We start from the raw sequence: 60,747 nt of genomic DNA on the forward strand, positions 1-60,747 counted from the left end.
GGGGGTGTGCAGGAGGCAGCCGATTGATCTCTCTCTCTCTCTCTCTCTCTCTCTCTCTCTCTCTCTCTCTCACTTTTGTCTCTGTCTCTCAAATTAATAAAAAAATATATATTTAAAAAGTTACTCACTTTATAAAAAATATTAAATATAAGTACTCGTATACATAGATATAGCAAATATGGTAGAGACAGTAACAGTGAAATATGGGAAACATTGCTAAGCCCACATCAGTTACTTAAAATATAACATTCTGTGCATTTTACTGTATATAAATTGTACCTAAAAAGGACTGTGCAACCTGACCAGTGAGCCTCAGTAGTTGAGCATCGACCTATGAACCAGGAGGTTATGGTTCAATTCCTGGTCAGGGCACATGCTTGGGCTGCAGGCTTGATCCCTGGTGGGGAGTGTGCAGGAGGCAGCCGATCAATTATTTTCTCTCATCATTGATGTTTCTCTCTCCCTCCCCTTTCATCTCTGAAATAAATAAAAACATATTTTTAAGAAAGGACTGTACAAAAATATTGGATTCTACTTAATAATCTGCACACCGAAGCATGCAGAGGGAAGTGTATTCAAGTCGGCCTCCTATTTTTTTTCAAGTTAAACACGTTTATTGCACATTCACTGTAGGCAACTGCCAAGTCCTCAAAATACAAAGCTTATGTTTCCTTTGAGGATTACCTTTGAGGTCATGTACCCTTTGAGGACTGCAGAGATATACCAACTGTATAAAAACGACTTGGTGGAAACATGTAGGAGAGGATAATTTGAGCGAGAAAAAGATGACACTGGAGGTTTGGGAATGGATGTTTCAGTATAAACAGGGTTCAGAGGTGTGAAAATGTGGTCTACCTAAAGATTTCTTCTCATCTGTCCCTTAGTTTCCATGCCTTCAGCCATTTTCTACCTCTGCCTTCTCTGTATTTATTTTTGCCACTTTATACTTGCAGCTCTTTCAACGCCCTTGCCTCTAGTTCATCCATCTTTCTACTCACTACCACTTAACTCTTGTGGGGAGCACTTTAGCAAAGCTACTTCAAAAGCATGAAAAGTCCAATGGAAAGATCCAATAGTTTCACACACAGCAATTCATACTAAGGAAACAGAGATGCTTTCAAAACCTAAATTGCTTAAGTGTTATTTATATTAGCATAAATAAACTTAAATGCTTAATAGGGAACTATTGGATAAATTAAAATACATCTTTAGGAGACATTAAACCATTAAACTTTTTTTTCAAGGAATATTTAATAAGGCAGACAACATGCTTCTCTAACATGTATTTTTATATCACAGAAGCTGATATAAAGCAAAACATCCTGTTTTGGGTGAAAATGGTCTGCTTTATGTGTATACACTGAAAGCAATTTAAAATGTACTGTAATTATAATTTCAGACTTTGGAATTTGAATAGATGCCAGTGTCTTCTCTTTCTTCATATGGGAAAAGGAAATTGCTTTGAAAATCATTAGAAGCGTGGGCAAAAACTCCAGAGCTCTATTTTAGGCTCACTCTGTCGCCTTCACCATTCAGATGATGCAAGGAAAGCTTCAATTCAACCTTTTAGAGAAGATGCTCCGGCTCGCACGACCTCATCGACGGGGAGAATGGTGGTGGCAATCACAGGGCAGGCGTGGCGAAGCTGTGTCCTTTGCACAGTCGTTATCCCAGGGCCGACTCTGCTGCTGCCACTGGCTCACCTGTGTTCAAGTCCACACCCACAAGTGGACCTGATTCCGGACGTTCTGAGTGTTTCCTGAAGATCAAAACCAGAATTCTGAGCAAGAACCTTGGGAACAATGAGCACATGACCAGCAGCAAATGCTTGAACTCCAAGCTGGGCCCTGCCCTTTACCCCGGGCTCATGTTCGATCAGGGCTTCTGCCATTGCCACTTCCACTGCATCAGCGCCTGGAGCGACACAGCCATCAATAGCATTTCAACGGCCCTCAAGACATCTGTTTTTTGCGTGTTTGATTTGAGTGACTGTGCTTACTTGGTCACATTTCTCAGTAAAGGTGAACGTCTCTTCTCCCAAGGGATACTCATAGACAGGTCCTGCATGTCCCCATCGAGTTAGGCCACCAAAAGAATTTAGAGCTGCCCCACCACAAGCAAGAATCAGCCGTTCCATATTTCTCCTCTTAGCTCTGTGCAGCCGCTATGCCCTCTTTTACAAGAGCATCTAAAGAAAATAGGTCAATTCCCATTTGATTAATAACAACAAATCCTTTATCTGAGTTACTACAGGGCTTCCTTTTCAGTTCTACTATTTTTTCTTATATATATATTTTATTGAGTTTTTACAGAGAGGAAGGGAGAGAGATAGAGAGTTAGAAACATCGATGAGAGAAACATCGATCAGCTGCCTCCTGCACATCTCCCACTGGGGATGTGCCCGCAACCCAGGTACATGCCCTTGACCGGAATCGAACCTGGGACCCTTCAGTCCGCAGGTCGACGCTCTATCCACTGAGCCAAACCGGTTTCGGCTCAGTTCTACTATTTTTTAACTCTATCTTCAATGAATCTTCCTTCAGTTTTTACTGTTTCTCTCTTCTGCATTCTTGTAAAAAAAAAAAAAGCCAGAATTCACTCCCCCCCCCGCCCCCCCATATTCTAATGACACATTGCATTTGAGGATGTATGCATCTTCCACTCTCTTTTTCATGTCAGGATGTCATGCCCCACTATCCAAAACAAGACCTGTTCTGAAGCTTGTATCAGTTTCAAATTTATGTTTCTGCTCCATGATCTCAATCATTAAGAGGTCAATAGGTTCCTCTTGTTTTTTAATGGTCAAAATGGAGTCAACTACAGCCCCTGCTAAGACATCAGCACGTTCAGCATGAACTTTAGTACAGAGAGATGCCTGGCCACATCCTGAGTGTTTCTCTGTCCATCTCTTTGCTTACTTACTTTTTTTTTGGTCACAGAGGTAGACAAAATGAGCTGTGAAAGAAGTGAGCCAGCTGCGTGGTTGCAGGAACCAAGTTACAGAGGCAAAAGGGCCCTTGGAGCTTAGGAGAAAGAAAGCAAAGGTCCGTGCCTTGAGCGAAGGGGGAAGGAAAGGGGTGTGTGTGTGTGTGTGTGTGTGTGTGTGTGTGTGTGTGTGTGTGAGAGAGAGAGAGAGAGAGAGAATGAGAACGAGAATCTCTTTGCTTACTTTTGACTTGTTCTAAAAACGGAAGTGCCTCTTCCTTTGCAGCTTCAAATCCTTGTTATGATTCTGGGATGAGACCTTCAGACACGTAGAGACCCATCTGTTAGCAGTTCTCCAGCGATTAGGACACTGGAAGTGGTACCATCATCTGGGCTCTCTCCACTTTGGCTACCAAGGAGGCTGTTGGGTACTGAATTTGCATTTCAGGAAGCAGCACTTGCCATCTTTAATAAGTTTGATGTCCCCAGCACCAGAAACAAGCATCTTCATGGTGCCTTTAGGCCCCAACTTGGTCCTCAGAATGTTCTACAACCCCCAGGCTGTGTTGATGTCAACCGCCAACACTATCTGGGATGGGGCCACCTCAGTCTTGGGGTGTAAGGTCTTCACAGCTAACCAAGCAGAAGAGTAAGAGACCCGGCGTGAAGAATGCCCAAAGCCAGCTCCCAGCCTCCTACTTTGAAGTGCATTACAAGAATAAGACGGACTGATGGAGAGCTGATGCAGCTACAGCAAAGTGGTCATAGTAGAAGCCAGGCAGTACCTATGCGAGTACTCACTGCACAAATTCTTTCAGCTTCCCTGCGTGTTTGAAACTTACATGCTGGAGAAAAATGTGCATAGACTGCCTCATAGTGAGCGAGCGAATTAATAAGCCCGAAAGACTAGGCAGAAATCTGCTGAAATGTTGTCTTTACACTCTCCTGTAGATCCTCCAAAGTGGGCTGGCATTACTTTTATAATACACTTTTTTTCAAGAAGGAAAATGGCACCAGAATCAATCGATAAATATAGGCATTTATTCCAAGGGCATAATGCCAAGAAGAAAGTCCCAGAGATCAGTGTGGAGTGGAGAAAGCTGCTGCCCCCTGACCAAGGGCGGACGGAACCTGGTGCTTCTCTACAGCCCAGCTGTGCCGGGAAGTCCAGGGGCAGAGCTCATGGCGGGGCCCTGGGCTGTGGGCCCGGGGTCTGGCCTGCCCATCTGCCAGTGCGTCCTGTGTCCCAAGAAGCCCAGTGTCAGGAGAGGCGGCAGAGGAAGTCGTGCAGGGGCAGGGCCAGGAGCCCTGACAGGGAGATCCCCAAGGTGTCGGACACACAGGCGGTTGCCATGGCAAATTCTCGGTGCTCATCACTGGTCTGGGGGATGGGGGACAGGGAGCAGGGGTGAGGCTTCCGTTCTCCACACCCCTGCCCTGGCTTTCCCCAGAAAGGCCACCCACAGCCCTCGCCAGACTGGTGCTGACCTCCAGGGCGATGTTGTGGAAGGTGTTCACGTAGGCAGCACCCCCCAGGAGCCCCTCATACAGAACGATCAGGAAGACGATGTAGATGCTCGGCAGGAAGCTCAGCCATACGTCCACCAGAAGGAAGACCAGGTTGAAGCACTGTGGGTGCAGGTGGAGGGCAGGGCTGAGCCTGGACTTGTGGCAGGAGAAAGGGCCAGTGGCCCCAGTCCTTGGAGACACTGATGAGGGAGAGGGCTGGCAGGCTGGGATTGAATCCCAACATCCAGCTGGCCTACCAGACCCTGGGACCTGGGTCACGCCTTCTCTCTACCCTATCCCACATCCCAGACCTCATGGGTCCCCTCTCTGGCCCCTTTGCTCGCGTCACTCCTACTCCCTGGAATGCCATTCCACCTCCCCTCACGTGGGATCCCTTTGCCACTGTCCAGAGCTCAGCGTGGACCAGGGTCTCTTACTCCTGAGACCTCATTCCTCCTTCCAAGGGCTCCCTGAGTAGTTTCCCCCATTGAGGCTACGGTTAGGCCAGTGGTTCTCAATGGGGCTTGATTTGCTGCCCACAGGACGTTTGGCCATGTCTGGAGATCTTGGTTGTCACAACTGGGAATGGAGGCTGCTATTGGCATCTAACGGGTGGAGGCCAGAGGGGCCGGACAGCCCACCACAAAGAATGATGTGGCCCAGCGCTGAGGTGGACACACACCAGCTTAGCCGTTCCCACCTCATTTAGGAAGCTTCTCTGACCCCACCCAAGTGTGTAGGTCCCTCCTCAGTGTCCCGGCCCCTCAGGGGATCCCAGTGTATAAGGGTCACCCACAGGCCTCACCCTTAGAGGTCCTAATTCATTCCGTCTGAGCGAGGCTCAGGAATCTGCATTTAAAAAAACACTCTGGTAATACTAACATGACCTGTGAAACACTGCAAACACTTTCATCTGCGGCGTTAGGCTATACGCTTTCTGTAATGGAATTAAATGATTATATGCCCCTATTTCTACAAAGCAGCCTTGGTTGAAATTATATATAACTAAAGTCATAAACTACACATCAGCAGCATCTAATGAAGAACCCTGAGTTAAGATGTATTAACACAACAATTTGGGCCTTTGGTTCTACAGAGCCCTGGGCTGGCGGTACTGCTTCAATAAATGAAGGAGAAAGTTAGAGGATATTGGCATGCTGTTGCCATAAGGTTAAAGTGTAATCTATACTTATTCTACATCTTGTTATGGATTTAAGTACATTAAAAAGGGCAAAGGACATTCCTATAGTAATTGAAAGTTTATTTTAATAGTTACCTACGGGGCTATAGAAACAATACATGCTGATTATGTAAAAGCACTTTTCTTAGCCCAGCTGGAGCGGCTCAGTTGGTTGGAGTGATGTTCTGTACACCAAAAGGTTTCAGGGGCAGGTTCGACCCCAGTCAGAGCACATACAGAAAACAACCAATTAGTGTTTCTCTCTCACACTGATGTTTGTTTCTCTCTCCCTTCCTCTCTCTAAGCATGTCATTGGGTGAGGATTTTAAAAAAAGTGCTTTTGTTAGACTATTGTAGGGAAAGGTGTTTGTTTTCTTAAAGCTGTAGATTACTTTTGTCATGGGTAGCTGAATTTGCTCACCAGCCTTGAGACATACAATCTGTTGAGTACAATGTCACTGATCTTATATAATAAAAAGCTAATATGCAAATTGACCGAATGGCAGAATGACCGGTCGCTATGATGCGCACTGACCACCAGGGGGCAGGCACTCAATGCAGAAGCTGCCCCTGGTGGTCAGTGAGCTCCCACAGGGGGAGCACTCCTCAGCCAGAAGCCAGGTTCATGCTGGCCAGCGCAGAGATGGTGGCGGGAGCCTCTCCTGCCTCCATGGAAGCTCTAAGGATGTCTAACTGCCGGCTTAGGCCTGCTCCCTGCCTAAGCCATCAGTGGACGTCCCCCAAGGGCTCCTGGACTGCGAGAGGGCGCAGGCTGGGCTGAGGGACCCCCTGAGTGCATGAATTTTGTGCACCAGGCTTCTAGTTCTATTATAATTAACCATGCAGAGTAAAAGAACTGTGCATTTTCTTATTGTTAGAAATGTTAAATGTTATTTGAAGGCCTGTGTCTCTGCATGAGGCTTGTGCAAATAATCATGATGTAAGTGATTCTAACGGATTGAGACACAGTATAAAGTCCTGTTCTTTCATTCCTCTTCTCATCTCTATTTCTTACAACTACCCTGAGAAGTAGATGGTGGCCATGCCTGATTTCTAGATCAGGAAAACAGAAATTGGTTTGGAGACCTGCCCTATGTCACACAGCTACTGAGTACAGGAGCTGGAATTTACATCAGCTTTGCTTGGCTCCGAGGACACACTGGACACGCAGCTCTGATGGCCTTCTGTTCCTGTGCTTGGGGAAGTTGGGAGTGAAGGTGGGAATGGAGTGGGGGCCAGGGGCCTCATACCTGCAGCAGGGCCAGGGCCCATGTGAACTGGATGCGAAAGCAGCGAAGAGAGGAGCGCGAGGCAAAGACGCCGGCCTGGTACAGCATCTGGTACCTGAGATAGGGGCAGGGAGGAGGAGGAAGCCCTCCGGTGCCTACTCACATGGCAGCCCCTCCTACCCCAGGCCCACCCGGCAGACTGCCCATCCTGCCACCCTCCTCACTGCTCTCACCAGCGGTACTGCTGAGCGTGACTCAGGGACGTGTTCCGGAAGAAGAGGAGCTCAAACTGCAGCAAAGACCACACAGGGAGATGAATGGGGACACGTGGGCCCCCACCTCAATCTCTATTCCCACACCCCTCCTGGTGCCCTCACTCACAAGCCCCTGATTGATGAAGTACTCAGCAAAGTAGACCAGGACCAACGGGAGGATGTAACACTGCAGGCCCTGGAAGAGCCAGAAGACATAACGTACGTGGTTGGCTGGGAGACGGGCACTGGCCACGGAAGGGGACGGGCCCCAGCCATCGTCCATACCTTGAACACAGTCCACTTCTCCTGAAGGGAGAGGCCTGGGCTGGAGTCTGCAGAGGAGCAGGGAGAGAAGGGCAGGTGAGGTTGGCATACGGGCTCTGCCAAGGGGTGCTGCTGGGAAAGAATCAACCCGCCAACGTGGACTTGTACACTTAAAATGGTCAAACAGGTCAACTTCATGTTATGTGCATTTCACCATGGTTTAAAAAAAAGACAAGACCTCTTCCTGGCTCTCGTACAGTTTGATGGCTGTCCGCCTCCACCCCAGCCACACTGGCCCTTCTTTCTGTTTCTTGAACATCCCGGCTCGTTCCCACAGCACTTACTGCTCCCTCTGCCTGGAACCTGCTCTCCCGATGTCCACGGGGCTGAGGACTTGTCTATCAAACTTTAGCCCAATGACACCCCCTCAAAGAGTCCTTCACTGACCACCTCCTCTAAGCAGAACTCTCCACTTCCCCCAGTCGTCATTTTCTAGCACATCACTGCCTTATGTCCTTCCAGCACTTACCAATATGTTTCTGATTCCGTTGTTTACGAGTCGGCCTCATTTCCTCATCTTACTCACCACGCACCCCCGTGACGGGAGGGTCTGGCACACAGTAAGTCCCCAATGAGTATTTCCTGACTAGCTGACTGTGGTCGGCTCTCACGCATCCCCTTCCCCTTCCCACGGTGCACTGTGGGGAGGAAGGCTACATGAGGACCCCCTGTGTCTCCGACCTGGCTTCCACTCGGGGGCCTCGGGGGTCTCGCTGCTCATCAGGGGTTGCCGAGCTGCCCTCTCTGCCTCTTCTTCCCCTCCAGGCTCCTGGGGCCCGGGCGACGTGAGCAAAAAGAAATAGCTAGGAGTAGGTGGAAGGAGAGAAGGGCCAAGAGCCTCTGTCAGCGGGGAGAGGCACCCCACCCCCATCCTGTGCCAGAGCCCCAACTGTAGAAAAACGCTTTCTTCCCTGGAGCTGGAACTTGTCTCCTTGTTGCTTTGACCGGGGCCTTCGCCTGACTCCTGGCTCACACTACGCCAGCCAGCTGTTTGCTTGGCATACTCCTCTAACGGCTGCTCTAGCTACCGCTCATTGTGTGTTCATTCTGTGCTAGGCCAGAACCTCCCAAACTTCACTTATGTTTTGTCCTCATGCTGTTTGCCACATCCACGTTCCTCCTGTGCATAATATGTTTTACTTAATGCGTTCCTTCAGTTGAGTCCCTTTTTCTACATGGCCTTGTCCTAAGCAATAATCTGTGAAATCACAGGTTTGATTGACTGGTTAAAATTTTTTCCAAATACACATCAAATTAATCAAGTCCACCCTCAAGTCACCTTGGGAACCACACTGTACTGGATGCTTCACACACATCGCCTTGCAGGGAAGCAAGGAGAATGGCCACCGTTTGAGATATGGAAACACGGAGGGCCAGAGAGGTAAAGCAGCTTGTCCCATCCCACATGGCTAACATGTGACGGCTCCAGGCTCAAATCCAGGCCTGTCAGCGTCTAGAACCTGCATCCCTCATAACAAGGCTGAAGGGATCTGAGGATTCGGATCCTGATCTAGTTTTGTCTCCTCAAACCCCTCTTCCTCCCAGCCCCGCACAGCTTACCTGGCCAGCAGCAAGGCGGGGATGCCCAGCATGGACAGCAGGGTGTGCTGGGGGGAGAGGCCCACCTGGGTGAGGCCCAGGTAGGACAATGCCCCCAGCAGCCCTGCTCCTCCAGTACCTGAGGACCACCAGGAGATCACAGCCCTGAGGAGGACGACACTGGAGCACTAAGAAGGACCAACGCCAGCGGTGGGAACTCCTCTCCCCACTCCCCGCTCCCCGCCTGCTTACCTGGGGTAGAAGGCGGTGAGTGAGAGGAAGGTGACCTCCCCCAGGCCTGATGAGATGCTAGCCAAGACCACACCTGGGGGGAGGACAAGCACGACAGTGGCCATACTTAGCCTTTCCCCATACCCCAATCCCTGGCGGTGTCTGGCCATGGCCTCCTTTGTATCAGCTCAGAGGGGCTAAACAGATCCCTGGATGGGCGGGGCTCCTGACCTGAAGTAGAACCAAACCCTCCTCTGAATGCCCTCTCACAGGGAATGAATGGCACTAACACCCACTGTCATCAAACCAGGAGCAAAAACTCATCCTGGACGCCTCCTCCACCCTCGATGGAGTCTTGGTTCCTCTGCCCAGCTCCATCTCCATCGCCATCTAATCCAGTGGTTCTCAACCTGTGGGTCGCGACCCCTTTGGGCGGTTGAACGACCCTTTCACAGGGGTCGCCTAAGACCATCCTGCATATCAGATATTTACATGATGATTCCTAACAGTAGCAACATTACAGTTATGAAGTAGCAACGAAAATAATTTTATGGCTGGTTCACAACATGAGGAACTGTATTTAAAGGGCCAGAAGGTGGAGAACCACTGACCTAATCCATCCATTTCCTCTCATGTCCCACCCCACCTACCCCTCCAAATTGACCTCATCTCCCGTCTTCTCCTTGAGCAGTCCTAGCAACTTCTGAGGGTTACAAAAATAATCTCTTCCCTTTGTGGAGTTGGGGTGACTACTCCCACAGATGCTGTTGCATTCCCTCTGGGCCCCCCACCAGATACAAAATCTCATGCTCACCACACAGGCTGGTCACCACCGAGTGGGAAAATGCAACCAGGATGAAGCTTCCAGCTGCACAAACCCCACTGAAGAGAACCCGGGGGCTGAGGGGGAGGGGAGGGAAGGGCAAGGTCAGCTTCGCTCTCACCCCCTTTGCCCTCCCAGCCTCCTCACAGACCCCAGCCCCGCTCCTCCTGCCCCCTGCCCCCCACCTGTAGGGCAGCAGATGAAGGCCAAGGGGAGCCAGCAATTTGATGACGAGCGTGGGGAGGATGTCTGCCAGGAGCACCGCCTGGGACGGGAGGACAGAGTGAGACCCCAGACCTTCCCTGGGACAAACCTCTGAACCAAGTGGCCAAGGGGACCTGCGACAGGCTCTGAATTCAGATCTGGGTTCAAGTCCCAGCTCTGCTGCTCCTTAGCTGTGTGTCAGGTATTCACATTCTCTGACTCCAGTTTCCTCATCTGGAAAATGGGGATGGTTACAGTGCCTAGCTCACAGTACTGCTATGTGGATGAAATGAGTCAATATTAGCTACACACAGAGAGGGCTCAGGGAATGGCAGTCTTAATGATTATAACTAGGACAGTCCCAGCTGGATGCTGAGGGGGTGGGGCCGGGGGCCAGGGGAGGACCAGATGGGTACTCACAGCTGTGGAGACAGAGTTGCAGTCAAAGCGAGATGAGTTATTGTGGGGGGTGGGGACTGGGTCTGGGTCTACCTGATGGGAAAGAAGGAAGTGTTTCACCCAGGGAGGCAAGAGGGTAGACCAATGGTTGGCAAACTCATTAGTCAACAGAGCCAAATATCAACAGTACAACGACTGAAATTTCTTTTGAGAGCCAAATTTTTTAAACTTAAACTATATAGGTAGGTACATTGTTATTAACTTAATTAGGGTACTCCTAAGCTGGCCTTTGCTAAAAACGTCCTCAATCTGATTGAGGTACGTTCGCTGAGGTCGACCCCTTTCAACTCTCCCATCCACACTCGTCCTGTATACTTGTTTCATCTATCTCCTTTCCGAACGCATGGGCCATGAAGTTTCAATCGCACTGTACGTGCGCTCCCGCACGTGGTATTTTGTGGAAGAGCCACACTCAAGGGGCCAAAGAGCCGCATGTGGCTCGCGAGCCGCAGTTTTCTGACCACTGGGGTAGACAAACAGGGCCTGGCTCTAGTCTCAGCTCTGCTCTGACTGGAAGGACGGTCTTGCGTCAGCACTGGCCTCCTGGGCCTCAGTTTCTCTGTGCGCACAATGGGAAGGAGGAGGGTTCCATAGACTGGCCCCCTGGCCAAAGGTGGCCCTGTAAATAGACTTAACTGGGTAACACATTCAGGAGCTTTTATTAAAAAATGTGGGTTTCGCCCTAACTGGTTTGGCTAAGTGGCTAGAGCATCGGCCTGCGGACTGAAGGGTCCCAGGTTCGATTCCGGTCAAGGGCATTATCTTGGTTGTGGGCACATCCCCAGTAGGGGGTGTGCAGGAGGCAGCTGACCGATGTTTCTCTCTCATCAATGTTTCTAACTCTCTCTCCCTCTCCCTTCCTCTCTGTAAAAAATCAATAAAATATATTTTTTAAAAAATGTGGGTTTCCAGAAAATCTAATCTTGAACCAAATTCCTTGTTGGACCTGCAAGGTGGCAGCTGCTCCCCTTGGACCTGTGCCCTCGAGATCCTCACAGACAAGAGGTTCTTAACCAGAGGTGATTATCTCCCACAGGAACATCTGGCAATGTCTGGAGACATTCCTGACTGTCACAGCTGGAGGGCAGAGGGTGCTATTGGCATCTGGCAAAGAGGCCAGGGATGCTGCTAAAGAACCAACAATGCACAGGCCAGGCCCACAACAAAGAATTATCCAGCCCAAATGTTAACAGTGTGAGGGTTAAGAAGCTGCCAGAGGCCCTGGTCCTACCCCGCCAACACCTGAGTGCGTACACCTGGCACCAACTGACTCTTAAAGGCCCTTCCTGCTCTGAGATCGGGGAGACGGGGAACTTGAGCCCCTTACCCCACCCCTTGGCTACCCTTCTGTGAGTGTTTCAAGGGCGCTTCTGCCCCAGGTGAGTCCCCCGGCTCTTCCCACAGAGGTGAAGGTGGAGGGGTCACTTACATGGCTCTGGTTTCCAGGCGCCCTCTTGTGGCTGAGGATGTCATGAGCAGCACTGAGCATCACCACGTAGGAGAAGTTGTTGCAAAGGCCCAAGAGCCTGGAGTGAGGACAGATTTCCCCGCATTGACTGGGATATAACGGACATATTAGAACAGATCCTCACCTCCTTTCAGGCCCACAATCCACCGCAATCCTAGCACCAGTCCTCCCCTTTCCTTCAATCAAGCTCCCACTTTTTTCTCTATCACCAGACTCATCTCCATTCAGTGTTAGGGTTGGAAATATGGGCGTTGGGTCACAGACTTGGGTTCACATCTAATCTCCCAGGAAGAGGAGAGAGTCATCCTGGATGACGGTTCCTCTGAGCTCCCCCCAGTTCCTGGGGCATTTCTCATCCACGGAGCCTCTGTCTCGGATGCGCGGTGGGTCAGTAGAAAGCTCCTGGGGCTTGAAACCAAAGGACTATGTTCAGGCCCCAAGTCTGCTGCTTCCTACTTGCGTGGCCTCGGTCTACTCATGCGTCAAGCGGCGACACAAATTTTCCTTCCACCTGGAGCAGTTCCGGAAGGGTCAAAACAAGGTAATACCAAAGTCCTTTACGATCCATGGAGGATCTTGTTTGCATACGTTCATCCCCCAGAGCAGCACTCAGTGATGGGAATGGAACTGGGCCCGGCGCCAGAGATTTCATGGGTCCTTTTCACAGGCCCATGAAGGGGGGACTATTGCTCTTCCCATTTCACTGCTGAGAAACAGACTCAGAGAGGCTATGTGACCAGAGTTACATGGGAAGTCACTTCCAACCCAATCTGCCACCCAAGTCCTCGATGTTTGGGTGGTGCTAGGAGGATTTTTCAGCACTTAAAGTAATTTTAGGAGGCAGATGGATGCTCTTATAAAAAGTGCCCAGCCCTTGTGGCTTAGTGGTTAAGCATTGACCCATGAAACAAGAGGTCACAGGTCAGGGCTCATGCCCGGGTGGTGGGCTCAATCCCCAGTAGGGGGCATGCAGGAGGCAGCCGATCAATGATGTCTCTCTCTCCCCCTCTCCCTTCCTCTGTCTCCAAAAATCAATAAAAAAATATATTTTAAAAAGTAGCGATGCACTTATTTAAGTGTGCATTAGGAAAATATTGGCTTTCCATAGAGTAGTGATTTAAAGTTTTCTTTAAAAAAATACATATATTGCCCTGGCCGGGTGGCTCAGTGGTTAGATGCCAGCCAGCAGAGGGAAGGGTGGGTGAGTGTGGGAGGCAACCAATCCATGTGTCTCTCTCACCCCGATGCTTTTTTTCTCTCTCTCCTTTCTCCCTCCCTTCCACTCTGGGAATCAATGAGAAAAATATCCCCAGATAAGGATGAAAAGAAAAACCCCAAAACGTATATTTATGAATTTAAAGGCTTAATTGATTGGAATAAAATCAAGTAAGTAATCCCACAGGTGGTATGAGGATCTGGCCAAAATGTTAAGGCGGTAAGTAAATGAGTTAAATTTGGGAAATTTACACATTGCCTCAGGCAAACCAAGTGGTTCAGTAAATACCTGTGGATTCAGCTCCCTTTCCAACTCTCTACCCGCCTCTTTCCTCGGGTGGCCTCCCTCTTCCAGCCCCTTTTCACCCTGTTGAGCTCTTGGGCCGCTCACCAGAAGCCCATCGCGTTCTTCCAATGGGCGCCCTGCCGGTCCGGCGGCGGGGGCCGAGGTTCCCGAGGTTCCTGGGCCGTCACCTCTCCTGCGAGGGCGAGAGAAGGCATGACCCCCACCCTCTCAGGGGTATGGTGACCCCACGGTGTCCCCCGGGGGTCCCGGCCAGAGGCAGTCGCTCCAGCGCGGGGGCCGCAGTACTCACCCTCGGAGTCTGAAAGGCGTCGCCGCGAGCCCGCGCTGCCTCCCATGGCATCAAGTTCAGGGTCCCCAGGGGTCCAAAGTCAGCGCACGTTCGGAGTCGGCTCCGATGGGACCGGGAGGGTCTGTGCCCTGTGAGAAGGGTCAACGTCCCACTGCTGGTCCCAGCTGCGCTTCTCTGCTGCGCCCCCCGAAATCCACTACGTGAAGCCGGGGACCCATCTCGCGGCCTCCCACGCCCCACCACGCCCCACCGTCGGACTCCGCCCCCGCCCCTCTAAAGCAGGGGGTCCCTGCAGCCTGTACCTTTAAGAGCAGCTGAACATTCCGCACCGCGGAGCAGCAGGTCGGCGGGTCACGTGACGGCGCCGGCGGGTTCCCCCATCACGTGCTCGGAGGACCTCACCACTTCCGGGTTTCCTCTCTATCTTCGCTGCAGGCCTCGCCAGCTCCGGGGTGTGGGGCCGAGAGAGGCCAGGAGAACCCTGGGACCGCTGGTTTAAAACTGCAGTGGGCGGGATCAGCACGAAGAGCCCTGATGTTAGATGAACGGCGCCCGCGGCCGCGGCGGGTCCTGTGCCAACACTCATCATGGCTGCGCGCGGCTTCAGCGCCCGCGGCCCTCACCTGCCAGAAACAAATATGGCCGCCCGGCGACTCATTTCAGCCACGGCCGTTTCTGGCCGGGAACAAAGACGGACAGCTGCAGGCCGTTCTTATTCCTTTCTGTTGTCCTGACATTGCTTTAGAAACGGAATGTAATGGTAACACCCGCCCAAGAGAACGTCATGAAGTATTTATGGGCAGTATCCAAGGCGTTAAGAGGTCCCTTTACCGAATCATTCTAGAACCAAAGAATATCACAGGAGTCCAACCCCCGCTTTTACAGGTGAGGAAACAACAAAAAAGGAAAGTTACTGATGATCATACAAAGTTAGATGTGAAGGTGACCTTAGGAAAGCAGCTGGCTGAGCAGGCTGCTGGGGATTCCTGCCTGCTCCCAGGGGACCAGCCCAGCCGATTCTAAGGCCCAAGGTTCTGATTCTGTGATCTCTTCCCCTTTATCTAAGTAGGAATTTAGGAAGTGGGGCTCCAGAAGCGGATTAGAGGAAGAGGTGGAGATCAATGCCACTTCACATAGTCCCAAATAAGGAGGGATTCTCTCACCTTCCTCTAGGTCAGCGGTTCTCAACCTGTGGGTCGCGACCCCCTTGGGGGTCGAACGACCCTTTCATAGGGGTCGCCTAAGACCATCGGACAACACATATATAATTACATATTGTTTTTGTGATTAAGCACTATGCCTGAATTATGTTCAATTTGTAACAATGAAATTGTCACCACAACATGAGGAACTGTATTAAAGGGTTGCGGCATTAGGAAGGTTGAGAACCACTGCTCTAGGTGGTAAAGCAGCATTCTGTGATTTCTCCATTACCTCCTTCCCCCGCTGATATCTCCTACGGGCTTCCAATCCCTGTGCCCCCCTGTGTCCGCTCTTTTCTCACAAGCAGGCCGCCAGGCTGCTGTTAGAAATGTGCTCCTTTCCCTTTGGTCTTCCCAGGTCACTCAACCAATGAAAAGTGGGGTTCGACACCCATGCAGGGCTCTAGAAACTCATCAGTGTGTCATACATGGCCTCTGCCCTCAAGGAACTCACAGGAGGGTGGGAGGCAGACACAAATAACCACAATTCAAAACCTAGCTAAGTTTTGTTTCACAAGAATGACTCGGCAGATTAGGAACAGCATTGAAGCCGCCAATCCAGCCCCTTCTTCCCCTTGGGGAAGCATTAATGACCCTGAAATGAGAAGCCATAGCTCTTACCAGCCCCCTACCTACTCCCACTCCTTGTCCCCAAGCGAAACAGGAACCACAAACCCCAGCTTCCTCTCAAAGTGGCTGTGGCTTATGGGGAGGCGGAAATGGCTGAGGTGTGAATACAAGACCTGAGTCACTTGAGCTGCAGTTGCCACATGCACCCTCCCCCATCCCCAATTCTGAGGTCTCCTGCTCCCATTTTTTCCCTTTCTGGCTTCCGCCTTTGCCCTTTAGCTCAAAATATGCACCTGAGTTCCTTGTGGGGTGCACACCCATTTCCCAGCCTGGGCTGGAAGCTGCCATGGGCATTGCAGGAGGTGGGTAGGGCCTGGGGTAAGGATACGTCAAGGGGAAACAGGGGAAGAGGAAGTGCTTGGGTCCTGGGTAAGACTGGCTTGTCTTGGTGGGTGGGGACGGTCATTGTCAGCTTCTCTGGACACACAGACACAGACAGGATGGATTTCCTCCGGCTGCATCTCCCAGGGCTGCACCAGGCCTTGAGAGGGACACTGGTGAGAGGGGCAAAGAGATGCCAGGGACTTTCCCCCTGCTCCCCGGGACCTCATCTTCCCTCCTCCCTTTGAGTCTCTCAGACTGAGATTCCTTCCCTAGGATAAGGCAGCCTCTAAAGCAACCTTTCTGGATTTCAATCCTCCCCCCTCCACAAACCTATCCACATACCCCAATCTAGGCCCTTTCCTATTCCTTCTGCAGATCCTGTTGTCCTCCTCCCAGAACCCAGAACCCCTCCTCCTATTCTGAGTTCCTCTGTCCCAGGGCCCGCAGGAGAGAGCTGGGCCTTCCCTTAATGCCTTTGTCTTCCCCTCTCCCCATTCTTCTAGGATTCCTTAAGTACCTTTGTCTCCTACCTTTTGGGAGATGAGGTCCCCACTGTGGAGAGGGGAGAGGCGGGTGCAGCTCAGGAACTGGGGGAGGTGGCTACAGGAAGGCCAGGAAGAAGTGTAGAGGAGGAAGCCCAGGAGGCCCTGGAGGTTGTGGGAGGCAGCCAAAGCAAGGGGGACGGAGGACTGAGAGAGCCTGGAGAGGCTAGAAGACACCAGGAGGGAAGCTCAGCTACAGAACAGACCTGGAGTTGGGGAGAAGGCAGCTCCCATGGATCTCAAGGAGATAGGCAGGACACTGGGGCGCGGGAGGCAGTCAAGGCCTCCAGGTGCCAGGAGCCAAGTGCCCCCTTGGAGGCCAGAAAGAAGTCTGACGCAGGGTCTGAGGCTGGCCGAGACGGGAGCAGCCCAGCCCAGGAGAGTCAGGAGTGCAATGAGCAGGAAGTGAACAGAGAAGAGACACCGAGAACCTGGGAACAGGAGGAGGAGGAGGAGGAGGAGGAGGAGGAGGAGGAGGAGGAGGAGGAAGAGGTCAGGGCAAGAGAGCCAGGGGGGGCCAGAGGGGTGGAGTCAGAGTGGACCTGGCGTAGGGAGCCTGAGGGAAAGGCTGGTGCCCATGGCCAGAGGGCGGCAGGGGATGGCAGGGAGTCAGAACAGGCAGTCAAGGAGGCCGTTGCAGAGGAGACCCAGGGAGCTGGGGCCAAAGAGGCCGGGAGGGAAGGAGAGGTGGTGGCCGTGGAGAGGGATGGCCAAAGCACAGAGGCACCGGGGACTCAGGACCCAGGGGCAGCATCTGAGGATGGGGCAACCTTGGGCAGAGCGGTCAGGACAACCTCAGGTGGGGAGGAGGCCTGGGCAGTGTCAGGTGGGGAGGAGGCTGGGACAACCTCAGGCACAGAGGAGGCTGACTTCCCAGGAGTCAGGGAGACAGAAAATGGGGCAGTCCCAGGAGATAGGAGCCTAGAGGGTACCGGGAGAGTCTGGGCCCTAGGAGAGGCCTCTAGGGGAGCCCAGGAGGAGGACGTGGGTGGAAATAGAGAGGCTGAGGTGAGCCTGTGCCTGAAACAGACTCCGGCCCTGGGAACTGAAGGAATGGGAGAAGCCGCTGAGGTCCAGACAGCAGGGAAGGAGGCCGCGGAACGCCAGGGGTCGGAGTGGGAGGCAGGGGAGGGCTTTGAGGGTCAGGCAGATCAGGGGGGGAAAGAGGCCAAGGCAAGGCAAGACACAGAGACCAGGGCCGCTCAAGCCAGTCCGGAGGAAGCGGTGCAGGCACGGCGGGCCAAGGAGGAGGAGAAAGAGAGTGGCTGGGCCGCAGAGGCTGAGCCCTCCCAGGACCAGGTGGCAAACAAGGCTGAAGGTGGTGCTGACTTTGCGGCAGCCCCAAAGGCCACAGCGGAGAAGGAGTTTGGGGAGAGGAGGAGTGAGGAGGGAGCTCAGAGGGGTCGAGAAGAATTTGGGGTAGCGGGTGGTGGCCCAGAGCACAAGGTCACTGAAGTGTGGGACGCTGGGCAGGTAGGCGGCCTGCAGACCCCCGTGGAACACCCCGGGGAAGAGCAGCAGGTGAAGGAAGAGCTCTGGAGCATTCCAGCCCAGAGCAAAGGGGAGACAGAAAGGAGCCTGGAGGGCAGTGCCCGGCACACGGGGTATGTGAGGCCTGAGGCCGAAGTCTGGGAAAACCGGGGGAAAAGGGATGTGGAGAGAGGGAGTACCCAGGAGGAAAAAGTAGGTGTGGAAGAGGAGGGGGCGGCCGCGGGAGGCCAAGAGCCTGCACGGCCACAGGTCCTGGGGGCAGGCGGAGAGTGGAAGGAAGCGAAGGAAGCAGGGCGTGGAGCAGAGAGCCAGGAGCTGGGTGGAGGGCACGGGGCAGAGTTAGGGGCAGGCTGGTCCCTGGGTGAGCCGGATGCCAGAGAAACCGAGGGTGAGGAGGTGGGGGCCGCAGTGTCCTGGGAGGCAGAGCGAACACCCAGGGGAGGCGGGAGGCTGGAGGAGGCAGCGCCGAGCTCCCAGGACAGTGAGGACACACCGGCCAGTTCCTCGGCTGCCGGGATTGTGGAGCATAAGGCAGCTTCAGATGAGAGGGCTGCTGGGACTGGGGAAGGGCCTGAAAGAGAGACGGGGGAAGCGTGGGATGGGGCGTTTGGAAGAGGCTGGGACTCAGAAGGGAGAGAGGAAGCTGGCAGAGGTGCAGAGGCGATGGAGGCTGCAGAGGGAGAGAGCAGAGGCGGGCAGGCGTTTGGCCTGGAGGGCTCCGCAGACGAGGAGGTTCCTGGCAGAGGTGGCCAAGTGGAGGCTTTTGAGGCTGGGGAGGGTGAGCCAGGGGGGGAGTGGGTGGAGGCTGGGGAATCGGCAGTGGCAGACGGAAGCTGTGGGATGGGTGGCTTTACCTCGGGCTCCCAGGCAGTGAGGGCAGAGGGGACCATGGTCGTCGTGGAGGCCGAGGGGTTCCCAGAAGGGCAGATGCTGTTAGAAAAAGAGGCTGGGGCACAGGAGGCAAGGCAGCAGGGACGAGGCAGCGAGGGGCAGCGTGGGGACCACGGCCCTGAGGCAGAGGCACACATGCCCTGCGAAATGGAGGACGTGGAGGTGAGTGGACACCAGAGGCCAGAGGCCAGGGAGCTGGAGGCAGAAGACCTGGAGGACGCCCAGGGCCGGGAGGACCAGCCAGCAACCCAGGAGCCTGGGCCACGTGAAGAGGCTGCCCGTGGGGATGCTCAGGGCAGCTGGAGTGAGGTAAGGGCTCCGGGAAGGGTCCAGGGCCAAACAGACCAAAATCCTGAAGCCAGCCCCGTACCACTCAGTGCTCCCTCCCTGCAGGCTCTCCTCCCTGTGTCTCGCCTGGACGTCTCTGTCCCGCGGAGCCGTGTGCTCCTCTCCCGCAGCTCCTCACAGCGTCGCTCCAGGCCCTCTTTCCGGCGCGTCCCCGCCCCTGAGCAGCAGCAGGAGCCTGCCAGCCCCCCACCAGAGGAAGAGCTGTCAGCCCCTGAGCAGAGACTTCTCCACCCAGAGGAACCCCCAGAGCCAAGCCTCCCTAGGTCTGAAGGGACCCCAGTGCCAGCTAGGAGAAAGCCCCTGGGACACGGGTAAGCGCTGGGTGAAGTGACTGGGCTGGGCTGGGCTGGGCTGGGCAGGAGGCTCTGGACACTGGAGACCAGCTCCCAGCCTGTCTTCCATTTCCAGGTTTGGCTTTGCACACCCCGGCATGATGCAGGAACTGCAGGCCAGGCTGGGCCGGCCAAAGCCCCAGTGATGGCACTGAGACCCAGGAGCCAGGCCCTGAGTGAGAGGCGGAGGGCTCGGCTGAATGCTGCTCAGCCTGCCTCCTTCGGCCACTTGGATGCACCCTATCCACCCGCTGGGCCTCAGCTTCTTGCTGTTTCATCCACGAAGCAGACAGAACCAGCCATCTCTGAGAATCATGAACTTAAGGAATCTGACTCTCCATGGACCACCTGCCCCATGGGGACCACTGCTCACAGCCTGTCCTGACTCCCTCCCCAACCGGTCTGGGCAGCTGTCTGGAGGCCTGAGAGGGGACAGGGACAGTCTCCCACAGCCTCCCCTCTCCGCTTGCCCCCACTTCCCAAGCCCCTCCCCAAGCCGCGGAGAGCTGTGGGAGGAAGGCAAACCTCTGGGGTGAAGGCAGCCGGAGGAAAGGGGTGAGGAGGGCCTATGGAGCTCCATTTACAATCAAAGGTTTGATGTAAGTGAACCAGCCACCTTAAGGCTCCAAAATGGGAGCTCAGCCTCAGAACTCTGCTAGTTACTGTGGCAACCACCAACTGAGCAAGCCAGAGTGGAGGAAGGTAGGCCAGGAACCCCAACGTGTAGGAGCAGAGAGGGATCCAGGGTGGCCAGAGGCTGCAGAGTCCATTCTGCGCCCCCTTTGGGTATCAGACACCCCTTCTCTGAAAAGAAGCTGAGGCAGAGAGAGGGCGAGAGTGCTTTATTAGGCACCCAGAATGGCGGCCTCGCCGAGGACAGCCAGCAGGTCCCGAAACAATAAATATCCCATCATTTCCCTGAACAATAAATAAATATCCATGAAATAAATATCCAGCCAGGACTGGAGGGGCCTTAAGTTATTGGGGAGGGTCTGGGGAGGGAGGGCAGTGGAGTCCTGCCTTGTCTAAGGCAGGGAGCTGGTGGCTGTCCTGTTGGCCCAGACTCATTGTGAAATCCTAACCGGCGAGGGAAGGGGCTGAGAAACCACTCCATCAGGGCTGGGAGCCGGCCAGTGTTGGGCACCCCAAGGCCTGGCCTGGGTTCTTAGCTTGGGAGAGCAGCAGCAAGTCCCGCACGGCCCGCGACAAGACCAGCTCCAAGGAGTGCAGCAACTGGTAGGCATAGAGGAGCTGGGGCCAGGACATCCGGGCTGACGTCTGTGAGGGGCCGTCCAGGGCCCCTGGGGGCAGCCCCTTCCCCTCCACGTTCTCCTCCTCCTCGGGGAGGCTGAATCCTGCAGCCAGCACCTGTGAGGAGAGGCTCACGGTCAGAAAATGGTCCAGCTGAGATGCTGAGCGAATCCTTGCTCCTTTACGTGCCTAGTGGTGCCACATGATGTCAGAAACCATAAAGCTGTGATTTCCCTACTTCAGCTCTTCCATTATGTCATCACCTCGTGTACCCTGCCTGGTTTTTTTTTGTTTCAAGAAAATGGAAGTCACAGAGCAAGCTGGTGCTTGCGGAAGGAGCTGGCTCACTCATCCAGGATTGCTCTAGGCCAGTGATGGTGAACCTATGACACGCGTGTCAGAGGTGACAGGCGAACTCATTTTTTTGGTTGATTTTTCTTTGTTAAATGGCATTTAAATATATAAAATAAATATCAAAAATATAAGTCTTTGTTTTACTATGGTTGCAAATATCAAAAAATTTCTATATGTGACACGGCACCAGAGTTAAGTTAGGGTTTTTCAAAATGCTGACACGCCGAGCTCAAAAGGTTCGCCATCACTGCTCTAGGCACTGGGGTTCTGGAAATTCCTCTCTTAAGGGTCATCTTAGGATCAGAAATGGGCAGAAAGGTGATACAGCTTGTCTTTCTGCTGCTTGCACTTTTGATTCTCCTTTTAATAAAGGTAACATTCTTATTTCCCTGTGACATGTTCAGCAGGACCTGATGATGTCAGAGGATGACAGGGAAAAGGGAACCGACTTTGTTATTGGTCCTGCTGTGCTGGGTGCTGTGCTGGGTGCTTCAGAGCTGTTCTCTCATTTAAGACCAAGACCCCAAGAGATTCAGGTAGAGCCAGGACCTGCTGCAGCCACACACACACACACACACACACACACACACACATCCTTCACACGTACACACTGGGAGGATCTGGAGGATCTCCCTTCAGACTTACCCCACCTGTGGGCATAGGGGTATTTTTAAAAGGGAGCCAATAACTCCCAGTTTTGGTCTCTGGGGGTCAAGGAGGGTGGGTGGGTACTCTACCTGGAAGCGAAGATGCCGCTGCAAATCTCGGAGATCCAGCCTCATGGCCCACAGCTTTATCTTCTCTGAGCTGGTCCAGCTTCCCTGGGTCCCCAGCCCTCCCAATAGGGCTTGAAAGGGGTGCAGTGTCATGGAGAGGAAGAACAGTCGCTCTGATCCCTGTGGAAGCAGAGGGAAGGGGTCAGAAAAGGTCCTCAGGGCAAGGATGACCCACTTCCAACCCAACCTCCTGTCTCTCTGGGCCCCGTTCCCATCCCAAACTCTACCCGAATACCTGTTCTGATCCTCAACTTCATCTCCTCCTGTTCTTCCCTTCACTCATCACCAATCTACTCTCCGCTGTCTTTGACCTCTATCCTATCTTCTTTCGCAGCCTCACTTTCAGTTGCATGTACGACCTCATATCGAACACCAACCCCATCTCCACTGTCTTATCACTCTCTACCCACAAACACATTTTATTCCTGTCTTCACCATCCCATCCTATCTCCATCTCCTCACCTGTTTCAGTCTGTCTCCAACCTCTTTCCTATCCTTACTCCCATTCCTATTCCCAATTAGATTCCTTAACCATATGTCCGGACTCACTCTCTTTATCCCATCTCCAACTCCATCCCAACCCCATTCCATTCCCATCCTCACCAGTAATCCACACCCCTTCTCATCCCCAACCTTTTTCCTATTTCCAGCCTCTCCCCATTCTCATCCCTCCTCCATACTAATTTCTATTCCTAATCCCATTCCATTCCCACCCCACCTCTTTCCATGCCCAGCTTCACTTTTACCTTCTTTTTAACTCCATTTCTTTATTCAGCTTCATCTTTATATCGGATGACATACTTAACCTCATCCAGACTGTCCTTCAATTTATTCACAAATCTATCTTCAGTTCAATCCCTGATTTCATCTCTATCCACCCAGCCCAGCTTTATTGCCAGCTCACTTGCAGCCGCCCCCCCCCCCCCCACAACCTCTCCCACTCACAGAGAGGCTGCACCAGGCCTGGAAGGTCAGGGAAACATTGGGGAGCTGCTGTCCCAGGGGCAGGAGGTCCAGGTTCACTCCTGGCAGGTGAGCTTCAGCCTGTAGGGCAAGGTCTGTTAGTGGGGGCCAGATGGGAGTGAGGGTCTGTCCATCCCCAGAGCCAGTTGCATTAGGGAAACTCACAAAGCGGTGGGCCTGGGCCTGAACCTCGGACAGTAGCTTCCTGGCAAGATGCAGGCTGACCTTGAACTCCTCCTCTAGGCTCAGGGGGAGTCTCCCTGGGGGCCTTGGAAATCCCCAGACACCAGCTCGAGCCAGGAGCAAGGAGAGCAGCAAAAGGCCAAGCCCTGGAGAGATGAGGAGAGGGTGGGCAAAATGAGGGGAGAGCTTGAGGAGAACTTGCGAGAAGGGAGAACTCAAGAGAAGGTGCCTTTTCTGAGCCTGTGCTATGGGCCTGTGTATCATCCCACTGACCCCTCAAAAACCACTAACGGAGGGAAGCTACTGAAGACACCATATGGCACATCTGTGTGACTGAAAGGCAGTGCCCTTTCCCCCAGGCAGACAGAGCCTTGCACAGCCCCCACTAACTCCCTTGGCTAAGTGTCTTTTCCAGTGAACTAACTGCACAACTCTGTGTGACAGCCTGGGTGCTAGTATTCTTCCCATTTTGCAGATCTGGACTCCGGATCTGTCCAGATGCAGACCTGTGAGCTTCCCCCAGGGATCTGAGAGCAGGCACCACCTCCCCTGGAACAGGCACTCTGTTCTGCCAAGGATTCCTCGGGCTTGGCCTCGGGCCCCAGAGTGGCTGGCAATGCTGGAGGCTCTACCCAAGGGAGTCAGAGGGCAGACCAATCGATCGGGCGCTACCAAGGCGAGTGGGTCGCTCTGCAGTGCGGGAGGAACAGGGGTGCCGGGAGGGGGAGGAGGCCTGGAACGGGAGGTAGAGCCTGTTTCTCATTTGGATTCTTTCCTCAAGCAAGTCACCTCTTATTTCTGTGCCTCAGGCTCCCAGTCTGTAAAATGGGGGAGTCGGACTAGCTGATTTCTGAAAGTGCTTCCTGTCCTGTGTTTCCTGAGCAAAAGGAAGAGGCACAACGGGGCGGGAGCTCTGGGAAGAGAGCAGCGTTCAGCGGTTTCTCCCTCAGGGAGAGGAAACCTAGCAATCACTGGGTTACACAATTCTCCTCGAAACACAAACCAAAACAGTCCCTAAGCCTGTTCCTGCTCGCCCCCTCTCCCTGCCTCTTCCCTGTCTGTTCTTGATCCTTCGCCCTATGCTCTGCTCCTCAAAATGTCCTCCCCGTAAAGACCACGGGGAGTTTCTGGGTAGGTCCCCCTCCCCCATGGACTTCCAGAGAGGGCTTCCAGTGCCTGGCTCTCAAATTTCCAGGCTCCCTGGCTTGGGGGCCACTCTGGGCTCCTGGAGACTTTGGGCAGAGTGGGGTTTTTCCCAGATCTGTGTTGAGGGAGAGGGGTGCCCAGACTGGTGGATATGGCCCACCCAGAAATGAGCTGTGTCATTTCCTACTGACCCTCCACTTCCTGCCTGAGCTCTGGAGCCCCCAGACCCTTCCCTTGGCAGACAGTCCTGGGTCCTTGGTCCTGGCCATGGAAGGTTCTGTCCCATCCTTTAGTCCTTGGTCCCAACTCTGACCCTGCTATCTGCTCTGGTCCCAGCCTCCGAGTCCTTCAGTCTCCAACTGCAGAATGGACCCCCCCCAGGCTTCGAACTACAGACCCCTGTAGTTAGGCTGCTGATGCCTTGGCCACAGCCCCTGACATGAGCCAACTATTCCTGCTGTTCTTCCTCTAACCAGCCCCAGTGCTCAGCCAAGCTTATTCACTCCAACCCAACTCTTCATTTACCTGCCAGGTCTGGGTTCTGATCAACCTGCCTGTCCAACTCTCTCCATCCATGCCAACCAAACTGTCTCATCCATCCTCTATCCAGTCGCGGCTGAACCATCACCTGACTGTCCAGCCCTTCTTCCCCCTCCATGCCGGCCTCCTTCCCATCCTTCCGTCAGCTGTATCCTTAGTCTGCCAAATAGTAGCCCCTCAGCCCTTCACCCCCACCCACACCAGCCAAGCTCTCCCACCCTCTGCCCAGTCTCAGCCAAGCCTCCCACCCCTCTGCCCCAAGCCCTGGCCTCAAACTCACGCCAGCCAAGGTCGCCTGCCTTCTGGCCCATGGCAGGGCCCAGCCTCTTTGGCCACCATCTCCCGGGCCGGGGGAGTCTTATACTGGGGGCTGTGCCCAGTTTCACTTTCCGTGCTGCTTGTACTTTCAGCTTTGCTTTAACTCAGTCTTCCCTCCTCACCACCCCTTGCTAAATGGGGAAATGTAATTTCCCTTCCCAGAGGGGGTGTGGTGGGGGATGGTGGGAAGCTGGGGTTCTGTCAATCCAAGCTGATGACCCTGCTGAGCTCCAGGTCCAGTCTTCCCCTCACTTCCCCACTCTCAGGTGAGCCACCTGCTCTATTTGCTGGTAGGTCCCAGAGACTTGAATTCCCTCCTGTTTCTCTGCTCTGTCGTCATCGTTCTAGTGCCATCACCAGCCTACTGTCCTTCAAAAGATGAATGGCCAGGTAAGATGACTGTCCATCAGAGGGGATTTAGGGTCTTACTCTCTTCTGGTTTACCAGATGGCTGAGGAAGGGAATACAAGGGAAGTTGGGGCTCATTGGGTGGCTGGGATGGGGCTTTGTGTGGGGCAGAGGGGTCTCAGTCTGGGCAGAGTCAGGGCTCAGTCTACAGCCTAGGTCAGGGCTTGATGAGAAGTTTAATTCAGGGCCAAGTACTCAGTCTTTCGCCAAGATCAGAGTCAGATCTTGAATTAGAACTCACTCTATAATTGGGATCAGAACATGGTCTAGGGTTGGACTCAGAGCTTTGTCTGGGGCTAGCATCCTGGCTCTGTGTTTGGGGTCAGAGCTATTAATGGCCTGGGGGCTCTATGGGGGATGAACTAGGGTTGGGCTCAGTCCAGAGAGGGTACAGAGCTCGGTCTGTGGTCAAGGTTCTGACAGCTTGTGACTCAGGTCAGGGCTGGGATAAGAGCTCAGTTGATGAGCAGGTTAGGGCCCAGCCTGTGGCCAGGTTGGGTTGTGTGAGGTCAGGACCAGGCCTCAGCCAGATTCCAGAATAGTTTCTGCTCTGTAGACAGCTGTCAAGGCTGGGTTGCATCAACCACAGATCTTCCTTCCAGCACAGCCCCGCCCTAAGCCCCACCCTGGATTTCCCATCTTCAGGGAGAAAATGGGGGTTTCTTGGTCTTCCCCAAGGCCCACTGCTGCCAGTTTCCTTTTGGGACCTGCGGGGTTTCCCTATTGGGTCCCTGCTGTGAGACAGAAACCAAGGGGGCTTCCCCTTCCTATGCCCTGTCTCCTCAGCCCTGCCTTGGCACTGCTCACCAGGGTAGCCTGGGACCAACTGCCAGGGAAGTACCAGCACCAGCCAGGACTCAATCCCTGAGGACTGTGGAGGAGGAGGAGAAGGAAGAGTGATTGGCACTTGTCTAGCCCAGACTGGTTTCCCTTGCTGTGCCCCCAGTGGTGGCAGCTAATTCCCCCCGCCCCCCCATGCCATTCACCTGGTGCTCCCTGCTGGAGGAGGGGGTCCTACACATCCTTAGGCTCATGGTGAGGACCAACAGAGGCTCTGGCTGGCTTTCCTTACATCCCCAAGTCTTGCCATCATCCTAGAGACATGCCCACACACTCACTCCCTGACCATAGCCATGCCTGACCTCTCAAATCCTGAACCCCATCTCTTGCTCTCTGGCCCTCCCAACCTTCTCTTAGGGTTCCCCGAGACCTCTGCCCCTTGCTGCTTCTCTGCCCTCCTCAGTCAGGCTGCAGCTGGCTCCTCCAGCCTCACCTCTCACTTCCACTCCACTCCCGCTCCAGCCCCTGGAGCTTCATGCTTGAACACGATGAGCCACCTCATACTTCTTTGCCTTTGCACAAGCTGGTCTCTGCCTAGAATGCCCTCCCTGCCTTATAGGTCTTGTCACAGGCTTCCCCCTGAATGGCTTATTCTTTCCTGTCATAAAGCTTGTCTGCAATGGGCATTGAACGTTTGCTTATCTCGCGCACTCTCTCCTCACTCATACCGCTCCCAGCCATACTGGCCTCCTCGTTGCTCCTAGAACATGCCAGGCATGCTCCTGCTTCAGGGCCTTTGCACTGCTGTTCCTTCTGCCTGAACACCCTTCTTCCAGATATCTGCAAAGCGTACCCTCGCCTTACAATCTCTGCTCCAATGTCAAGTTCTCAAATAGCGTCTTTAGGGACCACCCTACTAAAAACTGCAACCCTGCCACCAGCCCCCTCTACTTCTCTCCTGCATTTTCCCCCCTGCATAGCATTTTATTTTATTTTATTTTTTTAAAATATATTTTATTGATTTTTTACAGAGAGGAAGGGAGAGAGATAGAGAGTTAGAAACATCGATGAGAGAGAAACATCGATCAGCTGCCCCCTGCACATCTCCTATTAGTGATGTGCCTGCAACCCAGGTACATGCCCTTGACCGGAATCGAACCTGGGACCCTTCAGTCCGCAGGCCGACGCTCTATCCACTGAGCCAAACCGGTTTCGGCAGCATTTTAGATATATAATATTTTTAGATATTTAACATTTTCTCAATCATTTTTCGTTTGTCTTCATGTACATGAAGATGTGGGTTCCAGAAAGGTGGGGATTTTTGCCTGTTTTGTGCCCTGATGTGTCCCCAGTAGCTGACAATAGTAGGTTCATGTTTACTCACCCAACAAATCTGTCTTCCGCCCCGAGGGCCTCATCGAGGTTCTGCTCAGGCTGGTGATGTGTAAGCCGCCGGGGGAGCAGCAGGTCTGGAGCCAGCCTGAGCCCTGAGGTCTCACTGCCAGCCTCCTCCCACTCTGGCCAAGGCTGGGGGCACCTGGCCATGGCCCTGGCTGATGATCTTAGCAGAACCTTGACAAGAAGCCAGAGCGCTAGTGAGGGCCCCGCCAGCCTCTGCCCACATCCTTGGAGGATGGGCCTGGGCCCATCTCTGCCTACCTGGGCCTCAGTTCCCACAGTAAGATCTTGGTTGGTGGGCTGAGGCGTGGGCTGGGGCCAGTGGGAAGCGGAAGGGATGCGGAGAGGGGTGAGAGCTGCAGGAAAGGAAGCCAAGAATCCCGTGCGGACTGCAGTGTGCAGCTAACCCCGGGGCCTCAGGTGACTCACAGGCCTGCCTTGGACCTCCGTTTCCTCATGGAAAAGTAATAGCAGTTTTCAAATGCTGCCGCTATTATTATGGAGAGAATGAAAACCTAGAGGATGTTTAAAAAGAGAAAGAACCATACACCCATTTCCTGATTGTTTTCCAAGCCCTGACCCAGCTCTGGCCTGTGGAGCACTCCACGGGGTTGCCTGGGAATCCTGAGCTCAGGAACCAGAAGCTTCAGATGTGACATCAGGATGGAGTCAGGAAGGGAAATGTCTTATTCAAGGCCACCCAGTGGATCAGTGACAGAAGGAAGACTGGAACTCAAGTGGGGAATCCCTGGGCCCTGTGATGTCATCATCGTTGAGGCTTGGAACAAATCCCTAAGTGAAACCAAGATGGGCTTTAGTGCAGGCGGGAAGGCTGGGGGGAGGTGAGGGTGGAGCTGGGGCCACACCTCTGAGTCTCCCGCACAGAGGATATGAGACCCTGAGGCTAGGCACTGCACCGCCCACCCCCTCCCAGGAGAGTGGGGGTGGGGTGGGGTGGGGGACGGCGGGTGGTGGTGGTGGTGGTGGAGGTGGATGAGGCCTGGAGTCCCATGATCACTGGATCTCTCTCCCATCGTTCACATGCACCCACCCCACCCCACACCCAGGGCCTAGCAGGATTTATTTGTACCCTTCCCACCCACCTTTGACTCTGGGAGAGGGAGCCTGGCGAGGGGAAAGGGTCCCACCTCTCTTTTCCCCATGAGGCCATGGCAGGCACGTGGGAGGGCTGAAAGGGGGTGGGAGGACTTCCCGTGGACAGGATGGTCATCCCTGGGTGTTCTCTGTGAACTCCACAGGAACACAAGGCGGGAAGGCTGTGCTGCGCAGGCCGCGAGGAGAAGGTGGGAGGCCAGGTTTGTTGAGCACCAGGAAGGAAGAGCCGAAAGCCCAGCAGGAGGGCTACAGAGGAAAAGCACCAGCCCGGGGAAGAAAAGTCCCGGGTTGAGTCCCGGCTCTGCTCTGCCCTTTCCCATGTACACCCTCTTGAGCAAGATGCTCCAAACACGCGATGCCTCGGTTTCCCCATCTGCAGAATGGGGCCCACCTCTCAGCCCATGAGCGGAGGCAAACCTGGGAGGCTGCAGGGTGCCATGGATCAGACAGCCCCGCTCTCCTTTCACAGCTCCAACACTTGCCAGTGCGACTAGGCACAAACCTCCCTGTGCTTGGCTCATCTACCAGGTGGGTACGCCACTCCTACCAGCGGACAGGACTGCTGTGACAATGATGCACATAGACAATTGGCACTGCCACTCAGTAGCTGTGTGATCGTAGGCAAGTTATTTAACCTCTCTGTGCCTCAGTTTCATCATCTCTAGCATGAGGAACATAATATAAGACTGTTTAGAGCAGTGGTTCTCAACCCTCTGGCCCTTTAAATACAGCTCCTCATGTTGTGACCCAACCATAAAATTATTTTCGTTGCTACTTCATAACTGTAATGTTACTACTGTTATGAATCGTCATGTAAATATCTGATATACAGGATGGTCTTAGGCGACCCCTGTGAAAGGGTCGTTTGACCGCCAAAGGGGTCGCGACCCACAGGTTGAGAACCGCTGGTTTGGAAGCCTCAATGAGCTATTGTTTGTAAAGTGCTTAGAACAGGGCCGGCCATGTGACCAGACCGTAGGTTTTAGCTATTATTAGTAACATAAGGTCTGACCTACAAGGAAGCTCTCAAAAATAAATACACGGGGGCCACAGGCAGAAGGGACCTGCAGCAGAAATCTCAGGGAGCGAGCCCATTGGGCGCTGGGCCCTGTGTGGACAGCCACTGCTCTGAGGACCTCTGGGAACACACACTTCCAGGCCAGGTGATGCTCTACCAGGCCTCCCTATGAGAGGACTTGGAATACAGACCCTGGGCTGAGCCTCAGGGCAAGCCATGTCAGGTGTCTGAGAGGGGCAGACATGCCCTGGGCAGAGAGACGCCAGGTCCTTCAGCAGCCCTCACCTCCAAGGTGGACACTGGGCCCCACTCCCAAACTGGGGCCCTCACCTGGCAGCCTCTGTGAAGTGTCAGCCCCCCTGGCCGCCAGATCCCTTGCTTGTCCTGCCCACTGCATGCGGAACCCCAGGAACGGAGCACACCCCCTGCTGATATTTTTATGTGCTATCTTATTCATACAAAAGAAGTATACCAGTTAATAATGCGGATTTTTTTTTCCAATAGATGGAGTTACACATATGGTGATATATATGTGATTTGATATGTATACTATTTTGTTGTATTGACAACAAGCTTTAAAACTTCATATGTCAAATTTGCTGAAGGTGTTAACATCATAGATATTTTTATGCTTAAAATGTCGAATTTCATGCCAAAAAGAGGGCATTTGAAAGAAGTTTTAATTCATTATTTTGAAGAAAAAGTCATCATATACTTTGGTGAACATGCTCCATCTCAAGATGCTTGTGAGCGCGGGTTTAAATGCTTTAAAAGTGATGCTTTCGGTGTGAAAGACAAAGAACGTCCATGTCAACTGGAAAAGTTTGAAGACCAACAATTACAAGCATTATTGGATGAAGATGCATGTCAAACTCAAAAACAACTTGCAGGAAGATTAAATGCTGCTCAGCAAACAATTTCCGATCATTTACAAGCAATGGGAAAGATTTTAAAGGAAGGAAAATGGGTGCCACATCAACTGAACGAAAGACAAATGGAAAACCGAAAAGTCATCAGTAAAATGCTGCTTCAATGGCATGAAAGAAAGTATTTTTTGCATCGAATTGTGACTGGCGGTGAAAAGTGGATTTATTCTGAGAATCCCAAACGCATAAAGTCATGGATTGATCCAGGTCAACCATCAACATCAACTGCAAGGCCAAATTGCTTCGGAAAGAAGACAATGCTCTGCGTTTGGTGGGATCAGGAAGGTGTGGTGTATTATGAGCTTCTAAAACCAGGCGAAACCATTAAAACTGATCGCTACCGACAACAACTAATCTATTTGAACCACACTTTGATCATGAAACGCCCAGAATGGGCCAGAAGACACGGCAAAGTAATTTTGCTTCATGATAACGCACCATCACACACTTCAAAACCAGTTAAAGACACGTTAAAAGATCTTGCCTGGGAAGTATTAACCCACCCGCCGTATTCACCAGACCTTGCTCCTTCAGATTCCCACTTGTTCCGATCGATGGCACACACACTTTCTGAGCAGCACTTCAAAACAGACGAAGAAGTGGAAAATTGGGTCTCTGAGTGGTTTGCCTCAAAACAAGAAAAGTTCTATTGGGACGGTATCCATGGATTACCTGAAAGATGGGGGAATGTGTAGCTAGCAATGGACATTACTTTGAATAAAGCACTTTCGGTGTTTCTCTTGAAATGATCATGCTTTCTTTGATTACAGAACCCTCCATTAATAACCAGTGCACCACATATATGTTTCTGCTGACCTACTTTTCTTCCTCCTGTCTCAGCTGTGGTCCTGGGTCCCAACAGGCTATCTGCATGACCGAGTCACTGATTCCCACGGCTCCTCATTCCACCCCGAGGAAAAGCGAAACCCTTTCAGTGGTTTACAAGGTCCTCATGACCCTTCCCATCGACCCCTTTTGTCCTCTCCCTGGCCTCCTAGCTGCCCTACAAACACTGCAGGCTCACTCCTACCCGGCGAGGGCCTTTCTTTGCACCTGCTGCTTCCTCTGCCTAGCAGCGGTCTCCAACCGGTGGTCCGTGGATCACTGGTGGTCTGTGAGGTCCGGAAGTTTGGCGACCACTAGCCTAGAACACTCTTCCCTGGGCTCTTTAAATACCTGGCTTTGTCCCTCCTTCAATTGTCATTCTCTCATAAATGCCTTCTGCCCTCTGTGGCTCTGAGGACTGTCTGAACCATTCCCTCCTACATTAAGACCATGTGTGCAGCCCTAAGATCTAGATGTTAATCTCTTAGCCTTTCAACTTTTCTACGCCTTCTGTGCCCTTCCCTAACCCATAGGTTCTGCTTCAGACCTCAGGCAAGTGCAATGGACACGTTCACTCCTCCCATGCTTCTGCAGGAAGTCCCACCTGGGTCGGAGGGGAAGACAGAATTAGGGCGCTATGGTCTTGGCCCGCAGGGCGGTCATCTCTCTGCGAAGACTGGACGAATATGTGAAACCAGAGTGTAAGACAAAGCAGGCAGTTTGTAAGTTACTGGGGCACCTGGCGAGCCTCTTTTTGGCCTTCATTTCTTCACCTGGAGAATGGGTATGGCAGTACCTTCCTCTCAGGGAAAGAGAGAGCACTTGAACGTGTGCTCTGGTGACCTGGAAACTGGAAGTGCTAATAATATTGAGAGCTCGTGGAGCAAACATGGTCAACTGGTCAGAGGGTGAGAGGATGACGAGAGAAGAGCATTCCACCTGTCCACCATTCTTTTTACACACACACACACACACACACACACACACACAATTGATTTCAGACAGGAAGGGAGAGGGAGAGAGAGATAGAAACATCAATGATGAGAATCATTGATTGGCTGCCTCCTGCACGCCCCCTATAGGGGATTGAGCCTGAAACCCAGGCATGTGCCCTTGACTGGAATTGAACCCGGGACCCTTCAGTACGCAGACTAACGCTCTATCCACTGAGCCAAACCACCTAGGGCTTTACATATATTTTCAAAAGCACCTGGATTTTCCTTTGGGGAATTATCCATCTCCTCTCCAGAGGCTGACACCCCCACGTGACCCAGGCCCGGCCAGCCCCTTGCTGCAGTGAGCAGTTCAAGGATGGAGACGTGACACACCGAGAGTCAGTCCTGGGCCTGCTGGCAGGAAGGGCTTTCTCTCTGCAGGGATTGCTAGGCCGGTAGAATGTGAGCCTGAGCCTGCCTCAGACGGGAGCCAGTGCAGGGAAAGCAGGGCTGAGAGCGACTGAGGGAGACGAGAACCTTGGGATTATTTATTTTAAGCTCCTGGATCCAGCTTTTCCGGTGGCAATTTATTCTGAAACGTTCAGTTTCACAAGCCAGTCTTCTTTCCTGCTTAAGGCACTTTGCATTGTGTTTCTGGCACTGGTAGTAGATGCCCTTCCCCTGCTTTGATCTACCTTCACAATTGATTTCCAACATAAAAAATCTCAGACTAGATTTTAAAAACCATGATAAACTCCGATGGTGTCACTTAGTAGAAAGAAGCCAGTGACAAGCACATTCCATAGAGAAGGAGCAGTGTGAAAACAGTGGACGCTCGGTCCATATTTACTGAGCACCAACGCGGTCAGCAATGGGATACTAACAACAATGTCCCAGGCACTGTTCTAGGCACCAGAGCTACAGCAGTGAATGAAGCCAATAGAAAGTTCTGCCTTCGTGGAGCTTATACTGGATGGAATAAAATTAAAATTATAACTAAAGCCGAAACCGGTTTGGCTCAGTGGATAGAGCGTCGACCTGCGGACTGAAAGGTCCCAGGTTCGATTCCGGTCAAGGGCATGTACCTGGGTTGCGGGCACATCCCCAGTGGGAGATGTGCAGGAGGCAGCTGATCGATGTTTCTCTCTCATCGATGTTTCTAACTCTCTATCTCTCTCCCTTCCTCTCTGTAAAAAATCAATAAAATATTAAAAAAAAAATAAAATTATAACTAAAAAATTTACCCAAATGCTTATATGTCCCAGGCACTTTTCAAGAATGGGCATTTAACCCTATGTTGTGGATATTATTGCTCATGTTCATTTTATACAAAAGAGGACCCTGAGGCCCAAAGGGGTTAGGCTTTGTGCTCAATGTTAAGTTAGTAAGTGGCAGCTCTGGGATTTGAACCCAGGATATCTGGTTTTCTTAACCACTATACTGTACTGGCTAGGACAGCAGTTAGCATTTGCTGAGCCTTCTCTGTATGCCAGTCAGTCACTGTCCTAACAGCTTTATATGCATAAACTCACGTAATCCTTAAAGCAATCCATTTTACAGGTGAGGGAACTGAGCAGTGCCGCCTCCAGCTCTCTGAGCTCCAGCCGCAGGAGAAGGGGGGTAAGTAAAGAGGTTTCTATACCATGGCTCTTACAAAGCAGACTGCCCGCAAATCCACGGGCGGTAAAACACCAAGGAAGCAAATGGCTACCAAAGCCGCTCGAAAGAGTGCGCCCTCTACTGGAGGGGTGAAGAAACCTCACCATTACAGGCCTGGTACCATGGCATTTCCTGAAATTAGACATTATCAGAAGTCCACTGAGCTTCTGATTTGAAAACTTCCCTTCCAGCGTCTGGTGTGAGATGTTGCTCAGGACTTAAAACAGATCTGTGCTTCCAGAGCGCAGCGATTGGTGCTTTGCAGGGTCACGTGAGGCCTGTCTGGGTGGCCTTTGTGAAGACACCAACCTGTGTGCTATTCATGCCAAACGGTAACAATTGCACCCCGATGGGGACCGAACCTGCACCCTGGGCATGTGCCCTGACCGGGAATTGAATTGGCGACCTTTTGGTGCATGGGATGACACTCAACCAACTGAGCCACACAGGTCAAGGCACACTTACTGGATTTTAAAAAAACAGGTAAATTTCTTATTGATGGCAACTAAATGGTGTTTTGGCATTTTAATCATACAGTGGACTCCATCCATTCACTATACTTTCTGAGTTGTCCTATGTGTAAGTAGATATTTTTTTAAAAATATATTTTATTGATTTCAAAGAGGAAAGGAGTGGGAGAGAGAGATAGAAACATGAATGATGAGAGAGAATCATTGATTGGCTGCCTCCTGCACAGCCCACACTGGGATTGAGCCCTGAAACCCATGCATGTGACCTGACTGGGAATCGAACCATGACCTCCTGGTTCATAGGTCAATGCTCAACCACACCAGTCAGGCAGTACATATTTTTAATGTTGTGTGTTTTCTGGGCTGTTTCTTTGCTATTAAGATATATTAAACTAGAACAAACCCCAACAATAGCAGAACTGAAATTTGAACTAAAACAGTATGACTTGAGAATCCACACTCTCTTTCTTCCCAATTTTATTGAGATGTAATTGACAAATAAAATTATGTTATTTAAAGTATACATTGTGATATATGCATACATTACAAAAGCTTTCCCCCATCAAGTTAGATAGCACATCCATCACCTCTCAAACTTATTTATTTTTGGTATGAGAACATTTAATTCTATTGTCTTAGCAAATTTTGATTATATAATACAATGTAATCAACTATAGTTCCAAGAGTCCACACTCTTTTTTTTTTTAAAAAAATATGTTTGTATTGATTTCAGAGAGGAAGGGAGAGGGAGTGAGAGATTGAAACATCAATGACGAGAATCACTGATTGGCTGCCTCCTTCACACGCCCTACTGGGGATCAAGCCCACAGCCTGGGCATGTGCTCTGACTGGGAATCAAACTGTGACCTCCTTGTTCATCGTGGTTCAACCACTGAGCCGCACCAGCCAGGTAAGAGTCCATACTTATTTTTTTTTTAATCCTCACCCGAGGATATTTTTTCATTGATTTTTAGAGAGACTGGAAGAGAGAGGGAAAGGCAGAGAGAAATATTGATGTGAGAGAAACACATCAATTGGTTGCCTCATGCATGCGCCCCAACCAGGTCCCAGACAGGAAAGAGCCTGCAACCGAGGTACGTGACCTTGACTGGAATCAAACCTGGGACCCTTCAGTCTGAGGCCGACACTCTATCCACTGAGCCAAACTGGTTAGGGCAAGAGTCTATACTCTTAACTACTAGTCATACCACCTCTAATGAATGAACAAAGGAATGAAAGGGCCAGAAAACAGAAACATTCACCCATAAATGAAGGGGCAGTGCCCTGGCTGGTATGGCTCGGTGATGAGATGTGGTTCATCAATAGGTCACTGGTTAGATTCCCAGGCTCAATCCCCAGTAGCGATAATGCAAGAGGCAACCAATAGATGTGCCCAAGCCCTGTATTGATAAAGCCATGGTCCCTCCTGTATTGAGTGCGATGGACCCTAACTTGCCCTGCCTGCCACTGACGGTCCAATATCTTGCCAGGATGGGTATAGTGAGCAGCACAAATCAGAAGAATGCAGGGAACAGCCCTGGCTGGGTAGCTCAGTTGGTTAAAGAGTCCTCCCCATATGCCAAGGTTTCAGATTTGATCCCCAGGCAGGGCACATATTCTCTCTCTCTCTCTCTCTCTCTCTCTCTCTCTCTCTCTCTCTCTCTCTCTCTCTCCAATCAATCAATCAACAAAAAATTTAAAAAAAGAAGAATGCAGGAAACAGAAACACAGTGAGAGGGCAGAGGAGAGGAGAAGAGCAAGTCAGGAATCCCATGGCCATCCCCTCAAATTCCAGAATTGTTCGCCTGCCCAGGTGTAGGAATATGCAGCCCAAGCTTTCTCAGTAAATGCCAGGAAGCAAGGAGGGAGGAAGGCAGGGACCCTGGTGCAAGAGCAGGAGCTGGGGCAGAGGTCAGCTGCCCCTCCTCTTCCGTGGCCCCCGTCCTGCCTCTTACTCACCTGGGTGGGTGACAGGTCTTGTGGGTAGACGGGCCCACTCAGCAGGACCCTCTCGCAGAGCTGGTTGGTCAAGACCTCAGTGCCCTCACGCTGTCTCCGCCGGCCTGAGAAACAGATGCCACTGCCGACCTGGCCCTGGAGGAGGAGGGCAGAGCAGGTCCAGCCAACTCGGTTAGACGCAGAAAACGTACATGGATTCCCCTTTACTTCCTTTCATTCCCAGGGAAGCAGACGCCCTCAGATCGGCTGCATGGAGGGTGGGGACAGGGCGGCTCCTGTGAAAGTCTCTCTCTGGACCTGGCTCAGAGCTCCAGCTCAGCGGCCACAAAGCTGCCGCAGGTCTCCTAGCGAGCCACTGTCCTTTCAAGCCTCAGCTCCCGGGTCTGTAAACCGGATGGTGACACCCGTTGCTGGGTGAGCTTACTGGGAGGCCAGACCTGTTGGAGGACCAGGGAGGGGAACTGTAACGTGGGAAGGCAACATTATGCAAATAGGCTCATTTTTTCAGAAAGAGTGGAACTCTGACCGGAAAAGATGAGAAGAGACACGTCCCCAGCAACAGGATGGTGTGAAGAGAGACCGTTTCTGACACATTCACTCAGGGATATTTACTGTGCACCTGCTGAGAGCCAGGGACCAGCCCTGAGGAAGTGGCGAAAGGCGCTTAGAATAAGTGCAGGTGGTTGAGATCCTGTGTCAGATGGGCAGTGGGCGCCCTGCTGGGAAGGTGGTGACAGAGTGGCTCCGACAGGGCAGCCGCGGAGCCCCAGGGGGTGCGTCTCCTCCAGGAACAGGGCAGCAGCTGACGGGGGACAGCGGGCTGGGCCGGGGGAGGGGGGAAAGGTGGCGGGGAGCACTTAGGCCTCCTTGCCCAGCCCCAAGCCCACCCCAAGCCCGCTCTCTGCCTGTGGCCACTCAACTCCTCTCCTTGCCTTGGGTTTCCCAGCTGCCAGTGGTCGCCTCCCCTGACCCCAGACAGTAAATTAATAAGTAAAATATGCAGTTTGTCAGACAGGACTATGTGCTCTTAAGAAAATAAACAGGCCCTAGCTGGTTTGGCTCAGTGGGTCGAGCATCGGCCTGTGGACTCAATCCCCAGTAGGGGGCGTGCAGGAAGTAGCCGATCAATGATTCGCTGTCATCATTGATGCTTCTATCTCTCCCCCTTCCTCTCTGAAATCAATAAAAATATATTAAAAAAATAGGACTCTCATCATGAGTCACTCCTACCTTCCTTCTGGACTTTGCTTAAAGGCCACCGTCTCGGGCAGGCTTCCCTTGACATTCTTATTTCCTTTGTGCACCTGTACTGTTTGTCTGCCACCCTAGGATGTGAGCTCATGAGGCAGGACGTAGTTTACCTCTGTACCCACAGCTTTTAGAACCCTCCCTGGCTCAAATATTTGCTGAATGAATAAATGATCATCTCCTCCAACAGTTAAAAACCAAACCAAACCAAACCAAACTTTCCCATCCAGTTCTCCAGAAAAGGGAGACAGGCAAGGCGCACGGAGCGGTGTGAGCATTCTGGGAAGTGATACAACCCAACTTTCGTTTTATAACTTACGTGTTTCGCAAAAGCTGGCAGGAGGGGATGTTGGGTCATTCAGGGGGGCTGAACCCGAGGTTGGGGGTCATCTTCTGGTTCCACAACATGAACTGTTTTTGTAATCAGAAAAGCAAGGAAAACCTTGTTTTACGGAGAAAAGGAAGTGCTTGCTTCGGGTGGACAGATGCCTGGGTTCTGGGTCTGGCCCCCCGGAGCGGCCTCCTTTGTCAAGGCTGGCAGCCTGCACAGGGATCTGGGACTGGAGTCCCCTGCTTCTTTGCCTGCTCCCCCCAGGCACTCCCTGAGGTGCACAGAGCTCTCTAGAAGGTTTGAGCATGGCTATCGGCACACCTGGTCGACTCCTGGCTCACCCTGTGGCAGTGATGAGCACATGGCCCAGGTCTTTTCTCTCTCACAGGGCTTGGGAAATATTCAGTGCGATAATGATTAGGTCATGCATCTGGTGTGAGGTCACACAGTAAAAGAGCTGAGTCCAAACTCTGCGCTGTTAGTCGCTGCCCTGCTATCTCCTCAAGTTCTTTTTCTGGCTCTGGTACTCTGCTAAGTGCTTGGAAAACACAATTTCCTTGTGTTCTCATAACCATGTCGTGAGGTGGGTGCGCTTTCCATGTCCTGTTCACAGCGGTGCAAATCGAGACGCAGGGGAAGCGCTAACCTTTCCCGGGTCACAGCCAAGTTTGCAGGCAGGATCTGGACGTAGGTCTGAGGGACACTGAGACCGTTTTGGCCCCTCTTGCTGTGTAACACATCACCCCCAAACGCAGTGCTGGAAACACAATTTTGTTATGCTCCTAGGTTCTGTGCTCGGGAATTACCCTGTCCCTGCTCCACAGAAGCTCAGGTCTCATCCCGGAAGATGCAGTTGCTGGAGGTGACTTGACACCTGGGCCTGGAACCCCTGCAGGCTCCCGTCCCTCACGTGCCTGGACCCTGAGGATGGCTTTCAGCTGGGACCCCACTGAGCTGAAGCCTGCCCGCCAACATGTGTCTCCGCCTTGTCTCTCCACGTGTGCAATCTTGGACTTCTGCACAGCAGGGTGTCGGAGGCCCAGGAACCCCAGGGAGAAAGGGGGTGTGTGTGGCACCCCCAGATGGCACCACCTGTGCCATACTTCATCAGCCAAGGCAGCCATGAAGGATCTTGCGAGTTCAAAAGGAAGGCACACGGTCCCAGGCCCCTCAAGGCCACACCATGTGGAGAGCATGTGGGGTGGGAACTCCTGCTGGGACTGTCGTTGGTAAATATAATCTGAGACAGAAGCCTGGAGTCAGTGGTCCTCAACTTCACTGCACACTGCAATCACGTTTCTTTTCTTTTTTTAAAAAAGTATTTTTATTGATTTCAGAGAGGAAGGGAGAGGAAGGGAGAGGTAGAGAATCATTGATCGGCTGCCTCCTGCATGCCCCACACTGGGGATCGAGCCTGCAACCCGGGCATGTGCCCTGACCAGGAATCGAACCGTGACCCTCTGGTTCATGGATTGAAGATCAACCACTGAGCCACGCCGGCCAGGCTAGAGTCACCTTTCAGAGTCTCAATGCCTAAGCTGTACCCCAGACCAACGACAGCGACGCTGGGAGCGGGAGCCACGCACCAGGATTTTCTTTAACTTCCGTGTGCGATCAACGAGGCTTTCTCCCAGGTTTGCCAAGCACCTGGCAGGGTGGTTGGCTCATGGACAACCAGCGCTTCTCCAAGTGTGAAAACCTATGGCTCTTTGTACGCAAGGTCATGGTAGGTCGTGCGCAGGTGGACTGGAAAGTCATAACATGATAGTTAGGTGTTTCTCTTTACTTGTCTTCTGTGATGAGTGATTGTGGGTTTCCATCTTTGGTGGTTGCTCAGTTTCCTTTTTAAATACATTTGAGTACAGAAGGGAGGAGGTGGAGGTCATGTTTAGAATTCTAAGTAAGTAGTGGCATAGGGCGAATGCACATGGGGCAGCAATCACAAAAGTTCTGCGTGAACGGCGAGGCTGGGAAAGCCTGCGGCAGGGCGGCAGGGGTGGCCGCTGTGGCTGTTTCCACGCCCAGCATCATCTTGAAGGACTGCTAGCTGCACATCGACTTTGGGTGATTCTGAAATTTTAAAACCCGACATCTGAGAGCTGGCCTTGGAGAAAGGAATGGGCAGGCGGGGGCCAGGGTGCTTGTGAAGCAAATTCAGAGCCCGTGTAAGTGTCCTGGTTCTGCCAGGAGCTGGGAATCCTTTGAATGAATCGCGGCAGCCTGAGGGGAAGTTTCCGTAAGCCCTGAGGGGGAAGAGAGGTCAGTCATCTGTCTCTTTCTTGGGAGGAACCCAAGAAATTGGGGAAACAGATATCACATGCGACCGGGGGTGAAAAAGAAAGAGTGTAGGAGAAGAGGGGGTGGAACAGGAGGGAGGTTCTGGAGGGGTAGAGTCAGGAGTGGGCTCTTGTTGCCCGGCCGGCGAGGCTCAGTGGTTGAGCATCGACTTATGAACCAGGCAGTTAGGGTTTGGTTCCCGGTCAGGGCATAGGCCCGGGTTGCAGGCTCCATCCTCAGTGTAGGGCGGGCGGGAGGCAGCCAATCAATGATTCTCTTTCATCATTGACGTTTCTATTTCTCTGTCCCTCTCCCTTCCTCCCTGAAATCAATAACAATATATTAAAAAAAAAAAAAAAAAAAGAGTGCGACTCTAACCCCGAGGTCCTTCCTGACCAAACACTCTGTAATTCCAAGAACTGCCTGGTTCCTGGAACACCCGCTTAAAGGCCTCCAGGCATAGGTTGTGCCAGGGAAGGGCGAGGCCAGGGAAGGCCAATCAGAGGCCAGGAGCGAGGGGTGGCATGTGGGACCTCCTGGCCAAGTGCCATAGGACCCAGTGTCCAGGGTGTGGTCACAGCCAGCGAGGGACAGCGCACTTCCCAGCTTGTTTTTTCCTTTGACATAGACAGGGGAGAGGGTAGCCTCACCATCTGGTAGGTTAGAAACCGGAGGTTCAGAGGACTTACTGACCAGGAATTAGCTAGCTTCCAGGATTCCTCATTGTCAGTAGTCATGCTTCTTCTCAGGCATGTAGCATAAAGGGAAAAGCCCAGAGGTAGAAAATCAGATAGACCTGAGTTCAAAGTCCCAGCTTCTGCAGGTTTTGGCTGTGTGACTTTGGGCAAGTTACTTGACTTCTCTGAACCTCAGATTTCCAGTCTGTAAAGTGGGGTCAATAGTGGTACACCTATAGGGCTACTGTAAGGATTCAGTGACACAATGCCTATAAAGCACCTATCACAGAGGGACAGCCCAGGGCATGGAAGCTGTTGGCTATGATTTTTGAAGCTGACATAGCAGATCTGTGCTGAGCTGAGAGCTCACTGCCCCATGCTGCTCCTGCCATTTGCCTCCTGAGTTCAAGAGCTGACAGTGGCCCTAAGGTCTGGTTCCAATCATACCAGGCTCCTATTTGTCCCTCCGTGCAGTGCATGCCTTCAGCCAGGCCGCTGTACACTAGGCATCCAATAAGCATTAATTGATCGAATAAGTCACATGTGGGAAGAGGAGTTGGAGGGGGAATCTCAAGGAGCTGTATGGCAAATGGCGGTGAGTTCTGGGCACAGGCTGCATGGGTGAGATCCAGAGATGGGGACGGGCTATGGGGGAGGCGAGGGGACAGGCGGTGAGGGCACGCCAGGGACGACTTTGAAGAGGGGGAGGCATTTGAGCTGAGCCTCGTGGATGGGTGGGATTAAAGGCAGCTCAGACAGAAAGGACCAGGAAAACAGGAGCTTGCTCTGGGGTAGGTGGGAGTCAGGTTTCAGTAGCTCTGAGAAGGAACCAGGCAGCTCCAGGCAGCAAGTTCCCTGTCCCAGTGATGGCCAAGCAAGCAGGGGACTCCAGCAGGAGCAGCTGGGGTTGGGCTGGGTGCTATTTATTTATTTATTTATTTATTTATTTATAAATATATTTTTATTGATTTCAGAGAGGAAGGGAGAAGGAAAGATAGATACATCAATGATGAGAGAAAATCATTGATCAGCAGCCTCCTGCATACCCACTACTGGGTACTGAGCCCAAAACCCAGGCATGTACTCTTGACTGGAATCGAACCTGGGACCCTTCAGTCCACAGGCCGACGCTCTATCCACTGAGACAAACCAGCTAGGGCTGTCTATTTTTTAGATTTTTTTTTTTTTATTGATTTTAGAGATGGAAAGAGGGAGAGGGAGTTAGAAGCATCAGTGATGAGAGGGAATCATTGATCGCCATGCCTCACACTGGGGATCGAGCCTGCAAACCAGGGCATGTGTCCTGACCAGGAATCGAACCATGACCTCTTGGTTCCTGGGTCGACACACAACCACTGAGCCACACTGGCCGGGTTAGATGCCGTTTCATCTCCTCAGTCCGAGATCCTGTGTGACACAGACAGGAACAGTCCAGGCTGTTCCCAGGCTGGACTCGGGGGAGGCCACTGGATAGAGATTCCAAAGGCGCAAGCTGGCCTCAGTCGGCTGTGCATGTGCATCTGGTACCGCTCCAGCAGGCGCTCACTCCTCTGTCCCTATTCTCGGGTCCCTAAGAACCACTGGTGCCCAAGTTCTGCAGCCGAGGGCTGGCATGGAGGGGTCAGGAGAGGAGAAAAGGCTCCACTCAGGGCCTGACCGAGTGGTTTCCTCCCCCCACTTACGTTGTCTGTGGAAAACGCTTCTTGCTAGTTTTATCCAGTATTCACTCTCTCCTGCTTCCCTTAATAACAAAACCCGCCCTCCCCCAGTTTGGCTAACACGTGGCTATGCAGCTAAATACTAGGTTTTCCGAAGCTTTCTCGTAGCTGGGTGTGGCCATGTAACTAAATTCAGAGCAGATGTGATGTGTTGTTCTACTTTTAGGTTATGGCCTTAGAAATGAGTTGCTGTGGCCCGCCCTGCCCCTTCCCTATCTCTTCCCACAGGCTGGCCCTGGAGCAGCCAGCGTGGGCCTCAAAGTGGAAACCATGTTCTGAGGTGGCAGAACCAGGGGCTGAAGGAGCTGGAATCCCTGACACGTGGCGTTGCCATTTTGGTCCTGGGAGCTGGTCTGTGCCAATGAGATGTCTTTCTACCCATTTGGCTTGAGTCTTCGAGACAGCGGCCCAAACGCGTATCTCAATCAGTATGTCCGCTCAGCTCCCATCACTCCTCTAATTTGCCCCACGTTCTTCTCGAACCTGGTTCCGAGACGGGTAACACCAGGTCAGAACCTTCCTGCCCCGGCTGACCTCCCAGAGCCCTGTCCTGGCGGCCCCCGAGCAAAGGGGCCCCCTCACTTGAGAACCTTAAGGGTCCTGGGAGCCCTGAGGCACTTGGGGCGAGTCCCTTAATGGTTTAAGTCTCGGTTTGCTCCATTCCGGCACCAGTGAAGAGATTCCCTCCAAAAGGTGGTTTTATAGGAATACAACATGATCAACAAGGTGGCTGTTCTGCTGGGGAGGGGACTGTGTCATGGGCAGATTAAAAAGAAACGGACGATTGTCCTTGCACCCAGAAGAGACCACAGGACCGTCTGCACCAAAGCACATGCCCACCCAGACCAAGCCAGAACACACACACACTCCCCGCTGCAGGCCCCTGCAGAGTCAGACCCCCCCCCCGCCACACACACAGTAACCGAATACAGACCCGAACCAAAGCTCTGGGTCCACGCGGCCGCAGACACGGAGCCGGCGCGCAGAGCCACACCGAGAGGACAAGACTCAGAGCTGCTGCTGCACTTTATTGCCGCCCGCCCGGGGAGCTCCGGCTTCCTCGGCGCCTTTCTCTTTGGGGCGCCTTCGTGGCTTTGCCCCTCCACGCCCGCCCTGCCTCTTGCCCCCTATCGTGCCCTTGTTCTGCAGGTGCTCCCTTGGGGGCCCCTCAGAGCCTGAGGCAGGTGGGGGAGTCCTGGGAGTCGGGTGGGCGAGCAGGCCCGGGTCCTGCCTCCGGGCGCCGGGTCCTCCGTGGTCCTGCCAACGTCGCCGTGGGGGGTGCGTGCTCCGGCCTCCTCTGGGGAAGGAGAGCAGTTGGTGCGAGGGACAGAGGTCTGGGTCATTCTGCCGTCACTCGCTCCGTGACTCCAGAGAAAGGCCCTCTCCTCTCTGGGCCTCAGCTTCCCTCTCTGTAAACCACATTTCCCTCCAGTAGGAAAGGGTCTACGTGCCCCTCTTTCCACCGGTCACTGGGAAACTGAGGCAAATGTATGTCTCGTTTACTTCTGTGTTGAGACACCAGGTCTTTAATCCCTCCTCCCCACCCAACCAGCACCTCCCGTCCTGGCCCTCGAAGCGGAGGGTCTCCCGGCCCTGGGCCCCTGGCACCTCACCTCCCGCGGTCTCAGGGCCGCGCCCCTCGCTTGTTCCGCTCCGTGTTCTGCAGCTTGGTCACCAGCTTCCTCTCGTGCCCACCAGGGCTGGGGCGGTTGGTGTGGGCAGCGGCTTCTCTCTTGGTGCGACCCTTCCGGCCTCCCACTCCTGGGAACGCAGGCGAGAGCAGAGTGAGCGGCTGGAGGCAGCTGGCCTCCCAGGGAGGCGGTGGAAAGAGCTCGGGTTGGAGTCGGGGGGGGGGGGGGGGGGGGGGGCTGCGGTTGCCACCACATAGCTTTGGGGCAGTGGTTCTCAACCTTCCTATGCCGCGACCCTTTAATACAGTTCCCCATGTTGTGGTGACCCCCAATTTCATTGTTACAAATTGAACATAATTAAAGCATAGCGATTAATCACAAAACCAATATGTAATTATATATGTGTTTTCCAGTGGTCTTAGGCGATCCCTGTGAAAGGGGCATTCGACCCCCAAAGGGGTCGCGACCCACAGGTTGAGAACCGCTGCTTTGGGGTATAGTCCTTATTCCCCGCCAGAGGAAGGAGGGTCAGAGTGGAGGGGCAGGGCCAGGCCTTACCCAGCTGGGAATACGCCAGGCTGTAGAGGTCGGACTCGTCCAGGCTGGGGTCTTCGTCCTGTGGGCCCAGGGGCTGCTGCGACGAGCTGGCTGCTCTGGGGAAGGTGGCCATCATGGCTGGCTTACTAGTACCTCACTGTCCCTCTGGCCTTCTACAGCTTAGTTTGTGTCTGGTTTCCTGGCACCTCCCAGCTCACTGGATCCGACTTATAAGGCCACGTCTCCTCCTCAGCGGCTGTAGCCCAGCCCCGCAGGCCCTGTCTGATGCAATCTGGCCCTTTCCCAGAACCGCGGTAAACACCCGGCATGAGGGGGGGAAAGTCAGTCTCGTGAGTCCCAGCCCCTTGCCCCCCCTCGCTGGGGCTCGCCCCACCCACCGCGGTGTTTTCCACAGAGGAGATTCCCTCCCCTCAGCGACGAGGGGCCTGGCAAGGTCTGGCCATAAATAGTCCTTGGGAACATGGCCAGCAGGGACCTGAGGGCGGTCACACGGCTGACCCTCACTCCCACCCCAGTTGTGGCTCAGATTCAGGACTGTGTGGCAGCATATGGGGTAAGGAATGCGGGGAGAGGATATCAACAAACTAGCGCTAGGTCAGTGGTTCTCACCCCATCACTCCTTTTTTCCAAGAAACACCTTGGAAAACCCCCTGAATATTCTGAACTTGAGCCCCTCGGTCATTCCCTTCACCTGAGAGGGAGGCTAGCCGAGTGGTTACGGGTGCAGATTCTGGAACTGGATCTCAAGCCCCTGGTCCACTATTCCTGTGTGACCCCAGACAAGCCACTTTACCTCTCTGTGCCTTGGTTTTTCCCTCGGTAAAACGAGGACGGTGATAACTGAAGCTGCATAGAGCTGGTGAGAGGAGCATGTGGGAGGGCACTTGCAGCAGTGCCCGTCCCGGCCCAGGCCCCGTGCCCACCGCACTGTGTGAGAGTTAGTCACGCCCCTCACAGCTCAGTAGAGCGAGCCCTACTGTCATATAGAGGAACCAGAAGAGATTAATTCATCATAAAATAATATGCACTGCAAAATTTGGATACACCAAAGCAGAAGACGTTATGGAGCAAGCAGATGTTTGTAGCGATTTAATGTGAATTAAAAGAGGGGGTTCAGATACGAAATGTGTGAGAGTGGAATTTTCCACTCCTGCCTGAAGGATCTGGGTGGGCCGAGTTGCACCAGCTCCCAGCTCCCCTGTTTTTTGTTTTTTGTTTGGTGTGTGTGTGTGTGTATGTGTGTGTGCGCGTGTATGTGTGTATGTGTGTGTATGTGTGTGTATGTGCGTGTATGTGTGTATGTGTATGTGTGTGTATGTGTGTGTATGTGTGTGTATGTGTATATGTGTGTATGTATGTGTGTGTATGTGTGTATGTGTATGTGTGTGTATGTGTGTGTATGTGTATGTGTGTATGTGTGTGTATGTGTGTGTGTGTGTGTGTGTGTGTGTGTGTGTTTAACTCTGTGGTTTCCAAGGACAGGACTTCTCTGCCAGGCCCGGTGCTGGTTCTCCCCTCACGCTCCCCCCGGAGCTGTGAGCCTATTGAAGCGTCATCCCCTTCTCAGGTTACCTGGACTCCATCCTCCCCCAGCCCAGCAATAACCCCTCTGTCCTCTGTTTAACAGGAAGCAGCGCTTCTGCTTGCATTTCTCCGGGGCCTGAGCCAGAATTAAGTTTAGCTTTTGTTTCCCAGATCTGGGTGATGTGTGAGTTCTTGAACACCCAGGAAATGAAAGTGAAGACTGGACGACACATGAATCAAATCAGAGTTGGGCTGATAGCAGATCAGGTGTTAAGAGAAAGAAAAAAAAATAACCTTAATTTAAACAAAGATCACACCAAGACAAATTCAAGGTGGAGACAACGCGGAGACAGGCGTTCTTGCGAAGTGGTGGACTGTACCGCTCAGTGCCGCCCGTCGTCATGGCATCAGGTGGGGTAGGAGGAGGCACAGGTCGTCACGGTTAATATGATTTTTAGCTTCATGAGTTTCTAGCAGGACCGTCCAGCGTTGTGCAGGGTGTGGGGCAATTCTGTGGGCCACTGCTCTGTGCTGCCCCCCTTGTGATGACCAAGAGCCCCCCACAAATTCCAGAGCTGCCCCCCGAGGGTGGTCTTCCACTTATTCACCTCTGCCCCCAGGACCCCGGCCACTGGTGAGATGCCGGGCTCACTTCTGAGCCGGCTGCCCTGTGAAGTGAAGACAGCCACAGGCCTGTGTGAGCCGCTGCCACAGGGCCTCGTCCAGAGCCCGCACGTGATGCGCTGCCCTCTGCCCTGCCCCCTGCCCTGCCCCCTGCCCTGCCCTCTGCCCTGCCCCCTGCCCTGCCCCCTGCCCTGCCCCGGCCCAGTTCTTCCAGGAGGGAAAAGGGAGACTCAGAGTGACTTGCTCAAGGTCAGGAGGCTGGTGAGGGGTGAAGGCCCCTCCCACGGCCCACCTGACCTTCTTCTGGGGCTTTCTCAATCAGCACAGCTGGCCAAACACTGGCAGGTGTGTGTGGAGGCACCTGCCCGGATCCCCCCTTCCCTCGCCCCCTTCCTCCCTGCCCTCCTTCCCATCCCTAATGCTTGGTGCCTGCCTTGGACCAGGCTGAGAGCTGAGCAAGCTCTGTGCCCTGAGGCGGGAGGGTCTTTGGCAGCTTCGTGTGCATCGCTGTCCAGAATACCACACATGTCCGGCTATCCTTCACCCATCCCCTGCTTTTACCTTACTTTCTCCGTAGGATTAGTTCCCACTAATGGAAATAATCTTTTTTTAAATGTTTATTAATTTTATTTATTTATTTAAAAATATTTTTAAAAAATATATTTTATTGATTTTTTATAAAGAGGAAGGGAGAGGGAGAGAGAGTCAGAAACATTGATCAGCTGCCTCCCGCCCACTCCCCACTGGGGACGTGCCTGCAACCAAGGTACATGCCCTTGACTGGAATCGAACCTGGGACCCTTCAGTCTGCAGGCCGATGCTCTATCCACTGAGCCAAACCGGTTAGGGCTAAAAATATTTTTTATTGATTTCAGAGAAGGGAGAGGGAGAGAGAGAGAAACATCAATGATGAGAGAGAATCATGTTTACTGATTTTAGAGAGAAACATCAATGTGAGAGAGAAACATTGACCAGTTGCCTCTGGGTATGTGCCCCAACCGGCGATTGAACCCGCAACCTTTCATGGTACAGGATGGTGCTCCAATCAACTGAGCCACACTGACCAGGGCTAGAAATATCTTTTTTATTCGTTTGCTTCTTCAGGATTTGTTCCCACTAGGATGCAATGGTTGGTCTGCTTTGGTTAAAGGAGCAGGTGTGGCCGGCAGCCTGCCTGAGTCCAGGCTTGGTTCCTCCACTTGTTAGCAGTGTGGCCTTAGGCAACTTATTTAGCCTCTCTGGGCCTCCATTTCCTCCTGAAATGGGATGGATAATAGTATCTACCTAGTGGGCTTGTTGTGAAGATTAAAATACTAATTCTCATAAAGGCTTGGCACAGCCCTAGACGATAGTAAGGACTTAATATATGTTAGCTATTATTATTATTATTCATGAAGGAAGGAATCTTATCTATCTTATTGTTGTATCACCAATGCCTGGCACACAGTCAGCGCTTAATAAGTGACTAGTCGCGTACCTGAAGCTATGCTATGGTCAGCACTGCTTTTTCAGCTTCCAGATGCTCTGCTCTGAGGGAATGGAGACACTCAATCCTAGCCAACCCCCCCTACCCCCCCTCGCCCCCGGACTGTGAAGTCACTGTGGCGTCCTCCACAGAGAGCCAGGGAAGGAAGTCTAGGAGAGGGAAGACCAGACCCTGGGGGAGGGCTGGGTAGAGGGAGGGTGGCCAGGAGAGAAGGGACTTTGGGAACCCACCACCTGTTGTACCAACATTGAGTAAACAGTGGGTGCTCCTACCATGTCGTGAGCTGGGCAGCTGGGCAGCACCTGCAGGAAGAGAGCCAGGCGAGACACCGGCAGCACAGTGGTTACCAGCATGGGCACGGCTGCTGGAGGGCCTGCGTTTAAGCCCCAGCTTATTCCCTGTGTCTGTTTCAGGCCAAATGAGCCCCGATTCTCACGTGCTCTCAAGCCAAAAGTGACACAGAAATGGCCACCTAAGCATCACAGAGAAAAGGTCCAGGGCTGATCTGTGGCATTTTTGTCAGACTGAGCTGCCTAGTCCTGCCAATGTAATGACTTGTCCTCATATCCACACCGTCAGGTTCTGTAAACCCCAGTCACCCAGGGAGGAGACCAGCCACTGTTGCAAACCGGCTGTGTGGCGTTCGTTAAGTCCCTTCACCTAGACCAGCTTTTTAATAGATTCATTCAGACAGAAAAGTGCTTTGAAAAGTTAAAAGTGCCTTAGCGACATTTCAGAAGTGCTACTAAAATGTAGCTGGTAATCAATACTTGCCAGACCCCGTGTGAGCTCCTGCATTTCACAATAACCGCATGGAGTTCGTATGCTCACCCCACTTTGCAGAAGGGAAAGCTGCGACACAGAGGACTAAGTGACTTGCCCAGGTCACACAACCAGCCGGTAGTGGAACCAGCATTTGCAGCCGGTGCTCTTAACTGCTATGTAACACCTCCTTTGTTCTATGCTTTGCTCTGTACAGAATTTACTTTATGTACAGGATTTATTAGAAAGAATGACTCAGGGCCTATGAAGCAGGAGGTCATGGTTCAATGTCCCGTAAGGGCACAAGTCCAGGTTTTGGACTCGATCCCCAGTAGGGGGCATGCAGGAGGCAACTGATCAATGATTCTCTCTCATCATTGATGTTTCTATCTCTCTCCCCCGCTCCCTTCCTCTCTGAAATCAATAAAAATATATTTTAAAAAATGACTTAAGAAAAAATGTCTAGAAATTTATTTAATCATGCAATTATTTCCTCCAAGTACTCTTTTTTTTTTTTTAAATCCTCACCTGAGATATGTTTCGATTGAATTTTCTAGAGAGAGAGAGGAAGGGGAAGAGAGAGAGAGAAACATTGATTAGCTACTTCCCATACGTGCCCCACCCAGGGATAGAACCTGCAACCTAGGTATGTGCCCCGACTGGGAATCGAACCTGAAACCTTTTTTGGTGTATGGGACGTTGCTCCAGCCAGCTGAGCCTCTGGGCCAGAGCTCCTCCAAGACTCTTGATGAAATCATCACACTTCCCTTATTGCCTTGCCTTACAAGAAGCTCAATATGCAATTTGCTGTACTTCTCCTTACTCTTATTAGTCTCCCTACCCCACAGCTCCAATCTATATTTTCCTAATAGGTTTTATAATTTTTTAAAAAATATTTTTATTGCTTTCAGAGAGGAAGGGAGAGGGAGAAAGAGATAGAAACATCATTGGTGAGAGAGAATCATTGATTGGCTGCCTCCGGCAGGCCCCACACTGGGGATCAAGCCCGCAACCTGGGCCTGTGCCCTTGGCCGGAATCGAACCCGGACCCTTCAGTCCACAGCCGAGGCTGTGTCCACGGAGCCAGACCGGCCAGGGCATACTTTTTTTTATTGTCTCCTTTAGGTTTTATAATTTTTAAGTCGGTTTTCCTGTTGTTGTTTCTGTTTGTGACACTTAACAGAAGCCACATCAAATCGTGTTTGAAAGAAGACAGAGTTTGTTTAAATCAGAGAATGAAAGAATCATTTGAAGAGAATCTCCTGAGAGAGCTCTTGCCTGACCTTTGACCCCGAGGATGTCATTTATGCCTCATTTTGCTCTTGGGGTATCTACTGACAGCCAAACAGAAGTCTGGGTGGGCCCTTGACTCCTAAGAGATCTGGAGGCCCCAGGAGGTCAATGGCCCAGCTCCTCATCATGAATAGTGTCCAACATCGGCTGTGCCTTGCAAGCAAAACGAGCCCATTTCCACGGCTTTGTTGCCCCAGGTCAGGCCGTTTGCAGGTTTTATTTAGTGGCTGCCCTATCAAGTTCCACAGGAAAAACTCATGTTTATTCTTCAAACTCCTCATAGACAATAGTCCCAAACTAGTAATAACCCTAATGTCCACCAACAATAGGATGGAAAAATAAATTATGATTGATACACAGAATGGAATATTATACAGCAGGCGGGAAGAACAAACTTCTCATCCATGCAACAAGAAGGAGGGCACTCACAGAGAATATGTTGAGTGAAAGAAGCCAGACACAAAATATTACATGTTGTGTGATTCCACTTATATGAAGAGCAAAAAGAGGCAAAATTAATCTATGGAGATGGAGGGCAGAAGAACGATTGTTAATTTACAGAGTGTGGACGATGGCATGAGGTGCATGAGCACCTTCTGCAGTTATGTCTTGGTAAAGTGGTGGCTGCGTGGGTGTCTGTCACAGACTGACTGCTGTGTCTTTCCCAATTCATATGTTGAAGCTCTAACCCCCATGTATGTGGGGTATTTGGAGGTGGGCCCTGCGATGGGATTAGTGCCCTTATAAGAAGAGAAAGCCTTCAGGGCTCACTCTGTCCACCATATGAGGACACAGCAGGGAGGCAGCCGTCTGCAAATCAGAAAGAGACACATCCTGGTCCCGCTCCTCACCTCCAGACCTGTGAGACCTGCTGTTTAATCGATGGTGTGTTGTTACAGCAGCCCAAATACAGGGTCTAACATAGGGAAATTATTTGCAAACTGTAGACTGAATAGTACTCTATGCACTTTACTTTTAATCTGTGCTATACTTCAAATAAAAAAGGAGGCCTGGCTGGTGTGGCTCAGTGGTTGAGCATCGACCCATGAACCGGGAGGTCATAGCTCAATTCCTGGTCAGGACACAAGCCCAGGTTTCGGGTTTGATCCCCAGTAGGGGACATAGAGGAGGCAGCTGATCGATATTGCTCTCTCACTCTGGATAAATATGTATGCTCCTGGTGGCCAGGGTTTCAGGAATGAGCTCAAGGTGTTCAACATCCAAGCTGTGTCTGACAAGGTCCATATTAGGTCTGAGGCTTGCAGGCCTGTCCACAGGCTGAGAAAAGACATCTACAACAGTGCATGTCGGGGTGAGCAGAGCATGAGTGTGTATGCATGTGAAAGTAGGGGCAGGTATGCGGGCTCAGGTGAGTGTGTTTGCACACTTCGTAGGAGTGTGTGTAAGCAGAAGCCGGCAGAGGAAAGAGAGTTGTTCTATTCCCATATTCTGTTTCAAGAAGGGCAGGGTATTCAGGTGTGACTTCAGCTGACATGACTAAACAGATAATCGGGTTTCATTCTCATTTTATCCCCAGACTGTAGTACAGTTTTTGACATGTGGTAACCACCCAGGAAATTTTACTCACATAAGACATCTAAGTGGTTATTCTAACAAGTAGCCTTGCTAAGTTCAAGTTCAGCTGAGCAGACTTTTGGTTCTCTTTTCTTGAAGCATCGCAATGGCCTAAGCTTGTTTCCTTTCTCTTTTTGGGCCAGAATAAAAGGTATTAGGCCTGTCTTAAAGCAGCAATACTTCAGGCTAGACACGAAGAATGTCCTCATGGCAGGAAATCACCGTAAAGTGTGTCCCTTCCTGAAGATGATTTATACTTTCGGTGCTGCAAGGAAACTAGGTCATAGCCTATTAGGAACAAATTTGGGGAGTGGGGTGGGAATTAATATCTTAGTTACATTTAAGTGATTTATCTTCCATACTTTCAAAACTATATTTTACAATAGCTCTTCTACTGAATTATTTCTATTAATAACAGGAACCTGGTAAGCAGCATGATGGGGCTGATGGAAACAGGTGTGCTTGGGCACGGGACCTTCACTTTGAAAGGTTTTAAAGGCTGGGAGTTGTGGGGGGGAGGGGGTGTCTTAGGGTGATTCTCAATAGAATATTCATTAGCTTTCTGCTGATGTACCAAAATGAGATTTATTCCCTTAACTTCATCTGTCCTTGGGTGTGGTTGGCAAAAGGCACTAATCGTTTTGTTTTTAAATATATTTCTATTCATTGCAGAGAGGAAGTGAGAAGGAGATAGAAACATCAATGATGAGAGAGAATCATTGACCAGCTGCCTCCTGAACATCCCCCCCCCCCGCCCGCCCCCGCCCCACTGGGATCAAGTCTGAAATCCGGCCATGTGCCCTTGATCAGAATCGAACCCAGGACCCTTCAGTCCACAGGCCACCACTCTGAGCCAAACCAGCCAGGACACAAATGGCACTAATTGGATTTCTGCTCCCTATCTCCCCGAGTTGGGATGACTTAAGCTGTTTACTCTCTGGCTGGGGAGAAGTGTCAATTAAGCGTCCTTGGTCACAGAAGACGAGATCTGCGAGAGGGCTGTGAACTGCTTGGCTGTTTAACTATCTGCCTGGGTTCCAATTCAGCGAAGGCGCCACCCTCTCTTCCCTCCGGAGGCTACGGCTCTTCTCCATCCTTTTCTTTTTTTCTTTTTTTTAAATTGTTTTATCGCTTAAAGTATTACAAAGAGTATTACATATGTCTCCTTTTTTTTCCTGCCCTTGACAATCCCCTGGCCTCCCCTACCCCGCAGTGTCTTATGTCCATTGGTTATGCTTATATGCATGCATACAAGTCCTTCGGTTGATCTCGTACCCCCGCCGCCCTCCCACCCTCCCACCCTCCCCGGCCTTCCCGCTGTAGTTTGACAGTTGGTTCGAGGCTGCTCTGCCTCTGTATCTATTTTTGTTCATAAGTTTACAATGGTCTTTATTATCCATGAATGAGTGAGATCATGTGGTATTTTTCCTTCATTGACTGGCTTATTTCACTTAGCATAATGCTCTCCAGTTCCATCCATGCTGTTGCAAATGGTAAGAGTTCCTTCTTTTTTACAGCAGCATAGTATTCCATTGTGTAGATGTACCACAGTTTTCTAACCCATTCATCCACTGATGGGCACTTAGGCTGTTTCCAGATCTTAGCTATGGTGAATTGTGCTGCTATGAACATAGGGGTGCATATATCCTTTCTGATTGGTGTTTCCTTTTCTTTTCTTAAGAGGATTGTTTTCCGAGTTCTCTTTTCAGTTGCTTCCTTCACCTGCTCCGTGCGTGCTAGATTCCAGCCTCCTAAGGGGGCTCGCTGGGAGCCCTGGTCTGGTCTCTGCCCATGAGGGGGTCACCGCTCAGCAGAGGTTCTGTGCAGGAGAGCAGCTGGGGGGGGGGGGTAGAGGGGGTGGAGAAAGGCATCGTCGCTTTCCCCTGACCCGTTACCTTTGCCTTTCCCTCTCCTAAGCTCCAAGGGCCCTGCTTTTGCTTCTGTAACTTGTTTCCGAGCCTATGCTCCGCAGCCAGCTCATTTCTGCCACCCCTGTAACTTTCTAAGTAAACTTTCTCTCATAATTTGAGTTCTTGGCTCTGAAATCTTTCTTTGCCAACTCGGCGGGTAACACTCGGCGCTGTCCAGCTGTCTGGCCACCTGGGTCAGTGTTTGTTGGTCAAGAGATGAAGAGCCACCTGGTGACCGCACAGCCCAGATTAGAGTCCCCGCGCGCCCTCCGCGGGTCCTGAGCGGCGGCCGGGGGTGGGGGCGGGCGATTTCGCTGCAGGAGGGAAAGGGCAGGGGGTGGACGCAGAGGCGGGCGGTCTATTCCGACCCCTGCTTAAAGCCTCCGCTTGTGATCGCAGGAGGCGGTCGCCGGTGAATTCCGCGTGGGCGCCGCTGGGTGTGGAACCGGCGGCGGCCCGGTGCGCCCGGTGCTCGCGATCTCCGCGGGGCTGGGCGAGGCAGGCGGGCCGGAGAGAGACGCGCCCTGGGCTCCAGCGACCCGGTGCACACCTTCAAAAACGCTCTAACGAGGTCGACGGCGGCTCCTGCCACGCAGGCGGGGCTGGGAGCCTGGGCTGGGGCCCCCGCGGCGCCCAGAGGCGCTCCCGAAACCCGCCCGAGGCGAGCCGGAGGAGGGGCGGCGAGAGCAGGGCGCGGGCAACAGGTCTCGCTGGGCCACGGCGGGCGCGCTGGACGCCGGCGGGGCGGAGCGGTGCCCCCTCCGGGACGTGTGGAGCCGCAGGACGAGGATGCTGGGACCGAATAGGTCGTGGGGTCTGAGACGCGGGCAGGCCGCTGCGCTCGCCAGACGCAGGGGCGCGGCCGGTGCCTCTCCACGTTCCGAGCCTACTGACCGCCTGCGAGTTCCATAGCCCGGCCGCCTCCCGCCTCGGCAGGGAGAGCCCTCGCGTCGCGTGTTTCTTTCCTAAAAGCCGCTTCTGCGTGTCTAGAGGAAAGGGCACCGCTGCGCTTGCTGGAGACGCTCTTGCGCGCCATCCTGGCCGGGGAGTGTGCCGGGGAGCCGGAGAGCTGGTGCTTGCGGGGTGTGTGTGTGTGTGTGTGTGTGGGGGGGGGGGGTTCACTCAGCCAGATAGACCACCTACTCAGAATTCAAATTTAAGAGCCTTTATTAAGCTGGCCAGCTGACTACAGTCACAGCACCCTGCCGAAGCAGAGGCTGAAACTGCAGCCCAGACTACAGGATTACAGCGTTTTTATTTGTAAAAACCACAAAGTTACCAAACCTTAGTTCCCGGCACAGTACAGCATCATACAGTGACTACCTTCCTATCTATGTGTTCTAGGAACAGAGCGTACAGCGTCCTGGGAAGGGGCCATGAGACCATATCTCAAGGCCTGGCCTGATGTCAGTACCTTCCGATCTGTGTGTTTTAGGAACAGACAGCACAGCACGACCCGTCTGGCCGAAGCCCAGATATGCAGCCCAGCACATTCGCACAGCCCGCACAGCCCGGAGGCTCTGACTCTCCAGACGGCGACACTGAACCGCACCCCCGCCACCTGGCATTTGGTTTCTGGGCTTTGGTTTTGTCCCGCCGGCACCCCGCTTTTCGCCGTCAGCGGGAACCTGAGTCACCGGCCCGCGGGCGCACTCACAGGGGGCCCACTCTGCCGGGCGCCCCGCCGAGGTGGAGAGGTGGCAAGGGCGCTCGGCTTTCCGCCCTCGGGGAGGGCACGCGGCGCCGCAGCCCCCGCCCCCGCGACCGGAGGGCGCGCGCCTCGCCAGCCTCCGCTCTGGCTGCGGCGTCAGAGAAGCGACTGGAGCCCGATGGGGTGCACCGCCACCTGCCTCCACGCCCGCTGCCACTCGGCTCCGGGCTGGGGCCGCCGAGGGCGCGTCCTCTCCGGGGCCTTGGGCTGTGGGCGCGGCCAGAAGCCCGGTGACCCGCGCGCGGGGAGACCTGCGCGGTGTTAGAGGCGGAGGTCGGCCTCAGGGCATCCGCCTTCCCCGCGTCACACATCCAGTAGCTGCAAAACGCGCACAGGGACAGTCACGCTGGCCCACGCGCAGCGGCCGATGCCCTCAAGCACCCGCACACCTGGCAAATCCGCCGCAGGGCTTTCTGGGACCAGGAGGGTAAACCTGGGGTCTTGAGTAACCCTCGCAAGGCTTTTTTCATCTTAGAAATTCCCAACTCGGGGACACCTCGCCTGGCAGAAGCCCCCTTACTCCATAAAGGGGCGCGGGTGGGCCCCAAATCAGCTGGCAGCTCCATTCCGCAGCTGGAGCGTGTGTTCATTGGCCTCGTCTCCCCACCCGTCAGCCCTCTCCTGACCCGACCCCTCCTAGTGCCTGGGGTGCCACGCTGCGGCGCGCGCGTGCAGGAAGGGAACTGGGGGAAGGGGGAGCAGGTGAACTGGGGAGACCCTCCTGGTTCTCCCCAGCAGCGCCCTTCCCCTCGAATCCCCCCCAAACTGGCAGCAGGCCAACCCGTCCTAAATGCCAGAGCAGAGGTACGGGCTGCTGGGGTGGGGGTGGGGTTGGGGGTGGGTGGGGGTGGGGTGGGGAAGGCATTGGCACCTTTGTGCACCTTCCACCTGCAGGTGGAACCCACCACCTTCATTCAGGTAACGCCAGGGGACCCCCAGTGCCCCCTCCCCACGTGTATTCTGACAACCACTGGCAGGCATCACAGCAGAAGGAAGGGAAGATGCAGGCCAGTGATTTTGGGGGCGCTGCATTGGGTGTGTTTTATTTCATTTCCCACGTTTAGATGTCAGTCAAATTTTTATTTCCAGAAAAAAAAAGCTACCGAAAATAATAGGTTGTTCTAAAGTCAACAAGGATCAACAGAGGGACTGGTCTCCCATAACCAGCCACACGCTATTCTCCTCCGTTAAAAAAAAGGTATTTTTATTGATTTCAGAGAGGAAGGGGGGGGGAGAGAGAGAGAGATCAATGATGAGAGAGAATCATGGATCAACTGCTTCCTGCATGCCCTCACTGGGGACTGAGCCCACTACCTGGGCATGTGCCCTGACCGGGATGGAATCATGACCTCCTGGTTCATAGATCTACGCTAACCACTGAGCCAAGCTGGCTGGGCATCCTGCATTTTTTACGCCTTCTGTCAGCCATAAATTTCTTTCACTCACCCAATTACCGTTCACCCAGGTTTTCATGTTTTACGTTCATGGTTTTAAAGACATCAGTCACTTAACCAGCCACACCTTTGCCCTCATGGGCGGGGTCATCCCTGGGCTACAGGAATGCCGTTAAGAACAGTTCCTCTGCAGCAGCCAGGATTCCGTTTCAGGTGCGTAGTGGGGAGGTGGCGTGGGGGGAGACTGTAAATTTTAACCATAGGCCACCGATACCTCTTGCTTTCAGATGCGCTCTATTACATCAGTAATTTCTAATGAAAACCTCCATTCTCTATGCACTGTGGTTAGGCACCATCAAATCAGTGCTGAAAAGACTGATCGTACTTGCAAGAGGCACTCTGATGAACTTTCACCGTCCAAGATTTCAAAGTCTGTAATGAACACTCTTGACAGATCCCTGGCGAATCTGTCACCTCTCAAAGTCTTTAACCACAAAGTTCAAGACCATCGGATGGGTAGTCCCTATACTTCCCACCCAGTGTGATGTCGTTAGTGAAGAAAAATTTTCCTTTGACTTTGCATTAGGGAACAACCAATTTTTGTCATATATTCGACACCGGGGGAGATGCAATGATTTGAGTGAGTGTTGCGTGGCAGAGTATAGGTTTGGTCTGTCTGGTGCTGAACACAGAATCTGGGTCTAAAGTTGTATTTTTTACAACTTGCAAAATCAGAAGAAAATAGATTAACTTTAAAAAGAAGGAATTGACTGGCTGGTGCAGAAGAAAGTCGCCTCACTCGCACTTGTTCAGGGCGTAACACCTCCAATGACGCTCTGATGAGGAAGCTGTGTGAAGGGAAAGGCCAGATGCTGACTGCTAAGATTTTTTCTAAACCTAACTTCCGGGCCTGTCTAAAATACTCCTCTCTCTTTCACTGTTTCTCACACGTGGCAACAGGAACCCAACAACAATTAGGGTCTTGATGCAAGGATCAGGCATCGTTCCTGTTATAACGTGTTTCATGGCGATCCGGGCATTCTCCCACCTCTGCCTGTGAGGATGACGATGATGATGCTCATCCGTTCACTTACAGAGTATGCACTGGGGTCCTCGCCGGCTTTAGGGACCATGCGGGGCACTGGAGGCTTCGAGGTGCGTTCAGTGGGACTTTGCACAAATATGATCTTAATACAAAATAAACTTAGGTAGTTAAGCATTTTTTTTATTACCCGGGAGCCCTTTAGGACTAACCAAGTACCATGAAAGTTTAGTTTTCTTACCAAACCCACACTTCCATATAAGTATTAAAATGGTGCATATTGTAGGACCCCCCCACCCCATCTTGCCAGTATGTGACCTCATTATGCTGGGCAGAGCACCCCAGCCCACCATCTCTTTACAAAGAAAGTGATGGTGAATAGCTTTTGAAAAAGAACATGAACAAGTTATAAATTCTTGCAGAACATTTTAAAGAGGACAGACCCGCCCTAACCGGTTTGGCTCAGTGGATAGAGGGTCGGCCTGTGGACTCAAGGGTCCCAGGTTCGATTCCGGTCAAGGGCATGTACCTTGGTTGTGGGCACATCCCCAGGAGGGAGTGTGCAGGAGGCAGCTGGTTGATGTTTCTCTCATCAATGTTTTTAACTCTCTATCCCTTTCCCCTCCTCTCTGTAAAAAATTAATAAAATATATTAAAAAAAAAAAAAAGAGGACAGACCCAAAGCAGAGGCAGTATTGCTCTAAAAACAGTAAGAACCTAAGAGCCACTGGAACTTCCCCGGGAGTGGAATTTGAGAATGTCTACTTTAAAGAAAGCAGAAACACGGCCCGCATGGGGCAGCATGTGGATTTTCAGGGGGAGATTTAGAACATCATTCTGGTTCCCAACCCCTGCCCAGCGGCAGTAGGTTACTTCTTTTCCTCCTCTTGTTGACTCTCCCTGCATTTTCCTTGTTCAGGTTGGAAGAGTAGGATGGCCCAGGATGGGCGAGGGCTGAGCTTTGCAGCCTTCTAAGCAAGCCCTATTTCCCATGGTGCTTAGGGTGGGAGGTGCCCAGTGCATTTGCAGCAACACCCCAGTTATTCCTGGGCTTTCCTTCCTCTTTCCGTGTCCCCCACCTCGGATTGTGTCAAATACCTTCCCCCAACTTGAAATGACCCTCAACCAACCCCTTTCTTACCCAGCGGCGCTGAGAGAGTCTATCTCTATCCCTTGCATCCCATTGCCTGGGACTTGCCTTGACCAATGAAATGCGGAGAAAGTGACACAGGGTGAATTCCCAGAGCGTGGCCTTTCAGAAGGCTTGCAACAGCCACCTTGCTCTCCTAGAACCCTGACGTCACCTCCTGCCCACCCCCCCCCCCCCGCCCTGTGGAGGATGAAAGGCCATGTGTCTATAAATAAGAATAGTGTAAATCCATAAACGTTAAAAAATATTTATCTTTTACATTTTCATTGAATTTCATGGGGTGACATTGGTTAATAAAATTATATAGGTTTCAGGTGTACAATTCTATAAAACATCATCTGTATATCATATTGTGTGTTCACCACCCCAAGTCACCTCTCCTTCCATCACTGTTTATCTCCCCTTTACCCTCTTCTACCTCCCCCCACACCCTCTGGTAATCACCACCCTGTTGTGTGTCTGAGTTTTTTTTCTTTTTAATCCCTTCACATTTTTCTCCCAGTCCCCCAATACCCTTCCCCTTTGGCAGCTAACTGTCCGTCTGTTCTCTGTATATATAAGTCTTTTTATTTTGTTTGTTCGTTTATTTGTTCATTAGAGTCTACATATAAGTGAGATCATATGGTGTTTGTCTTTCTCTGACTGGCTTATTTCACTTAGCGCAATACTTTCCAGATCCATCCATGCTGTCACAAAAGGTAAGATTTTCTTCATTTTTACAGCCAAGTAGTATGCCCTTGTGTAAATGTACCACAGCTTTATTATCCACTCATCTACTGATGGCACTTGGGCTGCTTCCAAATTTTGGTGAACATAGGGGTGCATATATTGTTTCAAATCATGTTTCAGGCTTGTCCAGGTATATTCCCAAAAATGGAATTGCTGGGTCATAAGGCAGTTCCATTTTTAATTTTTTGAGGAAACGCCATACTGTTTTCCACAGTGGCTGCTCCAGTCTGCATTCCCACCAGCAGTGCACCAGGATTCCATTTCATCCACATCCTCGCCAGCACTTGTTGTTTGTTGATTTATCTTTGTCAAAATAAAACCCCAGCACCCAGGTTTATTGATGACAGCCATTCTGACAGGTGTGAG

General features: G+C 52.3%; 4 protein-coding genes and 1 pseudogene across 7 annotated transcripts; 1 reads left to right on the forward strand and 4 right to left on the reverse strand.

The window, feature by feature from the left end:
* Positions 1-1,388: 1,388 nt before the first annotated feature.
* LOC308518587 (T-complex protein 1 subunit zeta-like) lies at positions 1,389-3,436 on the reverse strand (annotated as a pseudogene). The gene is made up of 2 exons: positions 3,358-3,436; positions 1,389-2,233 (listed from the first exon to the last, which is right to left on the reverse strand). The product of its transcript is annotated as a T-complex protein 1 subunit zeta-like (transcript).
* Positions 3,437-3,944: 508 nt separating this feature from the next.
* CLN3 (CLN3 lysosomal/endosomal transmembrane protein, battenin) lies at positions 3,945-14,518 on the reverse strand. Of its 3 annotated transcripts, XM_081088963.1 has the most exons (16): positions 14,259-14,518; positions 13,957-14,084; positions 13,752-13,839; positions 12,107-12,203; positions 10,639-10,710; positions 10,200-10,279; positions 10,006-10,091; positions 9,213-9,285; positions 8,982-9,125; positions 8,103-8,224; positions 7,383-7,429; positions 7,225-7,293; positions 7,077-7,132; positions 6,865-6,958; positions 4,414-4,554; positions 3,945-4,306 (listed from the first exon to the last, which is right to left on the reverse strand). In XM_081088963.1, exons 2-16 carry the CDS (start codon positions 14,000-14,002, stop codon positions 4,187-4,189), a joined length of 1,335 nt encoding a protein of 444 aa, XP_080945089.1. In that variant the 5' UTR covers positions 14,003-14,084; positions 14,259-14,518; the 3' UTR covers positions 3,945-4,186. The 3 variants fall into 3 exon arrangements, 1 of the variants encoding a protein (XP_080945089.1); XR_013995862.1 differs by lacking the exon at positions 14,259-14,518 and having other exon boundaries at positions 4,414-4,585; positions 13,957-14,204; XR_013995863.1 differs by lacking the exon at positions 14,259-14,518 and having other exon boundaries at positions 4,414-4,634; positions 13,957-14,204.
* Positions 14,519-15,928: 1,410 nt separating this feature from the next.
* Positions 15,929-21,430, forward strand: APOBR (apolipoprotein B receptor; the record flags this gene model as incomplete). The annotated part of the gene is made up of 4 exons (XM_081090104.1): positions 15,929-16,090; positions 16,616-19,345; positions 19,430-19,695; positions 19,793-21,430. 4 exons carry the CDS (start codon positions 15,929-15,931, stop codon positions 19,860-19,862), a joined length of 3,228 nt encoding a protein of 1,075 aa, XP_080946230.1. The 3' UTR covers positions 19,863-21,430.
* Positions 20,544-29,598, reverse strand: IL27 (interleukin 27). The gene is made up of 5 exons (XM_081090105.1): positions 27,820-29,598; positions 23,226-23,389; positions 23,043-23,141; positions 22,059-22,217; positions 20,544-21,084 (listed from the first exon to the last, which is right to left on the reverse strand). Exons 1-5 carry the CDS (start codon positions 27,851-27,853, stop codon positions 20,830-20,832), a joined length of 711 nt encoding a protein of 236 aa, XP_080946231.1. The 5' UTR covers positions 27,854-29,598; the 3' UTR covers positions 20,544-20,829.
* Positions 29,599-42,471: 12,873 nt separating this feature from the next.
* Positions 42,472-45,444, reverse strand: NUPR1 (nuclear protein 1, transcriptional regulator). The gene is made up of 3 exons (XM_081090106.1): positions 45,182-45,444; positions 44,606-44,753; positions 42,472-44,289 (listed from the first exon to the last, which is right to left on the reverse strand). Exons 1-2 carry the CDS (start codon positions 45,294-45,296, stop codon positions 44,617-44,619), a joined length of 252 nt encoding a protein of 83 aa, XP_080946232.1. The 5' UTR covers positions 45,297-45,444; the 3' UTR covers positions 42,472-44,289; positions 44,606-44,616.
* Between the last annotated feature and the right edge of the window lie 15,303 nt (positions 45,445-60,747).

The sequence above is a fragment of the Myotis nattereri genome (genome assembly GCF_964212035.1).
Source record: "Myotis nattereri genome assembly, chromosome: 4".
Classification (NCBI taxonomy): domain Eukaryota; kingdom Metazoa; phylum Chordata; class Mammalia; order Chiroptera; family Vespertilionidae; genus Myotis; species Myotis nattereri.

Coding starts and splice junctions, on each gene's coding strand:
- CLN3 (XM_081088963.1), bottom strand. CDS start 14,002: ATGGGAGGCAGCGCGGGCTCGCGGCGACGCCTTTCAGACTCCGAGG. Junction 13,840..13,956: donor ACGCCTTTCAGACTCCGAGG/GTGAGTACTGCG, acceptor TCGCCCTCGCAG/GAGAGGTGACGGCCCAGGAA. Junction 7,430..8,102: donor GGCCCCCGAGTGGAAGCCAG/GTCGGAGACACA, acceptor GCTCCTCTGCAG/ACTCCAGCCCAGGCCTCTCC.
- IL27 (XM_081090105.1), bottom strand. CDS start 27,853: ATGAGGCCCTCGGGGCGGAAGACAGATTTGTTGG. Junction 23,390..27,819: donor GCGGAAGACAGATTTGTTGG/GTGAGTAAACAT, acceptor TCATCTCTCCAG/GGCTTGGCCTTTTGCTGCTC. Junction 23,142..23,225: donor AGGCCCAGGCCCACCGCTTT/GTGAGTTTCCCT, acceptor CTTGCCCTACAG/GCTGAAGCTCACCTGCCAGG.
- NUPR1 (XM_081090106.1), bottom strand. CDS start 45,296: ATGATGGCCACCTTCCCCAGAGCAGCCAGCTCGTCGCAGCAGCCCCTG. Junction 44,754..45,181: donor CCTGGCGTATTCCCAGCTGG/GTAAGGCCTGGC, acceptor CTGCGTTCCCAG/GAGTGGGAGGCCGGAAGGGT.